The sequence below is a fragment of the Varanus komodoensis genome, unplaced genomic scaffold (genome assembly GCF_004798865.1).
Source record: "Varanus komodoensis strain SLA01 unplaced genomic scaffold, ASM479886v1 scaffold3, whole genome shotgun sequence".
In the NCBI taxonomy this organism is placed as follows: Eukaryota; Metazoa; Chordata; class Lepidosauria; order Squamata; family Varanidae; genus Varanus; species Varanus komodoensis.
The window spans coordinates 20,063,426-20,125,185 of NW_025335761.1; the positions used below are offsets into that span (position 1 = coordinate 20,063,426).

The 61,760-nt window shown below is 44.2% G+C and overlaps 2 protein-coding genes across 2 annotated transcripts in view; both read right to left on the bottom strand.

Moving 5' to 3' along the window:
* The window catches only part of TYRO3 (TYRO3 protein tyrosine kinase), a 69,391-nt gene extending 59,678 nt beyond the window's left edge, over positions 1-9,713 (bottom strand). Inside the window, exons 1-2 of the mRNA XM_044437033.1 lie at positions 9,430-9,713; positions 863-1,046 (exon numbers count right to left, since the gene is read on the bottom strand). Coding sequence (XP_044292968.1) covers positions 863-1,046; positions 9,430-9,523 — 278 coding nt within the window. The 5' untranslated portion in view covers positions 9,524-9,713. The remainder of the gene's footprint in view (positions 1-862; positions 1,047-9,429) is intronic.
* Positions 9,714-26,835: 17,122 nt separating this feature from the next.
* LOC123026295 (transmembrane protein 151B-like) lies at positions 26,836-46,443 on the bottom strand. The gene is made up of 2 exons (XM_044435732.1): positions 46,351-46,443; positions 26,836-28,347 (listed from the first exon to the last, which is right to left on the bottom strand). The coding sequence occupies exons 1-2, from the start codon at positions 46,441-46,443 to the stop codon at positions 26,836-26,838; spliced, it is 1,605 nt and encodes a 534-aa protein (XP_044291667.1).
* Positions 46,444-61,760: the final 15,317 nt, after the last annotated feature.

The window sequence follows — 61,760 nt, forward strand, 5'->3', positions numbered from 1 at the left end:
GACAAGAAAACACTCCCCCTCCATTCCACGTATAAAAGCCAACTGAATTGGGCAGATGTATCTGTCTTCAACACCAGTGACATGAGGGCTTCTTCCACTTCACCTGATGACAGCCAGCTAACTTGGGGGTGGGGTGGGGGCAAAGCAGACCACATGACACACGTCCTTCTTCCACCTCCTTGCTGCTGCCTCCCAGCAGCTGCCAACCTGAAGTGACCGCTTCCCTCAGTCTAATGGCAGGGCTGGCTTGGAAGATCACCTCTGACTCCTGGTCATGTACTGTCCTGCAGCCCACCCATCTTTATGCTTTTCCCTCCAACCGTAGGGGAGCAGAGTAGTTAAGCTATGAATCAGGAATCCCCCAGGTAGCCTCTTGCCCCTGCTGTGAGCTTACTAGGTGGCCTCAAACAGGCCACTGCCCCTCAGCCCCAGCACCCCATCGCCTATCAACAGTGTGAAGGATAATAATACTGATATCCTTATGGTGGTTGTACAGCTAGATTACAACCACATAATGCATGCAAAGTGCTTTGGACACTTGAAAGTGCCACACAAAGAAAAAGTATTATTAACTACAGGAACAGGAAGTGGTTCAGAATAGACTTTCAGATTCCTAGGCATGAAATGTTTAGGTGCCCAGGATTTTAATCAAAGAAGAAAGCTTTGGGTGGAATACCTGTGAGTGCACTGCATATTTGCACAGCTCATGTTTGCACAGTTGTATCAGCTGAACATATCTCACAGGGCTGTTGTGAAGATAAAATCAGTGGGAGGGGACGAATGTCATCCTGAGTGCCACAGAGCAAAAAATGTAAACTTTTTTTTTTTTTTTGGCATCCTCTGTTCTGTGCATCACACCTACCTGAGGAAACCAATCCAGTGTTCTTCATCGACTGGAATGTACACCTGGTCTACACTCTGCACCACAGCGCCATCCTTGATCCATAGCATCTCTGGGTCTTCCATTCCCTCGAGGCTGCAGTTCAGCTTCACAGGCTGACCTTGAGACACCTTCAGTTTGATTGGCATTCCTGTAGCCTTCGTTCCTAAAAGAAAGCAACCTCCCTCCTCTCCACGCCCACAAGAGGGGAGTGAGGAGGTTGGGAGTACAGCAAATTAATCAAGGTTGGTGGCCTGGCATGCAATACAGTTGAAGAACAAAACACATAGGCCTCCCAAAAAGGCCTCATCAAAGCTTTATTATATTTGTTGAATGATTATAGGATAAGAGTCTTGAAATTCCAGTTAGCAAATAACAGAGGAGGCTAAATCCATGTGGAGGTTCTTCTGTAATATGCCAATTTGGAGATCAGCGGGGCGAAAGTCACAGAGCACCGATGTGTGAGTGGCAAATACAGATGGAATCAGTGCAACAGGACCCTGGCAATGCTTTTCAAGGTGTTATTCTTGGAATGGTGGTACAATCCTACCCAAGTCCCCTCTGGATTTTTGACTGCCAGGTAATATTCATGCTCTCTTTGGGAATCATGGCTTTTGATCACTACCTACGAAAAGAGCTGACATTTTAAGAAATCATTCATACAGGGGGTTATTCAGTGAACACACTCCCTTTATTGCCAAAGCTCCTAAGCACTGTGGAAGCAAAGTCTGATTGAGAGTTTTGCCATGAAGCTGTTTACAGAATCTACTTTTCTCTCTCTCTAATGTGCGGCATGGGATTACTTCATCCAGTAGCCAAGCAACCTCCAAACCTAGGATGCAGTGCCAAATTCTGATATCATCCCCCATTTGGATGGGTGTCACTAATTCATTTGCAGGCAGTTGCATTTCTTAGATTTCTTTTGGGATAAATGCCTCGGGGCCCTCAAATGTGTTGAAATGGGTAGGTGGAGAGCAATTGCTTCCATAAGAAATTGATGCATGAAAGACGATAGCAGGCAGTGATACTGAGGTAGGCTGGAACAGCCCATGGGAGAAAAATGAACATATGTGACAAGGAAGAAAACAAACAGAATGGTAAATAAGCAGCAAGGTAGAATAGCAAGTTTCAAGATAACGCCAAACTTCTTTCATTATCCCTGCTGTAACTGCTGGACCGCTGTTCTGTTAGCTATCAACAGAAAAGGAAGTGCCAATTATCTGTTTTCTGTCAGATTATTAATAGGATTCTTACCTTTGCAATGAGTCATGACTAGTTTGTATTGATTGGTGTTAATACTTTATGGGCTGTTGATTTTGTTAGCCCCTCTGAGCAGGCTGATGGAAAGGGGACGTGCATTTAATACATAGCTACATTAAACTGTCATTTCAGTATTACAGGCATTGAGAAGTTACTCTGTTCCAACATGCTGACATTCACTCTGGAATTTGCTGCAAATGCATGAGGAGGACTGTGTGTTCAAGCTCTGCCTCCCAGTATCTGCAGTCCAAATGGAGACCATCACACATTCAGTGCAAAGGTCCGAAGGGGGATCCAAGGGCACTTGGCTGATCTCTTTTAGAATCTCCTTTCCAACAATAATGCCAATTGTGCAAAGGCCAGGAGTGAAGGGAGCAGGGATGGAACGTGCAAGAACTTTGGAGCTGCCCTTCAGGTACTCCACTCTAACCACTGCCCCTGCTGGCCAAGCATTTGTGATGTAGTCTCCTCTGCAGCCATGCTATGGGGAGCCATGCAGACTATGCAACACACTGTAATGAATGGGTGACTCTTGTAGCAGCGACTTAATTTGTGACAAGTGATGCCCCAGCTATGGGCACCAAGGAAATGGCTATTGGGGGAATGGGGAGCTGGGCTGAGACAAGTATAAAAGAAGAGCACCCATATCCTAAGTACTGACACTCTTTCTTTCATTCATTCATTCAGTCAGTCAGTCAGTCCACAACCATTAATAAGCAGCTTGCAAGTGCAAGTATCTGTTGCATCTGGTACCCACTGTTCATTCCACAAGCAACCAGGCAGACAATCAGCAGGCACAAAGAAAAGGATTTCCCCCCTGCTCCATCCCCATGACATGATGCCCATAAGCCAGCCTTCCCAAATGTGGTGCTCTCAAGATATGTTGGACCACAACTCCCAACTCCCCTCGTTCCCAGTTGATGATAGGAGGGAGGGCTGCCATAACTGAAGCCTCTGACAGAAGTGACTGGTACAAACTCAAATATCCTGCTATGAGGTTGCCACAGTTGACATGGATATGGACATGACATGGTAGGCATGTCATGAGTGGAGCCAGTTGGAGCCAGGGGTCAGACTAGATGGCCTGGGAGACCCCTTCCGAATCACTCCATTTCTGTGTTTCCATGTCCTCTCCAGGCTCCTTTGCTTTTCCAGAGTTCATGGCAGAATCAAGTACAACACACCCAAAATGTAAATACATTGGTTTCTGCTCTGAAGCGCTGCTTTCAAAGGCAGAGGGCCACTGCAAAATAAAAAGGTGGCAACTCCAGTCCTATGTATGCTTTCAGAATGCACCCTACAACTGATGTTCTTCATTAAAAACACTGGCATAATGCTGCTGATACTACCTGGCAACTTCTTTGAATACCCTTTCCCACTGTTGGTACAAATCAGGCTCAGGCCTTCGCTGGTGCTGCCAGCTCAGAACACTCCCAAACCTAAATGACAGCATTTGGCCATGTGCTAGTCACTTTGATCGCACCAGTGACCCAAATGCATCTGCCAGTGGAGTAAATTCTCTCTACTCCCTGCAGCCCCCCCTCCCCCACATACACTCCCAAGCCTGGGGACCCTCCTGTGCAGGCTGTGAAAGGGAAAGGAAGAGGCTGGGGAACATCCGTTGTGTGAACAGAGGTCAGCTTTTGCCATGTTGGAAGCAGCCTATGGGCAGGCCACCCCATAACACTGAGTGCAGGCCAGCTGAAGGTGAACTGAGGGCCTTCCTGGTGGAGGCAAGCCTAATGACTACACAGCAGCTTTTTTCAGTGCCTGGTGAATAACTTTTATTTTTCAAAGCTTTTCGGTCCTATACATATTTAACACTTTTAACATCTGGGCACTAAAAAAGTATTTCCTATTGTTGGTTTCATGCTGTTGCTAGTTTTGTTCTGTTTGAGAATTAGTATTTCCCTTTTACTTCTTCCAGTTTTATATTTTTAGCCTAAATTGAGGTGAGTAACTTTGCTTATTAGGCAATATAGTAATAAAAATATTGTGAATCAAATACATTTATGCAATTTCTATAATAGTCACTCCACCTAATAAATCTGTATAGAAAAAATGTGTTTCATTCTTTTATTGGATTTTTATTGGATTAGTAGTCTGGGAATCTACTGGTTCCCATAGCATGCTCTTTGTAATTATTATTATTTTGTTGTCTCTGGTAATGAAAACTGCTGAGAGCAGTGAAGCTGGCAAAATATCTTACATTTACATGCAACACTTTAGAAAGATATTTTTGTGGGGAGGGGGAGCTAAGGAACTAAAAACACTCCTAAGCCATTATTATTTAATTCAGCAATTGAATATAGTGTCTGTGTGCATGTGTGTGTACACGTGAATGAAAGCACCCTCCCTCTCATAACAATGCTGAAACAGTCATGTTATAGAAACCTAAACTCCATGCATGAAATGCTAGGCAATCTTATAATACAGGCAAATACCTTGTAGCAGCAAAATTACTCTCCTGTTAGTAACCCACTTGGCCAAATCACCTAAATCATGAACAAATATTGCTATCTTTGGAAGCAATTTCAGATTTCCCATACTTGCTGGGGTTCTAGGAATCGAAGTGCAAAGGAGAGTACAGGACAAGGTACAAGAAGGACTAGATTACAAGAAGGGGAAAGGCAAGAAGTTTCAAAGTACCAACTGGATATTTTTTTGGCATTTGATAAAAGCAAATGAACAATTGCATAAGATATATAAACTGAAGCTCAATCCAGACAAGACGGAGGTCCTGTTGGTTGGCGGATCAGGCTTCGGGGAGGGTGAACTGAACCTAGTCATGAATGGGGTTGCACTCCCTCTTAGGGACAAGGTTCGCAGCTTGGGAGTGCTCCTCGACCCAGAGCTTTCATTGGAAGCTCAGGTGACAGCAGTGGCGAGGAGCGCTTTCCTTCAGCTTTGGCTGATCCATCAGCTGCGCCCCTACCTGGAGTATGACTGCCTGGCGACAGTGACACATGCGTTGGTGACTTCCCAACTTGACTTCTGTAACGCGCTCTACGTGGGGCTACCCTTGAAGACGGTCCGGATACTTCAATTGGTTCAAAATAGAGCTGCCAGGCTGCTGACGGGGACTGGTCGTTATGTTCACATGACTCCAGTCCTCCGTCAGCTTCACTGGCTTCCCATTGAAGTCCGGGCCCAATTCAAGGTGTTGGTGATGACCTATAAAGCCCTAAACGGCCTGGGTCCTGGTTACCTGAACAAGCACTTACGTCCATATATGCCTGCCCGTCCCTTGGGATCTGCGGGAGAGGCCCTTCTCTGGGAATCCTCCATGAAGGAAATTAGGAGGGTGAGTACTCAGAGGAGGGCTTTCTCTGAGGTGGCGCCCAATCTATGGAATGTGCTCCCCAGAGGTCCACCTGGCGCCGTCGTTATTTGTTTTTTGGCACCAGGCGAAGACCTTTTTTATTCAAATATCATTTTAATTGTTAATAGTATTTATTCATTTTATTCTTTGGCCAGGGCGACTTAATTTATACTGTTAATTTATATTATTCTATGGAAGTTTATTTATGGATGTGAGCCGCCCCGAGGCTTCGGCTAATGGGGCGGCATGGAAGTCTTCTAAATAAAATAAATAAAAATAAAATAATAAAAAATATAACATAAATGTGAAAAGATGAGAGGCTAATATTAAGATATATTACATATAAGCATACAGACACACAGAGAGATATAATATCCAATTTCCAGCCACAAGTGTTACCCAATTAAACTCTTCGGCATGGAGATAATCAAAACACAGTCCCTAATGCCTCTTCATAATGTAATGATTATGGAAATCAATTCAAGTTGCTCAATTAAGAGAAGCAGCTTAATAATTCTCATGGATCCGGACCCATAGAGCAGTGTGGCTTTTAGCAATATACCTTTTACGGCCAGATGCGAACTGCTTAAAAAACAGCAAAAATATGGAAGTCTATATGAAAGCATTAATACATATTGCTTCATGTTTATATAAATACATTTGCTTGATTTCCTAGCTACCACTTGGCAACACAGAAATTTAGCAAAAACAGGAAAGGCCAAACAGATCCCATGAGGCCAGGAAGTAGCTGCACCACAGCTGCCCAGCTGTGAAGGGTGCCTTGCCAGTAAGAAGAGGAACAGCAAGGATTGGGCTGCATTTGTTTCGGAATAATACTCAGCAGGACACAGTGCGACACTGTGGTCTCCCTGTGGGTTCTGCTCTTTAGAGGCTTGGTTCCTCTGTGTCCTTACCATTTGTAAGTAACAGTTCCCTAACCAATTTTGTAATAGCATTTAAACTAATTGCTAACTAGACCTGACAATATACTGACTGCTGCTAGACTCCTTTGCACTGCTGCTTATTCAGTTTCAGACTCTGCAAATGTTGATTACCACTAGCAAATAGGCTTTCTTAGGAGAGAAAAATTGGTGGCTAGAAGTATGTGTCTGCATGACAAATAGCCACCCAAATCTTCAAAATACTGTCAGATGCTTCTGACATATAAGACCAGGAACTAAGTCCTTTGGATCTGGAGGGTAGTTCAGAGTTGGTGACTCCATGGCTTGACAACACTATGTAAGAGCTGTTTATGACGCTGATCAGCCCCCTAATATAGGAAAAATCCATGCTGCAGAAACGCATTTTCAGGAGCAACAGATACTGATGTGGAAGCTTGCCCAAGCAAGAGCACATGGTGCAGTTTTTACACATGCAGACTCCTCACCGGCAGTGGCAGGTTCTGCTTCACTGCTGTAATAACGGAATGAGCGGCTATTAAACTTGGAACACCAGAGAGATCGTAGACCTTTCTCACCTTCCCTTATTTCATCAAAGTTTGCAGACTTTGACTGCCTCAGAGAAGTATACAATAATTCCTGGATTTGGTCAGTCATATTCCTGGTCAAAGACTGTCAGGCTGATACATAGAGAACTATTAAGGTGGCGCCACAGGAAGTTGTCAACCTGGTGCCAGCGAGTCCAGATCATCTTTTGCCTTTCGGACTTGTCTTTCCTGTCTTTTCATTCCTATCCGCTTATGTTGTTCCTTTCCGTCTGCTTGCAGAATGCTTTGATGCAATGCTGAGTTAGTCGGCACCCACTCAGCCACACTAACCAATAGTGCCAAATGGATCCTACCTGGAATTGCCAGTTCATGACACAGAGATAAGACTGCGGCTCTAGAAAGCAGAAACTCTGGCTCCCATACCACCAGTGTAGGGGGGGAAAGGGCCACTGCCATGCAAGCGCTGGAGTCTCAGATGTCTCACTGCTGAGGATGCAAGCAACACTGCCTGCAAGTCAGGAACTGGCCACCCAAACTCAAGCAACAGGCCTGGCTAACGGCATCCAAGCCACATGCACATGGGTCTGTGTCCTTCTGAGCAGGTTATTGACTAACCACGGTTTGTGACAGTATGCTCCTGAACGCTCCGTTCCATTTAGTATATACTCCTTTATTTTGCCTAGCTTGTTTCAACAGGAGAACTTAAATTCTGACTATACACTTTTAGAGCTTCTATAGGAAACATTGGCTGTCTTTCTCCCTTTCTCCCCTACCTGTCTATTAGAAAAGAAATTGGAGGACACCTGTAGACATTGAGAACTACCTGCCCTTCTTGTACCATAACAATACAATCTTATGCATTTTTCCTTCAACTTAAACATCACTGGGCTCAATAGGGCTTAGCTCCCAGTAAATGAATTTAGAATTATAGCCTCAGTAGAGTTAGAGAAGAAAATAATTTGTTCAAATGGTTTTGCAAATTCAGTCCACCATTTCACTGGACTTTCTCTTATTTTGTTGATGAGTAACACTGTTTATTTGCAAAATGCTAAATAAATCTATGGCCACATGTCAATCCAAGTTCCTCAAAGTTTTTGCATTGGTGGTAGTGGTATGTCATCACCACAATGAAGAAAACACATTTCTTGAATCAATGCATGTTGCCACCATGTCAAAAGTCTGGGATCAAGTCACACGCAAAAAAGAAGAACCTTCCTACGTATACGAACTACAACCAGTACTCAGATACAGAAACATAAATACGATCAGCCAAAGTCCTTAGAAACATTTTTTAAAAGTACCCACAGAAATCAAAATTCCCCATGATTATTATTCCAGAAGATGTTGATGAAACAAATGTACTTGTGGAGTAGTTGCCATGCACGGCTTTAGAGAATACTGGGCTGTTCACTGATGTTGTGGTTCCCCACCTCCAAGTGTCCTAACCACAGAGCAGCCTAATCGAGGCCAGTGCGTGCTGTTGTGTCTTCACTTAAGACTTCTGAAAATGTAGCCAAGCCACCTATGGAACAGCTTCAAACGGACACATAAAAGCATCATGCTAAACCAAAGGGAAGCAACCTGGTGCCCTCCAGATGTTTTGGATTACAACTGGCATAACCCCCGACCATTCGCCATATTAGCTGCGATCCAACATATTTGGAAGGCACCAGGCACCAGGTTGCTCATGACTGGACTAAACACTCAGCTTCAAAATGGACCGATCCATTTAACCAGCAAGGAAGGTACTGGGGTGAGAGGGTCACATGTTGCAAATCGTGACTATTTCAAAAATGCATTCACTCCTGTAAAGGAGCTGGTTTGCCTTACTATTGCAGGGAAACTGACAGAAAGGTGCCAGGAAACTAATTCAGAGGAGACACTAACTGTTGACTCTGCTGCAGGCACCGTTCATTAACATACGGTGAGGGATGAACTAATAAAATGCCCAAGCTACTTATAAAAGGAAGCTTCAAGATTAATTTGGGAAAAGGAGGGACGCATTCCCCCAATCAAGTTCTCCAAGTTGCTTCAGCTCCGATTAGCAATTAAAAAGAGATTTAGGCCAGCTTCACAGCACCCTGGGAAGACGGGGTGGGGGTGAAATGGGGGCTGTATTTATAGCGGCGGCTCCTTCTTGCTTCTCCCAGCAGTCCCTTCCGGAGAAGTCAATTGTCAAGAGGAGTTTGGTTGTTTTCAACCGAGCGAGTCAGAAATCTAGGAAAGGGGAGGAACGGGAATCCCATCGCTCGAGCAAGCCCCATATGAAACTGTAAATCACTGGCCAAGACCAACCGCAGAAGAGGCGAACTGAGCAACTGCTAAGCAAGAACCGAAGAGCCTCCAAAGCTTCCACGGGGACGAACTTGAGAGGCGTTGAAAATACAACCTGGGGCAAGGCCAAGTGAATCGTGCAGATGTTGCCCCGAATCCCCCGCCCGCCGCCTTCCCTGCCCCCGCCCAGTTGAAGAGAGCCGCCCGGCTTTCTCCGCCTCGGCCAGGGCAGCTGCGGAGCCTTACCTGTGACCGCCGTGCCGTCCCGCAAAGACAGAGCCCATAGTGCCGGCAGCAGCAACAGGAGTCCCCGGATCTGCATAGTCTGCTTCATCTCCATCTCTTCCACATCATCATCTTTATCATCATCCTCCCAGCTACCTCCAAAGCGGCTGCCTCTCCTCGCTTCCACACACCCCCCGCACAAATCTTTCGAAAAAATAAAGGAACGGGAGGGAAAAAAGGGGAGGATGGGCGTACGGCAAAGCAGAGGGGGGTTGAATCGGGAGCTCAGGAGGGAGCCGAAGCGACGATGCCTTTACCGACGGAGCCCCCTGCGCGCGTAGCAGGCGACCTTTCCACACGCACGACCTGGCCGCGCGAGGAGGCGCCCCTGATGTGGCCGGTCCAGCGAGCAGCGATCGGCACGCGCAGCGCGGCTCGGCTCGGCGGCTCCCTCTGCTCCTCTTCCCCGGGCTTGTAATCCCGCGTCTCCGAGCCGAGAAGGTCCCCCCCTGCTGGCCTGCCTCCCGCGGTGCACAAGAGTTCACTCGGCGATCCAGGCTCGGCCGGGCTGCCAACTTCCCCCCGAGCGCCGCCGCGACTTCCTTCGGCAAAATCTTTTCGCGCTGGCTTCCTCCTGCTCCTCCAGGAAATGGCGCTTTCGGGAGGCCCCCACGGCGGAGCTGCGCTGCTCATGACATCACCACCGGCCTCATGAATATGTAGCGCAGCTATTTCTTATCCCGCTTCCTTGAACTTTATTTCTCCCCCGCACGCGGGAAGTGGAAAATAACAAGCCTGCAGGAATGGGGGCGTGCGGCCTCTGGAAGCGGGAGGGAAACAGAAGAAACCGCCGCATCCCTATGTTGCGCCAGTCGCGCAGCGCAGGGACAAGCCTGTTCGTTTGCGCAGGCCGACCAGCTGCTCTTCGCGGGGAGCGCTTGGCCTTCGCCGAAATCAGGAATGATCGTGCTTTGACCGAGAAGTCAGTGCCTGCCGCAGCCCAGCCCTTCCGCGCAGCCTTGGGCTGTCGGGCTGTTTCTTCGCTGGAATACACCTGTGGAGGAATGCATGCACAGCTACAAGGCAACAAAATAGGGAAAAACCCACACAAACCAGCGCATGCAATACACGTTTATGCAGACATCCACATTGATGCGGATGCTGCAGGAAGGCTCAGAGGGGTTTGGATGATAACCCGCCCCCTCTAGTTCTGTCTTTTAAAACCCACATTAATTTTACATTCAGCATTGTTCAGGTGCTCTTCTCGACAAACTTTTCCAAGGTTGGCCTCATCAAGAGGCAGAGCAAGGTGACTGCTCCTGCTGCAGTGTTATACTAGTCAATTTCCCTCGGGTGCAATGGACATTACTGCCTTGTCCCATCCCCAGTATTAAAAAAAGATTTAATCCAGGCAAGTCTGTGAAACTGGGGAAGGCACCATCTTGTCCTTCACCTCAGGCTGTGATGGTCTTGGACCTGCATGGAGTTAATGCATTACACTGGAAATGGTCCTAAGTAGCTCTTCCATTAATAAATTACCCCTTTCTACCTCCATCTCTACTCTTCCCACAGCAGAGTGCAATGTCTGGGCACATGGAAAGCTGTATTACGCCAGTTCTAGAATTTTACATAGGCTGTCTGATAAATGGTTTGAATAGAACTTACCAATTTTTTCCATAAGACAATAAGGAAACTTTGTGAAAGGCTGAGTTTGGTTCATCGCCCAGCAGAAGCGTCCTAGCTCAAATATAAATTATAAACAACTTCTGCCAAAGGGGAAAGCTATGGAACAGGGGGTGGCACTAGCAACCCATACTAATGCAGCCAGTGAACGCTGAGTAGGAAATGTGTAAAATAATTGAGCAGAGCAGTCCTACAATGTTTGTTTGAAAGTAAATCCCACTGCATTCTGATTAAATGTGCGTAGATTTGAAGTCTAAAGGCTAAGGTACACATTTCATTTTTCATAATTTTAAAAGTTCCACTTTTATTTGAAAAAGGAGCTGAAGGCTCTAATATTAAATGTACTTCTGATTCAGATGGGTGCTTTGTAGAAGTTTCCTGCCCAAAATCAACCCTCCTGGCTGGCTATATGCTTCCAACTGTGTTGTTTGAAGCAACCAGTATAATGCACTTACCCACACTGAGCACCATCCTGTTGTCCCCAGCCCACTTCCATAGTCTGTTCAGATCCTTTTAGATCCAGAATACCTGCTCCTTGGTTGTGGCCATCGCCCCCATTTTAGTATCATCGGCAAATTTGATCAGCAGACTTGTCACCCCCTCTTCCAGGTCATTGATGAAAAGATTAAACAGGATTGGTCCCAGGAAAGAGCACAGGGGGACCCCACTCATCACCAACCACTCTCTCAATGATTCCCCACTAATAGTTACCCCCAGCTTTCGGTACATCAACCATGCCCTAAACCATCAGACAGTGCATTGGTCTATCCCAAAACTCCTCAATTTCTCAACCAGAATATCATGCTGCACTTTGTCAAAGGTCTTGCTGAAATCCAGGTAAAAGACATCAACCGTGTCCTCTCCATCTAGCCACCTCGAAACCTTGTCATAGAATTTCACAGGTTCGTCTGGCAGGACTTGTTTTCGTGGAAACCTTGTTGCATGGCCACCAACCTCCCTTCCCTATCTAGGGATTCCAGAGCCTTTCCTATTATGAGCCTTTCAATTGTCATTCCCAGAATGGACCTAAGGGTAACTGGCCTGTAATTCCTCATGTCCCCTTAACTACCCTTTTTGAGTATTGGGACCACTGACAACACTCTCCAGTTCTCTTGAACCTCACCCATTCTCCACAAGACCTCAAAAATGGAAGCCAACGGATGTGAGAGAACCCCTACCAATTCCCTAAGTACCTATGTGAACACTAATCCAAGAATGTTTGTGGCAAACAAACCAACACCCCGTGTGCCATAACATATTTAATACTCTTAAAAATGCCACAAAATATTCAGTTCTAGGAATTCCTGTCAAACTATACCTTTCTCCTATCATTAATAAAGGGGACATACACTCACCCAGGTATGCATTCATAGAAGAGAGAACCCAAGAGTTCTCTCTTCTATGACTTCTATGAACACACTTCCCCCACCCAGGATAAATATGTAGTGTACCTTTGCTTAGCTCTTAGCCAGGGTGGTCTATGACAGTCTGTTCCCACAGATGGAACAGATGTTTCCCCCTGCACAAGTCAAGGTGCATAGGATCTGACACCAGCCAACTTATTTTGGTACCTGATGCAGAAAATCCCACAACTGCCTCTCCCCCATCCCTGACTTCAAGATGATGATGATGAAAGTTGCTGTCCTTTCATTGGTTGGTTACCTGTTGGAGGCCAGCCCATTCTCTTTGCTGACAGCAATGTATTGATAATGCTTCTCCTTGACTTATCCCCACCCACATGGGCATTTCAGCTCCTTTATGTGTCGTTGATTCACTTATGTTTTGTAGTGATGATGGCCTTCAGAACAGTTAGCAACACAGATCCGGCTGTTCTTTAATGCTTCCCAGTTTGATCATCATAGTGAGGAAAAAGGTGTACTCCCTACCACACAGACAATAAACTAAGGCATTTAATGTATTGGTATGTCCCACAGGTCCCACTGCCCACATTCAGAGGTTCCAAGGCCTCTTGGAAAGCAATTTTGAAAGGAGACCGTGGAGGTGAATAATACCTACATTATGCATCAGTACGTGTAACAAAAATTTTGGAAACAAGATGTGGAAGAATGCTCCAATGATAGAGGAAATAGGGAATTTGTTCCCCCTATAGTTTGTAAATGGGACTGCAGGTGGCGCAGTGGTTTAAACCGCTGTGCTGCTGGGCTGGTTGATCGAAAGGTCACCGGTTCGAATCTGCACAATGGGGTGAGTTCCCGTTGCTCCGTCCCAGCTCCTGCCAACCTTGCAGTTCGAAAGCATGCAAAGGCAAGTAGATAAAAAGGTACCACTTCAGTGGGAAGGTAACAGCGTTCCGTGCACTTCGGTGTTTAGTCATGCCGGCCACATGACCACGGAGACTGTCTGCGGACAAACGCCGGCTCCCTTGGCTAGGAAACGGAGACGAGCACCGCCCCCTAGAGTCAGGCATGACTGGACTTTAATGTCAAGGGGAAACCTTTACCTTTACCTTTTATAGTTTGCAAGTGCATGCTGCACTACTGGTTTTAGAAATCAAAGGGGCTGGTCATAATAGACCCAAAACTGTGTGGAGTGAAGAGGTGAGGCTTGAGGATTTCATTAAGGCTCCTCTACCTTTCCCTCATAATGCAAACAATGATTTGGAGTAGAGAAGCAGAGCTGAGAGGGGGAGAAGTCACCCTTTCCCACCAGCTACTGATCTTGAGAACACACAGAGCAGCCGTTTTCCCTGCCCCAAGAGGGTCCAGCTGCTCATTTTTAGAGGCTTTGGAACCTCATAGGATGGGGCGGGTGTGAAATGGATTTGAGTAGTAAAGTGTTAAGTAGAGATAAGGTTAAGCAATCCTTCTTTCCCACTCCGTTTCCTCACTAAATCCACCTCCTAACACTGCTTTCAAAGTAGTCCTCGAATTTTTGTTACTAAAGTTTCTCTGTACCTTGAAGGTGAACCAATAGCATTGGACTCAATGACTTAAGCTGACATTCTGGCTTCCATTTTTAAAAAGACCCAAGCCCCATTTTTTATGGCAGCTGACTGTACTAGGCTGCTGTATTTGTGTGTATTTCTTTTCTGTTGTCATGACAACAAGAACCTCATATCCCTAGATAGTTATTACCCATCAACCCTGAATGTCCTGTAAAAGCTTTGCAATGATTTCCCAATTCTGTCATTTGAGCTCATGGAGTTTCTAACAATCACCATATTTTTTCTAGTTATATCTAATCATTCAATACATTAATAGTGAATTAACTACATTGTTTTAACAGTTTAAAACACTGTAGTTTTAAACTGTCTAGTAACTGAAGTTCTCTGGGTGGTAAATGAGGCATTAAAAACAAAAAATATAAATATTAAAGAAAAAAATTAAAGGACATAACAAAACAAAGATAAAACCGACAGGAAAGAATGAAAACAAATTAAAACTAGTACCAGAAAAAATGCTAAAAGCTCTACAAAAACAGTTCTTAAAATGGAAATGTTTGAAGAATATAATGCTGGAAGAATAAAAAGATACTCACCTGGCACCAAAAGATTGTAGTATAGATGCCAGGTGTGTCTAGGGAGAGCATGCCACAAACAGGGTCACCTTTGAAAAGGCTTTTCTTTAGTAGCCATGTGTCTTACTACATTTATCAATGAGGAGCCTACAGAGGTTTATTTTAATGCCTGGCTAGATACATATGGGAGAAGAAATTCCTTCAGGTAACTTGGCCCCAAACAGTTTAGCACTTTAAAAATTAAAACCAGCCCTTCGTGTTGAGCCTAGAAATGGACTGGCAGCCAGTGCTGATGAAGAGGTATCAGTGCAATATGTTTACATGGTGGAGTCCCTTCATTCATTAGTATAAGCCTTGGTGGGTGCATTCAAACATAATGATAAGCTATTATTGCCAATTGCAGCACCCCAAAACACCCCAAAAGTAGTTGGCCAGAGGAAGGCCCGAAGAATAGTTGGCCAGAGGGAGGCCACATAGTAAAAACACCACAGTTAGGGAGCGGGGATAAGAACAAAATGAACTTTGTGTAACCCACAGCTTACAAGCTAGTCTGACCTCTGATACAGTACTCATAATCAAAGGGACAGTGGAAACTGGTTTTAGCCTCAATGAAAGTTGCAAATGTGCAGGGAGTAAGAACATGGCAAGCCTGTGTGAATCTCAAGCAGTTAAGAAATAGACATGGGAAATGTCTAGTCCTTGACAGAAGAAAAGACTCTTTGAAGCTAACAGCAGTGGGGTGTGGCTACATTGAAGTACTGATGCATTAGGTGTGTATTAGGTGACCTAATTGCTTATCTAGGGTATTAAAAACATGTACTGGGGTGCAACTTTTGAGACACTGCTTTGGGCTGAACATCCCCTTTCGTCTCCCTTTATTCTATAGTGCACTAGAATAAAGCTGGTTTTGGCTCTAAGTCTTGTCTCAGGATACTTTTGACTTGGGTTTGGGTCCACCTGGGTTTGCCCTAGCTGTTGACTGGCTGAATTGGGTAACACTATGGTGGAAACTATGGTGCCATGACTTGTTATACCGGAATTCAGCAACCATGGTTTGGTCTCTGTGGAACCACGGAGAGAAACAACTCTCCATGCTTCATCATAGCTTGCTTTAGTGTCTGAACCCAGAAACCATGCTTCAGTGTCGTTTCCACATTTTGTTTATAGACTTATGAGCAAGAGTGGATGTAGCTGCAGCAACTGCTCCAGTCTGCACTCGTTGTTGTCCAGCTCTGCATAGCAACTGCTGACTTGCAGCTAGCAAAGCCCTGATTGGATGCTGTGTGCTCCTTTTCCCCCCCTTTTCCCATGCTCTGCCCTTGGATGCCCGGCTGCAACTTCAGAATGCCAGTGTCCGCTTGGCAGCGTGCTGCACTGCCTCCAGCAGCAGCGACCTTGGAGGCAGCCATGCTTGGTTTTCCTGCCTGGCTGCTGCAGGTTGCCTGAGCAATGCAGCTGCCTGGAAACTGCTGGTCTACTTGTGCAGCCTCTCTGCAAGAGAAAGTTGCCCTATACAAGAGGAGCATGCAGGCATCACCAAAAGGGCACCCAACACACACGTGTCCTGCTCTGTCTCCCACCCTCTGTTCTGCTCCTCTCTTGCAGACAGTCCTGAGAAACGTGAGGGACAAGCCTCCTGTCCCCTAGTCCCCTGCCACAAACACATTCCTAATGATGGACGGAGAAACTGGGCCAGGCAGATGCCCACTCATCTTTCTCAGGAAAGTCTTCCTGACAGGACACCCTGCCTCCACTGCACAGGCAGCCCCGCTGAAGCCCCCCAGTGCCTGGAAGCAGGGGGAGGTGGCCTTTTGAAACATGTGAGTCCTCTTTATAGGGGAGCAAGAGTGGATAGGAGGGGTGGACATGGGTTGGCACGCTTGTATATTGCCACGGAGCATAGCAGGTACTCTCGTAAATGGTTGCTTCTCAGCAGCAGGTTAAAAAAACACAGGGGCAGCTGGCTTAGGCCATGCCCAGGAGCATTTGTGGGCCTATGAGGGAGCGGCAGGCAATGCAGGCAGCAGCAGTTCACCCTGGGATTGATCTTCAGTTGCAGGGGCTGATGGGATAGCAGCTGCCATTTGGAGGGAAGACAGAGAATGAAGAACCCACACGTGCATGAACACCACGTGGCTGTTTGAACTAGGACCTAAGGTAGGAAACCACATTGCATAGGAACCATGTGGCATGGTTTAGCCTTATGTGTGAATGCAGCCTATGACTGACCTTTCACGAGCCCTGTTTCTGTGACACGGATTGGCTTATAGCAGAGCTGCAGAACCTCAGGGCAGGGAGCCTTCTGGAGGTCCACAGGTTGTCCTGCCCATTTGCTCTGGCTTCATCCCCCTTCCTTCGAGCCAGTTATTTCCAGGATCTTCTGCCGTTTTCTCCCAACCCATCCATTCTAGAAGAATGAAATGCTTAGTTGTGGGCAGGAAGAAGTTTAAGATGAAATATGCTGGTATTGTAGGTATTTTGGATCCCAGTCCTTTTAGCTGTTTGTTTATATACTTGTAATGTTTGCACTATTTCCGTATTACTGAATATTAAGTATTAAATGCTCAGAGATTTTGCCTTCAACTCCACCCACTACTGGAATACAGCTCCAAGAGCTTTCCAAAATGGGCTGAACTTGTCCTCTGTGGGGAAAGGACACCCCTCTGGCAATCATGGAGGTTTTCCCTAATGCAACTACATGGTAGCCATACTGTAGTCCACAAATTTACAGGTGTGATTGGATTTGATGGGATATGTGTGCTTGCCTGTCCTAATCAGCACCTGGCTGGGGCAAAATTAAGACCATTAGTTATATAATCCTACAACAGTGAGTCTAGCATGACATTCTGGGATGAGGATGGTTTGCTTTTCAAACATTTTTATATTTTACTACCATATGAAACTGATTTCCTGATATTAGACCTATTCTTTTATTTTACTGCAGCACTGTTTTAAACTGTATGTGCTTAAAATGTTTTGTTGTGTCCACTATTATTTACAAATAATCTGAGTTTTTATTTGAGAGTTAAGGTACCTCCAAATCTCTAAAGTGCAAAAAGAAAAGCATTAATTTTTAAATGCAAGCTAGTCACTACCTATTTGGAGTAGTGGCAGTAATTACTACCTTTTTTTGAGCTTTGGATTTTTTAAAGGGAATTGGCTGAGCACATAAAGAAGAACATTCTTTTCTTTAAAAAAAAACAACTGCTACAAGTATAACCAAAAGCAGCCTATCACTGTAAATGGTATTTGTGATTTATAGTTTATAATTCAAGGAATGTTGCCTGAGTCAGGGGAGCAAAAGACTAAGAATTCCACTTTTAATCTAATAATGATGGCAAACCAATATTTTAAATATAAAGGTGATGTATATCAGTTAAAGGGCACCTGTCTCTTAAGGCAATTCACAGATGTGAAGCCTTAAAATCCCACTGTAAACCAGTGACTGAAAATATTCATGGCTCAGACCCACAGGACAAAACAACAACCCCCCCTCCAAATCTGCATGTGCTAATTTACATATGTTCCACCATCTGTATATGGGTTTTTAAAGTACTCTGTCTCCTATGGCCACCCCATTTGCTGTTTGTGAAAAGGGATGTGTGGAGAGGAGCCTTTGATATCAGAAAAAAACTCTCTATTAAAAAATATTTAATTGTGGGGATGGAAGGAGGTGAAGGCTGTATGGGCAAAAAGCCAGCTAATTCAGGGGAATCAGATGCAACAGAGATCATCAGGCCCTGGACCTTTATTTCAGCAGAGCCTATGGACAGCAGAATGGTGGGCAGGTGACCTTCCAGAGTTTTGGGGCTCTAGTCCTAGTGGGCCACCCCACAACACCACCTCTGTTTTAAGCACAACTGATGCTTCATTTTTTCCTCCTTATTTATTTAATTCCTATACTGCCCAATAGCTGAAGCTCTTTGAGTGGTTTACAACAATATTATTGTGCTCCCCTGGCAGAGGAGAAAACTGAGGCATGATTAGAAATATTTTACTCTTGTCATTACCAAGACTGCTCTGCTGTCGCATTGTTACATCCTTTAGGGATCCCTTAAACACTAGAGCAATGCCAGGCAGACTCCATGAGTGAACTGCAAATGGGATTCTTCTTCTCCTGTTCCATAAAACTCACAGAAGGTGAGACACTGAGAAGGCCGCCTGGTTCTCCTGGGGCATGACTTCCTTTGAAAAGTGTGAATAAGAGGCTCAGTTTTCTTGGGTATTTCTCTCTGGCTATTAAGCCTTTTGCATGTGTTTGTTCAAAATCTTAGACTGTTGCCCTGATGACTTAAACAGTCTTCATCTGACTTTTGTACTTACCAGTGTGCTGCCTGTCATGGTGTTTATGGTTTTTTGTGAAATCCAAACAATCTCGCAAGGCTATTTGCTTCAACCAATCTCCCAGAAAGTTAGAGTTGAAATGTATGTTCACGCAGGCTGGAGGTGGCTGGGTGGGGCAAATTCTAAATAAATAAAAGCATAGCCACAGACTCATAATGGGACACACTTTTGGCAGAACAGTGTATTTACATGTGGTTAAATATACAGGCAGTTTGATGGAGTCTGATGCACATCTGACGTTCTTGAGTGTTCAGTAGGTTTGTGAAGTTGTCATGGCTGTGTACCTGCCTGGTTTTCAGTACCTCTCAAATCCTAACTGGGCGTAACATAAATGCGTCATCAGCTTTAATGAGTGGTCTTGGCATTATGCTGTCGCACTTGGTTTCTTCTTCAACAGGAATGGTTACTCCTGCTACTCTTCTTCCTGTCTCTTAATATCAAACATTTCCACTTGAATTCAAGATCACTTCAAACAGTAATCCCTGAATGCCACATAGCATCATGGCTGGTGCAAAATGTCAACTGTTCACAGTGAGTTTGAGATCTTTGCATCCATTGCTGATAAGTTTTCCACTCTGAGAGAATAATTTTATATGCATAAAGCTAAAGGAGATGAATTCTATAAACTGATAGCACCTATGGTAAAACTACAGCAGAGTTATTAACATTCAGTAAATAAAATCAAAATAGGTTCTCATATTAAAATAATCTTGCTTAAATGTTGCTTCATCCATGTTCCCTCTTGGCAAATTAAGAACAGATGTCTTTGCAGACGAATCATGCAATCACATGGGTTCGTCCCAAATAAACATTGCCTGCCCAATATATTTTACTGCCTAAGATGAGGAACAAAATGGCATTCTACTCCCATTGCACACATAAAAGCCAGTTAGACCTGCAGCTGAAATTACATCAGTGCTAGCATCCTCCACTGCACTTTGGAGTAGCCGTCTAGCTTAGGGAACACAGAGAGGGCTGCCTGCATGGCATGCATGGTCCTGTCCTCAAGCATCTTGTCATCAGTCCGACATCTGCTGCATGAGCTGGCCCTTCACTAGGCCTAATGATAGGGTTAGCCCCATAAATCAATTTTGACCACAGATTCCACTGTGGGAGTTAATTTTAACTTGTAGAAATAGTGGTTGTTATCATAAGCAACAGTCTTCTGGCTATTTCTGGAGTCCTGTTATAGTGAAGTACCTGGACCAAAACCAGGTTAGGACCATTAGAGGCATAAATGCAAATAAATCTCATTCCAGATACTTTAATTCAGTTATGGGCTGTTACCCATTGCTGGCAAATAGTTACCAAATTTTGTTCAGTATCAGCAATTATTGTTAGTAATGAAGAAACTGTTAAAAAAGTATATTATTTTTCTTCCATATTTTCAACAAAATACTCTTTTCATTTGCTTCATTCTAAAATATTCAATATCCAAAGTTCTCTGGGCAACTCACAAAACAGAAATAAATTATATTATAAAGTATAATGTATAATAAAAAGCCCTTCCTAAATCAGTATTGGAATCTAGCACTGCAATCTGAGTGCTGAAACAAAGTTGAATTGTTTGTTTCCCAAACCCAATTATAACCTTTATTTTATTTATTTATTTATTAAAACATTTTTATGCCGCCCCATTCGTCAAAGCCTCGGGGCAGCTTACAACAACAATATTTATGGCCATATATGGCCATTTATAGTATCTTTCCAAGCAAGCATACCTGTTCTTCACAGTGAGTCCTCCTAGTACTGTTACACTACCATATGGTTACACCCATGATATTCTTGGTAGCTTACGTGTTCTCCTGCACCAGCTTGTTTCCTGGGCTATGTCCCAGGAACACCTGGTATCAGTTATGTTTAATGCAAGTTAAGTCACTGTTTAGTGCTTCATTAGTGTGTGACTTACTAGGTGTGTGGGGAATTTTCATATTTCACTGGACTCTTCAAGCCAGTTACTTCTGTCTTTCCTGCAATGCACCCTGAGATGTCTAAACAGAAACAGATCTGGGGGCTGGGAGGAGCAAGCCAATGTCTGTCTCTTCACCCTTTTCTTGAGTGAATCTGAGGAGAATGGAAAACCGTTGTTCTGTTCAACAGCCACTCTGCTTCTGGTGGAAAGTCTCTCGGATGATTGCACTATGTGCGTGTGTGCAGGTGTGTGCACATGTATCCATAACGTCTTGCACATGGTTTTGCTTGCATGGAGGAACTATCCTCTGCTTCCCATTCACCTTGCCAGAGAATTCTCTAGAAGGAGCCCAGTGAAGTGCTTGTTCGCCTCTTTATATACACCTTAATTTCATCAAAAGTGACACAGCCGTGTCCCATAAAACAACCAAACAGTGCAATTGCAAGCCTGCCTGGACTGAAATTGCCTGAGCACATTTACCCATGGCCTGGTAACCTATGCAGATTACTGTACTGAAATTTGTTGTATGGGAGGCTGCCATTTAAAATGGTATGGAAACCCTACTTAGCTCAAAATAGGGATTCAAAACTAGGCAATTTGATCACATTACTGTAGTGGTTTACCAGCTGCACTAGTTTCCAGTCTGTTCCAGGGTCCAATTTAAAATGTTTAACATTTTAAACCCTTGGTAGCTTTGGACCAGGTTACCTGAATCACCACTTCTTCCCTCACCAGAGTGAAAAGCAAAACTTCTTTTCCTCAGAGGGGCACAGTGATTTCCTTTGCAGGCAGGCAATGCCATTTTGCATTGATACACTGAAGGAGTGTCTTAACATAACAGTGAGACGGCATTCAGGCAAAGCAGAAACTGAGATCCAGGATGACTGCTTTTTCTCCTGGCGTTTTCCTTTACTGAGTATAAACGTGTTTTGCAACTAGTACATTCAGCCTCAAGTTAAGGGCGTTTTTCCAGTGCTGGGGAATGTTCTAAAGGATAGATACCGCTGATTAGCTATCTCAAATGTTCTAGGTGAGCTTTGATATAGTGGTAGAAAGCATGTTCAGATGAAAGATTAGATAAAAACTTTCAAGCTTCCCAAGAATTTCTGAGGACCAAAACAAAGGGGAGGAGTCAGAAGAAGACCAGGAGCATTCCAATGGGATGAATATGCACAAAACCGATGAGCACAGTGATCTCAGCTGGGTGGTAATGGTTTGCCCTGCCCATTCTAATAATGGGATTTCTAAGGCTTGCATATGCTATATAACAATTTTGCTCAGTGACAACTCTGAAGATAGATCTTCTTACAACATAAATGCTTTTTGACACAGCTAAACCTTGATACACTATTCTTCCAACTCATCTTGCTCAGAAGTGTGTTGTTCTTTACTCTGTTTCGTTCACCTTCATCCAATCCAGGCATCAGCATCCATCATCCTCAGGCAGCAGCTAAGGCCTAGAGGCACTCTCAAACTATTATGTTTTGCCCTGGTGCCTGGACACTATTTTAATTTTCCACAATGCTCCTGATATTGCATCATTCCAGGACAGTGGAAGCTAAAATGGTAGCTTGCTGGCTCCCAGGGGTGTTCCTTGCTCCTAGTAAACCCGCTAGGGAGGTAGTGATGCAGGAAATGGCCTACCAGAGGGCCTTTTAAAGGTCCCCTCCAAATTTGGACCTGACCATGTCTCTTTCTAATTAGTGTCATAGCCTTGAACATGCTGAATGGCTGTAGCTCATTTGACCAAAAGAAGTCTACTAAAAAGTATCTCCACAGTGCATGTAAACTTCCAAGAAAGGTATAATGATCCCAAGTATTCTTTTTTATCACTTCTGATTGTGCTGAGAAGTAGGTATACTGTAGCCAGCATATGTCACACAACAGTGAAATGTGCAAGTTTGGCCTTACACTTAATCATTGTTGTTACTCGTATAATATATGCAGTTCTTCTCTAAGATGTTCACTTCTGGGACTTGAATGGAACCTCCTGATCTAAGATTGGTGCCTGGCTTGGCAGGCTACTTGGGCTGGTGTTTGCTCAAGCATCAGAGATCTTTTTAGAAGAAGAAGGCAGGATGTGTAACACTGGGCCCTGTGACTGGCAAGTGTCCTGAAGTCGCAGGGTTTGCAATGTATAGCTGCTAGCACCCAGAGATTATACTCCTGCTTGGGGAATACTTACAGTTTCTCATGACTTTTCCACAATTTCCACGGTAAGATTTACATGCAGCTGTCCCTGACTGGGTCCTGTCATGGGTAGTGAGGAAGTATGTACTGAATGGATCATTCTTATGAATCAAAAGTATTATTCTCATAAACGAACTCTTCAGATACTATTAAGATGGATGAAGATTACTAGCAAAACCATATGCATGTCTGCTCAAAAGTAAGTGCCACTGAATTCAGTTGGGTTTTCTCCCAATTAAGTGTGCACAGGATTGCAGCTTGGATAGCAGGGGACATAGTACATGATTCACCACCAATTTGTTTCAGTTCTAAATATTTTTCAAGATTGTATTCATTCATGTTGACTGGCCGATACATATGATAAAACTTGAATGTAATAATTCCACAAGAATGTGTGTCTGAGCAAAAGCACCATGATATTCTCCAGCTTATATAATGGAATACCAGGAAGAAGGCACTTAGATACATTAAACAGTTAAGAAGACTGGGAAGACATTTTGCACTGACTCCACTGTTTCCCTTCTACATCCAGTCAAATCTGGAGAAATGTCTTTCATGGTAAAAACAAAAAAAAACATTATTACAAAACTAAATAATTATATAAAAACAAACTATATTTCAGGTGGTGCAACAGTCAGTGCCATAAGAGACGATCATATATGTGCCCAGATATGCGTATATAATCATCTACATATACCAAACAAACACTACAAATTTTAACATACAGGTAAAAAAAGTGGGGAGTGAGAACTCAGTCCCTAGTTAGACATTGGTTGATACTTTATTTGCTTTGCAGTGGCTTCAGAATTCCTCGTTTAAGCTGTTTCTAAAAGACAATGAATGCAGTATGGCTAGCTGCTGTAATCCAGGGATGTTCACCAGCTTTTCCAGCCCAAACATGAATAGCTTCTCAGGGTCTCTCCCTCTCTCTGTCTTGAAAGACTTCTGTGTTTTGAAGTGGTCTATAGTTATACCTGAGAAGAATTTTTCCCCCTTTTCTTTTAATGAGCTCTTGATTCCAGGTCTGCTCATAATAGTCCTTTCAACATGTATAGACTGGGAGTGACTGGGAACAGACCAAAATACATAGCTTAACATACAATATTCCATGTTTCTAAGGAAAAGCAGCAGCAAAGCATAATGTAAAGCACTCACATCAGCTCTTAATTAAATGCAAATGATAAAGCATAAAGTGGCTTTAAAATCCAGTGTGTAGAAGCTGCGTTATCAGGACAATCACAGCTGACAGTAATATTAGTTGCTAGCATTACCAACAGTAGCAGTCAATGGATTTAAAGCGATTGATCCTATACACAGCAAAGCTTTTTACTAACAAAAGTCAACAGGTATTATATGGATTCTTCCTTAGGTTCCCACTGTGTGAGCAGGTTGCTGGTGTGGTCCAGTGGATGGAGCATTGGACAATGCCTTGAGTTCAAACTCTGTTCAGCACTGAGTGGCCTTGTGTAAAGCAGCAGCCCTTAAAGCTGATTCACACATTCTCTTGTGTCTCTATGACTTGCATGTATGAACAAGATATCACAGATTTGTCACTGCAGAGGAACATTTCGTATCAGCCAATGTCAACTTGAGTGCAGTGTTTTTCAGGGGAAACAGTCCATACATTTGATTAAGAGTCACCAAGTGTTTAATCAAGTGACATGCATACATGTGTGAACCACTCTTCAAGCTCAGCTTCCTCTGTTATAAACTACTCAGAGAGCTTTAGCTATTGGGTGGTATGGAAGTTAAATAAGTAGAATGGAAATTACCCACTTCTTCTTGAGCTGTTCTTAGGATGAACAAGAAAAGCTCCACAAGGCATTTTCCTCATTAGAAATAGCATGAAAAACGTAAGAATAAACTCCCAAAAGCGTAACCTCCAGTTTTGTGAGGAAATTCTGGGCAATTTCTGCTGGTCCACTAGCAGCCACTGATGTTGTGGTGCACAAAGGCACTAGTGGAGACTCGTGATATCCGCCGATCCTTTGCATGGCATCCTATGTCATGTGTGATTGCATGGTTTAGGCTAGTAGTTTGCATGTAGTGCAAAGCTGGTTAGCTGGCTGTGCTTGTTCTGAGAGGCATGGGACTACCTAGATGTGCAGCAGTGCATACTGCTGATTGTGTGGCTAAAGCCAATCCATATTATCTACCTACCTGGAACACATGCCCAGGTATGTGTTGAATGGTTGAATAGCAATTATTTTAGTCAGTATCAACTGACTGTATGCTGAAAGTGATGAACAGCAGTTGGAGTGGCTAACAGGTGGTCACTTGAAGATCTTGCAAGGAGCAAAGGAACTGGTTGAACTGAAACATCCAACAGAAGGGCAACAAGAGGACAAGGGAACATAATTTTAAAAAAAATTAATCAAGGAAAAGACAGAGGAAAAACTCTTGAAAAGGAAGGGCTCACTGTAACAAAGCTGGATATAATCTCAGATTGAAAGACATGAGACCTCTATGGAAAATAGACCTCCAGGGTTTTGGACTTCAAGTCTTAGTCCCTGCCAGCATGTCCAATAGTCATGCTGGGAGCTGAAACAGAAAACATCTAGAGATCTACTTCCTGCCCATTCCTGCATTGTGATGACCCTTGGAATGCACCTGCTAAATATATCAGTCCCGTATCTTCTCAACCTGCATGCACCTAAAAACAGTGAAGGAAGTGCTTTCCTATTTTTCCCATTCCTAAAAGTTACTGCAGGTCAGATATGATGATCACCCTGGTCTTCATGATACCAGGATGCCTTGAATTTCTCTTCCACTGGAAACATCACTATTATTCCAGTGTCATGTGACAAGTACCATAGTTCAAGTTTTGGAGGATTTCAAGAGATGCCAGTGAGCATGTGTATAGCTCTTGAATAGACTGGATTGGCTAGGGTAACATAATGCACTCAACAGAATAGTTAAACTGGTTTGACTGTTTGTTTTCAGCAGTGTGGAATGAGAAGTGAACTAGCCTTTTTTACAGAATGCAGATGGAAAATCACCCTTTCACATGTCTGCTTTTAACCAGAAGCATTAAAGGGAAAGTGTGACACCTTAGTTGGAGAGACTCTGGTTTAAATGCATGATTTAAAGAAAACAACATGGCTTTTATATGGCACTGTTCTTCTCACTGTGATGAACAAAGGATGTCAAATGCATTAATGCTAGCAAACACTTACATACCCTCAAATGAATATGCCTATATGAATGTAACGAGAGAGTAAGTGAAGGAGAGAGGGGGTGGGGAAGAAATGAGAAAGAGAAAGCAAATGCAAGAAGTAGAAGCCAAAGTGTATTTCAGGCGGAAAATGAAGTGAGATGAAGAGCACAGAGTGATTTCAGACAAAATGTTTCTATTAGTGTCTGCAGACCCATACACAATAATTTCCCTGTATGCAAATGAGATCATAAAGTCACCAGGTGTGGGTTTTACCACCTCATAAGTGAACAGCTGCTTGTGTACTATGTGTAGTAATGTGTGTACTCTGAGTACAGACAAATCTCTGTTCAGCCACGAAGACCTGAAGCCTTTGGAAAATCATTTTCCTTCACCCGAGCTGTAATCATAAGTCACTGCAGTCTTTAGCTAGGATAACCTCACTGATACTGTCCTGAGCAAATTGCAGGAAGGGCAAGATATTAATGTAATAAACAAACACAGTAATAAATGTATTACTTGACCCTTACACTTAGGATTGACTTCACTCCTGGGTGAACACAGCTCCTCGTTTGGAGAAATTCATCAAGGAATCTTCATCAGGTTGCAGCCTATGGCCTTCCTGGCATTGCTATCACAGGCAAACACATAGAAACAGGAAGCGTGATCACAGTGAAGTCTCCAGACAGGATGCACGGCGGAGGTAGAAGTGCCTTCCTTCCTGCCCTTCTGGCCGATGCACGATCAGTACCGGGAAGAACCGAGCATCATGATAAGTGGGTGGGTTTTCATTGATGGCCAGTTGACTTGAGTGGGAACAGCACTGGTCATCTTGGCAGCCACGCTCAGCAATGCTGCTGCTGTGACTTCGCCAAAGGCCGGTCCTGTGAGAACCATGAATCCGGCACAAGGAGAAGCGGCTGGTGTTGAGGGAGACCTGCGAATTTCCACTGCAGCTGTAGAAGGCGTGGCGAGAGAAGATGGAAGAGGTACTAGAGGCATGATGGCAGTGCTCGCAGCCATGAGTGATCTCACTGTACCTGCACAAGGAATAGCCATTGCACACAGGGGCGCCTGTCAGGTCCATGAGCATGGCCTCTGAGTAGCTGGGAATCAACTGGCGGTTGGTGCAGATGTGCCACTCAAGTTCCGTGCTGTCCTGAGTGCTAACCCTGGGAATGCGATATCTGTACAGGGGCTCCTCAGCTGTAGCGGGCACTCTGTACTCTACTCCAAGGAGTTTTTCCACGTGGTAGTGCACATATGCAGTCCGATACTCTATGAAGACTCTCAGTGGCCATGAGATCATCAACAAAGCAGCCACCCAGAAGGCATATTGGGAGACATACCAAGGGAGGTGGTCTGGGTCTCCATAGGCCATCATGAGCTCTTTGAAGTCTATGTTTTTGAGTTTCATGCCTTCCCTGACCTCCATATAGTCATCCAAACCTTCAATCTCTGTGAAGAAATGAGCCCGCTGGGTCAGGTAAGAGTTCTCAGATTCTGTGTTTGCAAAACTGAAACACTTGGTGAACCTTAGCTTTGTGGCCGAATACCACTCCAAGCCCATGAGCTCCTTAGAGATGTCCTTGAATCCACAGTGGGAATAGTCAAACTCAGCTTCAGCCACATGGGTGTTGACCCTCTCGTGGTAGACCTGGGTGGTTGTATAAGCATCACCGTTGCGGTACCGAGTCACTTGCCTCGTTCGGCGGACAAAGTGGTAGCTTATGGCTTTCCACCATATGCAAGGTGTGGCCTGCTTCATTCTGGCAATTCGGTCATAGACACTTTCCACATCCGCCTTATACTGGAGTTCACTTTTGGCACGGCAGTGCCAACACTCTACCAGGTAGACCACGTACAGCATGGTGAGAAATGCTAATGGAATATACACATAGCCATCAGAACAAGGACTGTCATGGTAGATCATAGACTTGCCTTTGGAAGAACTATCAAAAGTGAGCTTAGTTACTTGTGTGAGTTGGCACCAAGCTACAGCCCCTAGGCAGCCGTACATAAGGATGGAGAGGAGGAGGCACTTCCAGTGGGACTCTCTGCACATGGAAGAACTCAACGACTGCTTGACTGGTTGTTGCTGAGAATCAGAAAGCAAAAAAAGGATATGAGATGGGGTGGGGGAGAGAGATTCTTGTGAGATCAGTTTAATTATTATGTCCTATTTTACATACACATAGGTGACTGGACATGGTTTGATACCCAAATAACTTGGAAGTAGTGAGTGTTTTCAGGAGCACTGCTGAACAAGTACTGTCCTGTCAGCAATAGACTTCTGAATCCCAAGTCTCTCTAAATCGAGACTAAGATTTCAGGACTGCTTCTGATATTACCCTTTTCTTTACTCTTAGGAGAAAAAGACATATGAATGCTGACTCACTGGAGGAGGGCTGTGGCTCAGTGGTAGAGCACCTGCTTTGCATGCAGAGGACCCCAGTTTCAGTCCCTGTCATCTCCAGGTAGAGCTGGAAACCCTGGATAGCCACTGCCAATCAGTGGCAACACTAGATGGTCTCATGGTCTGACCCAGTATAAGGCAGCTTCCTGTGCTCCTAGCTCAGTATTATCAACCCTGTTCAAGGTCTCAGAAAAGATTCTTTCCTAATCCTATCTGGAGATGTTGAAGGTTCACTCTGGGACTTTCTGTATGCAAGGCATGGTTCTACCACAATCTATGGACCTTCTAAACTTCAGTCTTACCAAGCCTCTTCCTAGAATGCCAAGATCCTTCAAGCAAAGCCAGGTGGGAAATGTTGAGAATTAAACAACAGCTGCTGCTGAGCACATCTTGAGCCTAAGATTTGTTTTCAGCCCACAGTCCTTTCACTCCTGCTGACTCCTGGCTTTCTTCATTTCAACAGGCTAATTGAGGTGGGAAATAGCATTTTGCTTTTTCTTCCCTTAAGCAATTGGGAGTCAGAAACTTCTCTCAACTTATGGCAAATTGCCAAGGTATTTTCTAGTAGATGCCAATCTACCTTCTGCTTATCCCTGATTTAAACATGACTAAAGGCTGATTTCACTGATAAACATTTGGAATAACTTCATCCAGTCATGTCATTATTGCTGAGCCAGCTCAGGAGTGGAGAATTTCTCCTGTGTGCAGGCCTCTGATGGACCCTTCAGACTCCATGCTACTTTCCCACTCTTCAGGATCTGAGGATTTTTTGTCACTTCCTCAGACCATTAAACAGTGGGCCACAGCTGAACTGGTGTTTTCAGTGGTAAAAGCTTCCCCATCACAGTCCAATGGTTTCAGCAGCTTTGAGGCAAGTAGTTAATCATGGCAACTTTTATTCTGAGCTTTATAGGACCTAACGATGGTGCTCCATGCTGGTGAATTTATTTTCGGAGCAGAGTTCAGCACCATGTATAGCTTCTATAAAGTTCAGAATAAAATATGCAATTAATATAAAGTCTCTTCAGGGACAGGTTCTGGTTCTCCCAAAATACAGTATTTCAAATAGACCTCAGACTCTGAATCTGAACTGGAAGAAGAGGCAGGATTGGCATGCTTAGTGGAAAACAGAAGGCCAGTGAGAATCGCAATAAGCCAAGGAGTGAGAACTAGATTAGTTCTGGCTGAGGGGAGATACTTTGGAACAGGGAGGGCAGGATGTCACTTGATCAGTCCGGAAGTTCGACGCCAGGTCAAAACAGTGGAAGAATTAAGTAATTCAAGCATTCCTGCTGTCTCACCCACAAGCAGTGCAAACCTCCCTGAGGGTGGGCCCAACTCTGTTTGGTGGAGAAAGGAGGAGGGGTATTCTGTTTGGAAGCAAGCAACTTCTTGCATGGGCAGAACTCAGTCCACAGTTAGGGGCTCATTAACTGAATAGATGCTTCTTACTAGGGATCTTTGCATTACCCTCTTTGTATCACAAACCCAGCCCTGGATGGCCTACTTTAATATGAAAAACACTGCATCTTCTCTGACATGGGAGTCACCAGCCTCCCTTGTTAAAACTTATATTTTAGGGAATCTTTTTAATATTTCTTGTCATTTTAATTATTGCTTTTTGGTTGTATTTTTTAAAAGGTCATTTTCTTTTCTTTTGACCTTTGCTTTGAGAAACTCAGCTGGAAGGAAGCTTATAGAAGGATTATAAACAAAGAAGCATAAATATAAAACTACTTTGTTCCTGTTGCATTATGACATACTTTAGCACTGGGTGTTTTGTTTTGCTTTGTTTTACTGTCAAGGATCACATTTCTTCATAGGTAATCTGTATGTTGGCAGCAAATGCCAACAAAACCTGTGCCAAAGGTCAGTGAGTCACGCCTTCCCTTCCTCTCCCCCTTTTTCCTCATTCCTCTCCTTTCTCCCAAATTCCCTCCCACTCGGCAGCTTGCCAAGAAAGGGGTAGGCTGCTCTTGCCAAAGGTCTGAACTGGCATAATGTAGATGGCTTTTGAAATTAGGCCGAGAGGACAACTTGCTGTTAGGCCAAGGACTGCAGATTTCCCACCCTGAACAAAATATTCCAAATTTTACTCTCTTTATACATGGGAATGTTAAAGAAATACTTGTAGCTGGATTATTCTCCATAATCAGATAACAATTTCAGTATGGATCAGTCAAATACATTCAAGTCTGGGCCCAATTCCAGCCATCACTATGCTGGTGCAATATTTTTATGAAATCCCCACTGCCATAACATGCAACCTCGTTACTATCTGATCCATTCCATTATTCCCTACAGTCTATTCTGCAGGTACAGCAGAGCCCCTTAACAACAGTCTTCCCGTATACATGGAAGTCCGGGGGTAGAGATGCTAAGTCTGCATTTATCAAGTCCCCAAGTAATCAAGAGTAAGATCTCAAAGCAATTCCAAATACTATGTATGACTCTCTGTATGTCCTTAATCAGATCTGTTCCAAGTAGTGTGAAATGACTTGCGAACACATTTGTCAGATATCTGTCTTTTAAAGAGACAGCAATGACCAGAACTGTCAGGACATGAGTAATGCTTTGGAAAGGAGGAGGAGCTTTGTGAACAGAATCCATGCACTGTTTCACTGCCTCAACTGAAAATCAGCAAATCAGCAGCTGCTGTAAGTGTGAAAGCACAGTTCTTTTTACACAGGGTCTGACTGAATCAGAGAGTTTCCTCCTTGTCCATCTTTTCACAACTTGGACCAGCAACTTGTTGAGGCTTGGGCAGAGATGGTTATTCCATTTGCCCGACTGTAGACCTTCTCTCAGCCCTAAAGAAGAAAAGGACAAATGCCCCTGATCCATTCTGGCTGCAAGCTTGGCCTCATTGAATTACTGTAGCTGTACGACCAGCTCCTTGTATTGTTATTGTTATTTGCGGGAGGTAATTGGGTTTTGCCATTTCTTTACTTTCTAGTCTTGCTTCCGTTCACCACAGTTTCCCTAATTTAATCCTTAATCTTCCTGGTCTGTGAACGTAAAATAAAAACTAATTTATTCCTTTCTGCCTTTACTGTGTCAGTTATTGCTACTGATATACTATATCTTGCAACAGGTTTGCATAAGTGTTGCTACGCAATATTAAAAATTAGCTACAAATGAAGCAACCACTCCCAAATCTTATAAAAGACTTTCTGAGAGCAGCTCATTGAAGTTAATTAATATGCTAATAAAATCACTTTCACTTGCATCACTCATTGCTTGATTACTGCTTATGAAACCTTTTGAGGAATTACTTTAAGAGGCTTGTTTAAATTGTCACGGTGACCACAATATTTACAAGGACTTCAGAAGTTGCAGGTTTAGAACCGGAATATCTGGTATTATTGATGTATATGTTCTGCAAAGCTGGCAACTGCACAGAAAGTCTGTTGTGCATGATTTAAAGTGAGATATTACACAGGTTTAGACAGTGTACAACTCCCAGCATTCCCCAGTCATCACAGAAGTGTGCCCATAGCATGCACTCCTGTGGCCTCCTGACTTCATCTGGGAAGCCACAGGATTATTCAGAGGCTCAGCTCAGAGATGTTACAATTCTGGGCTCTGAAGGTTGAGTTCCTGCTGTGCCTTCCTAGCAGTCCATGCATAAAGAACTGCACCAGCTAACTCTACCATTGAACCTCAGAGGGAGAAAAAGGGGTGTGCCAGAAGTGGTGTGATAACTTTGTTCTGGGCATAGGATGCATGTAAACCTCCAAATTCAGAAGCTTACAGCTTATATAACATCAAAGCCCCAGATTAATTGCAAAACTGTCCATAAATAATTTTATAGTGCGTCAAGTTCAAACGGTTGGTTCCCAAGATCAAGAAGTGGTAAGTGCACATGCTTTTCTGAAATGTGGATATACATAAAATGTGGAACTGTAAATTCCTGTAGTTTTATTAATCCTTGACATTTCTAGATGGTCTAGATATTGACCATTTTGTCATAGATTTCTGATGAAGAGCAAGCATGGTGTGATTATTGGAAAAAAACTAAGTCAACCCTTAATTTAAATTAAAGCCCAGTTATTATAGGAGGCAAAACTGCAGAGTCGGAGGATGTCAAACTCAAATGCATCAGAGGACTGAATTTAGGGAACACATTCAAAATAGTTCACAGAAAAATATGAACTCTTCCCAAATAATTATTAATTATACGCTGATATTAGAAGCTGTTGCTGAAGTTGTGGCAAGTTACCTGATCTTAAACATTTATAGAACAAAGGTAGTATCCTGCATACACATATTTGCCTTCTGGTGTCCCAGAGATCTGAGGAACAAGCAATACCGAGTTAGTTGTCAAAATTCTCCAGCACCTTCCCTTTGGGCACATAGTCACAGCTTTAGGCGATTCATCCACATGTCTCTACAAAGGGAGTTGCTTTGCATGGGGAAGCAGTGAACAACTGTGACCTTCCATTGGCTATACTGGCTTCCCCAACCTTGTGCCCTCCAGACATATTAGACTCCTTGCATCCTTCAGCCAGTATGAGGGATGCTGGGAGTTATAGCCTAACATATTCGGATGACACCAGATTGGGAAAGCTGGGTTGCAGGATGTTGGCTACAATCCTGCCGTATCCCTTCTGGAGGGCCACAACTTATCCATCCCTGGCTGTTGTTGGGCTACCAAAAGCCACAGTGGGATATGGCTCTTGGGGAACATGCTTATTGCTCCATTCATACAAGGTACAAAATACTGAGCTTACAATAGAATGCTGCCTGGAACGATGGGGAAGAATACATGGAGAAACAAAAAAAGTTTGGAAGTTTAAGAGAAATACTTGATGTAAACATTGGCCCATGCACAAGCATATGGCCAAAGCATCATATCTGTTAGGAGTCTGCATGTGAAAATGAACCTGTATGTAACGTTTAACTTCATAAACTGCACTTCTGCCGCTGCTGTTGTTACATTGCATTTATATTCCACCTTTTCTGCTTTTGTATGAAACTCCAGGCAGCTTTTGTAGTCCTCCTCCTCTGCATTCTGTCCTCACAAGTGCAACTGTGTGAGGTGGGTTACTGATTGCCATGTTCTAGGCATTCCCTCCCCAGCAAGAGAGACTCTCCAGCACTTCTTGAAAGTGTCTTTATTCTACAAAGAAGATTCTGAGCATACACAAGCCTCTGAGCATACACAAAGAGCTGTTGAACCCTCTCTGCCCCTCTTTACCCAAAGCTCTGCTTATGAACCCTTCGGAGCCTGTCTCTGGAGGGAGGGGCACTGTGGAACCGGGGGCACCTGTGTTCTGCACTCTGAGCCCCTAACTGGGCCAACCTGCAGCTGTAGCAATGGGCCCTTGGGTCCAGTTTCTCAGGGGGTGGGTGCTTTCCACCCGAGAGACTACCCAATTCCAAATCTTCTCCCTCTGTATGTTTAGTCCATCATCTCCTTCATTCCCACAGGCAGGGAGACCAGACCCCATGGGTGTCCTTGAACTGCTTTCTTCCAGAGCAGGCCCAGACTGGTACTAAGAGGCTGAGTCTGCAAGTGCAGGCCTGTCTGTTGCAACACCAATTCTGTTATCACCGTTTGAGCTCTGAGCCTCATCTGGTTCAGCCTCAGGTCCACTAAAACAGTCAGCTTCTCATGCACTCCTGGGAATCTCACCAGAGTGCGTGCGCACGGCGAACGGACCCGAAGTCACCTAGTGAGCCTCATGGTTGAGCTGGGATTGGAGCCCAGAGCTCCCAGGTCCCTAGTCCAATGCTCCAACCAGCACATCACACTGGGACCACACTTGTTTATCAAGTGAACATGAGTAGAGATCAATAGGCCTTGTATTACTGCATAAACACCACTGCATTAAGTCTCATGCAGTCTAACTTTACCATGTTCTTGCCTTTTACAATTTACTTATCTGGTTCACTTTTTCCTCTTTGTACTTGCGAACTTTAATCGCACAAGCCTATTGCACTCTTTGTGCTTTTCTGACATTCTTATTTTTTTATTCAGAACACATCTGGATTAACATTTGTCTTTTCTCCCTTGGGAGAAAAGATAAACTTGGACATCAAATGATACCAGAAAAGACAACTAACATGTGTAAAATAAGTCAGAGGGTAGAAAATCACAATCTCAAAGAAGGAGCAAAGATTAATTGGTACAAAATGTCTGTAGAAAACTTAGCAGAGAAAAATCCAATTCATGGTCAAATGATTGAATCACATTGGCACCATGCGAGAGACCCTAGCAGCTGCCGTCTTAATTTCCTCTGGGCTTCATATGACTAGCCTTTGTGATTGGCCACTGCTTCCACCGCAACCATCGAATTTTCAAATGTGCCCACTGCCTGAAAAAGGTTGCCTAGCCCAATCTATAGGCTGTCTCACATTTGCCAGTTCTTGTCCTTGACCAGTGGTTCTCTTCTGACAACCCTGTATTGTATTGTACTTGTGATGGGGAATTAAACATTTTGTGATTCAGGTTCTGTGATGAAAGAGAAATGACCAGTTTGGCTGAGAGTAAAACTTTGTCCAGCAGTAGGTTGTGGACTGGGAAGAGGTCCTGGGAGACAGAAGATCTAAGAAGAAGTTATCCAGGGCCAAAGATACTCCTGATTACAGAAGGTATTTGCAGGTCTGACTTAGCCTGAGTCAGTACTCTCATTCTACAGCAGCAACTGACTGTGGAATTCCTAAGAAAGGCATTTTAGAACACATAAAACAATATTCTTGATCTTTCTCTGCTGATCAATAGCTAGCTCAGAGGTTTAAAAGGACAAGCAGAGAGCCCTGGGATTTTGAAGCATGCCATATTGACTGTAGGATTTACCTGTTTCTTAGAGAACACACAATATATGTTCTGATGAAAACAGGAAAAAACACCCAGATTCCTTGGTCTTGATTGGCATGTGCATTATATTCTTATTCTTATTTACAGTTTTGTACATTTCTGGGCAGCTCACAACAGGATATAAAAACACTAAAACATTTTAAACATTTCAAAATCAATTAAAATAGCATTAAAATACAATAAAATATAAAGACCCAGTGAGGAAGAAAGGAAAAGGGCACCTGGATAAACCATCAGGCCCCTGGATGGCCAAGGCGATCTTTAAAGGCCCCCATAAAGGGGGCTTTCTTGTCCAGATGCTGAAAAGATTTGACACCAGGCAGGGAGGTTGTTCCAAAAATGGGGGCCACTGCAGAAAAGGCCCTTCCCCTAGTTGCCACTCTCCAAACTTCTCAAGGGGTTGGCACCCAGAGAAAGGCCTCAGAGGTAGACTGGGGTTGGGAAAGGCACACTGAAAGGTATTGCAATCCCAAGCTGTGTAGGGCTCTACAGGTTAAGAACAGCACCTTGAATTGGGATTGGAAGCATATAGGCAGGCAGTGCAGGCGGGCTAGAACTGGTCTTACATGGTTGGACCATGTGGTCCCTGTTATCTATCTGGCTGCTGCATTCTGCACCAGCTGCAGCTTCTAATCCTCTAAGAACATTTATAAAGAGAACAGCTGGCTTCAGACAACATATGTTTTTTTTACAAGTGTCGGTCTGTTGTGCTGTCTGAACCCAGCTGTGGTATTTCGCCATGGTAAGCTTGAACGTTAGAAACGACTATGAAAAACAATAGCTTCTCCATACCACCCTGGCTTGTTGTGTTGTCTAAAACCAGGATCATAGTTTGCAACTATCACAGAATCCCCTGGAAAGAGCAGCAAATACAGGAGCTACTCCAGCCATCTAGCCTTGATGTGTGGACCAATGTAAAAGAGGCAGGCAACACGGGCAGGGAGCAATTCGCCTTGGAATTGAATTTCAGGCACAGTAGCAGAAAGACTGAATGGAGAGGAAGCCAGTAGCATGAAAGTATATGAGCTACTGAGTATGGAGAGGAAGCAGCCCCCGATAATGTAGAAAACTCTTGATTAACTGTCAGGTCGTTGTTAGTTGCAAAGTCATGCCCAGCCTATCATGACCCAATGGGCAACAGCTCTCCAGGATCTCCTGTCCTCCACCGTGCCTCAGAGTCCACCCACGCTCATACCCACTGCTCCCAACTGTTAGGTAGATCATAGTAAAACAGCTGCACACCAAATAACCACATAGGCTTGCTTGTTGTTTGGCATAAACACAGGTGATGGCAGTGTTCTCATTATCTCATAATCTCCAATCTGTAGATGCTGGCTGTGTACCACCCCTTTGTCATGCTTACCTGTGCTACCTGGGAAGATGAGTGACAGGAATGGCTGCAACCCATGGCTTTTCTGGGGTTCTAGGATGGTTTGGAAAACCTTTGCCACTCACCTTGGCCAGGTTGGGATCACATGGCAACCTGTGCACAGCACAGTTAACTTTGGAAATGAGGCAAGGTGCAACTGGCAAGCACAGGTCAGCGGGGGAAAACCACTGTGCCTTTTTTCTCTTTCCCAGCTGGGCAAACCTGGCCAATGTTTCAAGCTTTGATTTATTTTATTTTTTTGATTTTCAAGAGATTTATGAGAATGGTGCATTCACATGCATAGATTGTACTGAGTTCTGCAAGAGTTTTGAAAGCCATTTACTGAATTTAGATTTAGGTATTGTACAGAATGAGCTGATGAAATTCTGGACTATCATAGTTCAAAATATTAGAAATAGAAATTTTAATATTGCCCTTAAGAAAACCCTCCCTGCGTGTAATAAACTAACACATGAAGTAGAAAAGCTTAGTGCTGAAATGTTTTATAAGCAAGTTTTATGTTTTTTAAATGATTTTCACCTGCCAGCTGAACAGTGGCTAAGAGCTCTACCACCTCACTCTACCCATTCCATATAAAATGTAGTCCTGTGTTTATAGACATATCATAATCCACTGAGATATCTTGGTGGATGATAATGCTTTCCTGGTGACAGATCTTACCAGCACATTGCAGGTGAGCTCTCCTGGCACTGGCATTCTCTTGGACTAAGAGAATTCCTAATATAAGAGGGACAAGTCTCTTCTTTGGGCATCCTGTCTTGGAAATACCAGGTGCTCCTGATGGTGTCAAATGAGCCCCTGGTTGATGTCCAGCTGCTCCAGGGGATGATTGTGCTCACCCTCAACAATGCTAGCTGCAAACTGGGGGCAGATGCTTGCCAGGGTCCTCTCTCTGGACCACCAGGGATTTCCTTTAAAATTGGTACCAGTGACTCCCAGCACTCAGAAACCTCTGGGGCCGTGGCTGATGGAGAAAGAGGCTGAGAAGGGATGCACCAAGCCTTTCTCCCATCCTCTTGCTGCCCCATAGGGCTATCAGTAGTGGCAGCTTAGGAATTGGGACCCCCCCCCGCCCCACCAAAAGAGGCTACCAGGATTGTCCTCAGCTTCCAGATGTTTTACGATTGCAGTGGGCACTTCCCCTTCTGGGCTGATGTCCAAATGCCAAGGCTCATAGCGCTGTTCTTTTCTGTGATGGCAGAGAATGATGTCTTCGCAGGGAGGAGATGCTCTTTGGAATGCTCCCTCTGATCCACCAGGCATTGTCACAGCCATCATCCCTGAGCGTAATCTCTCTCTATCTCATCTGCACACACTGCAGAATAAAGGGGAAGAATCCTGGGGATACTGGGAGGACTGTACTACTTCTTACTGCAGGTGAACAACACCATTTCACTGCTCCTTATATGAGAAGTTCCCTGCAGGTGGAAAACGAGTACACCAGTAAGAAGTGTTCTAGCCAACCCTTTCTCTATTACGCTAGAAGATAGTCGTATAGAAAAGAGGCAGGAGCACTTCCAAATGGGTCCTTCAGAAGGGACTGGGCCCAGGCATACCAAAAGGAGGGTTCCTGGGAGTTGTTGGGTTCAATGAACTGCTCTGTATGCCCAGAGATACATTCTGTGATGATTGCGTATCCTTTGGTGAATAAAGAAGGGGGTTTTGCAAAGAAATGATCTGTTGCCTTGAAGGTGTGAAGGGACAAAAATTTGGCACACGATACAGATGTGTAATCCCTTAACAGGCATTTGATATGAGCAGGACTCTCCAGATGGGGTAGGGGAATAATTGGTACAATTAGCCCTGGGATCATTCAAAGCAAGGCAACCCTACCTGGGTGGACCCCTGACCCCTTCTCTATGTGGCATCTAACCCAGCACTTTTCCAAGACTGCGTTAGACTTTTCCAAGACTGCGTTTTCTTTACAGGAAGATTGGCATTTCCTTCACACAAGCTTCCACACACCCCAGTGTTCCTCTCTGCCTTTCCGTAAGTTCCATTACACAACACAAAATGGTGCTGTGGTAAAGATGGAATTGTGCAAATACATTAGTCTTCTGTAGCAAGCAGGAAAATACAAAAATGTCCTTGTTCTTAAATTGAATGTGAGATTGATTGGAAGGTCAGGAGAGTCCCTGGAGGATGACCACTTCATGAAAAGTCTCACACGCTTCCATGAATGAGGGATCGCAAGCACACAAGTAATACCTCATTTAGAGGTTTATATGAGCACTGTCCCCTGCCACATGGGTTCTTCTAGGGGTCACAGGAAGGCCCCCAACATCTGCCTAGGCTCCAAGAACACTCTGAGCAGCCCTGGAAAGAGACACAGTCCCGCTTCCCCAGCAAGCCCTTTGGTTTACAGAAGTTTAGAATTCTGGGCTTTGGGTTTCTCTGGAAAACAAACAAGGTACATTCCATTCTGTGCCACAGCCTTCCCCAACCTTGTGCCCTCCAGATGTTTTGGAGTACAACTCCCATCAGCATGGCTTGTGCTTGCGAAATGGGAATTCTTGCCCCAAATATCTGGAAGGCACAAGGTTAGGAAAGGCTGTCTTGCCATAGAGTCCACAGGGCAGCTCACAATTGACTTCCTCAGACTCATGAGGAGTTGGTATCAACTGCGCTTCTTCGTCCATAATCTAGGATTTGCCGCTGATGCTGATGAGCACCGTTTTGCCAGGTCTTGGGGGTGGACCAATGCACCTAAAAATGAAGCTGTGAATCACCACAATTAGGGAAATAAAAAGCCTGAGGCAGGATTTTTTCCCATCGCACAAGGACAAAGACTATAGTTTTGCTTGTCCCTGGGCGTGTCCACAAGCTGCTCTTTGCTGCTGGACAAGCTTTTAGTGATCATTAGGCAACCAATTCTTCTGTGAGCTGTCATTTCAAATATCAGACAGAAATGTTTTTGCCTTTGATCTAAGAATGCATGAAAGAAAGAAGGAAGACAGAGAGACAGACAGGCAGAGAGAGGAAGACATAAAATGCACACACTCTGTGCCTTGCTGCTTTATAGAATAAATGCATTTGTTTATTTCTGAGAGGTCTGTGGCTATTTCATACCCACCTTTTTATTGTGAACATTAAGTTCTTGTTTGTTTTGCCTTATCAACTCTCTGTTCAGCAACACATCTGGTTCCATTTCATCCAGACAGGAAGACCAGGAAAGCAAGTTTCTATCAGAATGGCCCAAATTTTTGGCGCACACTATGGGAACCAGTGTGGTACAGTACAGGGATGCTGAACATCTTTCAGCCTGAGAGCCAAATTCACTATCAAATTCAAATTTCAAAGAAGCTTTACTCCAGTAGAGGGCAGGGCCAAAGGCAAAACGAGTGGAGCCATTATACAAAAAATATTCAAAGACACTGGTATTTTTGCTTAAAGCTCTTACTGCCCGCAACTCAAGTTTAGGAGAAAAAGTTCAACCTTTTGGAATGGATAGAAAAAACTGCACAAAAGCTGGGAAGCCATGAAACCATTGGTGGTTTAGGGAAACTGGCCACTGAATGCAGGAGGGCCAGATGGGACTTCATACAGGCCAGATTCCACCCATGAGACTAAGGTTGGAGCCTCCTGGTGGAGCATGTTGGATGTAGAGAAGGAAGCACTTTAAGTCATGAAAGAGACTGGCTTGTCTTAAGCAAGTTGCTGTTCCTGAATCTAACCTATCACACAGTATTTGTGAGAGCCAGTATGGTGCAGTGGTTAAGAGCATGCGACTGGGACTCAGATGATCTGGGTTCTAGTCCCCGCTCAGCCATGGAGCCAACTGGGTGACTCTGGGCCAGTCACAGACTCTCAGCCCAACCTACCTCACAGGGTTGTTGTTGTGGGGATAAGATGGAGAGGAGAATGATGTGTGCTGCCTTGAGCCCTTTGTAGGAAAATAAATTGGAAAATAAAAATAAATATTTTTATGAGGCAAAAAGCTGGGGGGAAATCCACTTACTCTACTTTGCACTCCTTGGGGGAAGGCTGGGGAAGATTCATGGCAAATAAAATCTTTCTCTTTCATTAAAGTTTGCAACATCATGACAAGACGCTGTGTGAAGAGCTGAAACTTTTCTAACTCACTCGGTTTTAGGGTGCAATCTTAGGCATGTTCAGGCAGAAAAAATGCCCACAACTCTCATTGTTGCCCAGCCTGGCTAAACGTACCTGGGATTTTTGGTCCTTGTTGGTCATTGTGGACGACTGCAGAAAAACCTGCATCTCAGTGCTGTGCAGGGATCGCAGTCAGGACCTTTAAAGAATTGGTTCTCCCCACCCCCACTTCTCCCTAATTCTTCCCTCTCCAAAGTCCTCAGCAAGTTGCTAGTAAGCAAAGCAGGTTTGCTGCTGCATGGACTCCATCGGATTTCATCAAGCCAGGTGTGAAATTGCAGTGATGGGAGATAAGGCCCTCACATGAGAGGCGGCTGCACTGAAGATCTGCTTCACAGGGAAGGAGCTGTAGCCAAATGTGACTTCCTGACAAAGCAAATATATGAACGCTCAGTAAGGCCCACAGAAACCAGAGGGCCTGAGTGCAGCTACCTCTGGGGCAGATGGTGGTCTATGGCTATCCTATACACGGCCACTCAGAAATGTGCCATTGAATTCAATGAAGCTCACTCCCAGGTAAGTGGCTGTAGGACTGCCCTGTACGTAGGCACTCATTGCATGGTGTTAAGCAAGCCATGACCTCCCAGCCTCAGTCTCAGAGATTGAAGAAAACAAACCAGCACATGGTCATTGAATGGAATCCTCTCCCCACACAGGCTAGTCATGAGCGGGGACAAGCCAGTGGTGGGTGGGAACAGAGCCCAGAGCAGGTGCCTCACACCTTTTCTCCCCCTGCCACTCTTTTTATCTCTCTCATCATTCTTTCTTTCATGTCCAGTGGGCAGCCTGGGGAGGGACAACATGCTCTTGCTGGAGGTCTGAGCTGACTGCATGCACAAAGCTAATAGATTAATTCTGGGATAGGACAAGCACCTTGGCTGGCATCAGGTGAGCGGCTTGTGAGCACCATGTTGCCTATCCTGGGAATAGGAGACCTTTAGGATAGTCTTCCACAATTTGGTGCTCTCCCAGTGCTTTGGAATATGACTCCCAGAATTTCTGACAATTAGCCTGGCTGGCTGAGGCTGATGGGAATTGAAATCCAAAAACTCTGGAAGGCACAGTTTAGGGAAATAGGGTTTCTTTTCTCATTTCTGGGATTGCAATACATCTGGCCTTCGAATGGAGGATAAGCAAATGAATGCCCAAGCTGTGGTGCAAATGGATCTTGTTCCTAGTATTGATCTTACCATTGGATTTTCCAATACCATGTGGAAAACTCTGAAAGTGAAATGTTTAGGGCAGACTAGCTACATTTAAGGCATAATAGAATTAAACTGAAACACTAACAATCCCCAAGAAATTAATAAATTCAGCCTTCTCCAACCTGGTGCCATTCAGAAGCATTGAACGACACTTCCCACTCGCCCCAGTCAACATAGGAGTTGGAGTATGATGCATCCAGAGGATACCAGGCTGGAGAAAGCAAGACAAATTATTTTGAACATGGTCGGACCATGCAAAAATACTCGGGGAGAGCTGTTTAGGTATTATGCAGCCTTTTTGCTGACTCTTCAAATTGGTGGTCGGATTTTTTAGATGTTGAACTCCCAGGCAATACTTCTGTGCTTTTTATACGGTAGGCAGTATGCCTGAATGAAGTCTCAGTATTGGCAGGAGGAGACAGCCTAAGCTAATTTAAAACTTCCGTTTATATATCTGCAGCATTGTGCTTATGCTCTTGCCCCAGGGGGCAGATTTCAATAATATCTGTCTTTGGAACATTGACACTAGCTCTTTCTCATCTGAAAAGATCAACTAATTATATTGTGCAGCTTCCATATTTATATTAAAACAAAAGAAGCATTTTAAAAACACTGCTGGACTGCAGCCACTTCATTCTGCAGGCAGAAGTAAGTAACAGGATGCAAAGAGCTGTGGGCAGAGCTTCTGCTTCTGCTCAGGAGTGGCTTTGTTCTGTTTGTTTTAATGACTTTTGACTGCACTGCTTGCTTGCAAAACATTTCTAGCACCTTGGGGTCTTCCAGGATAGACAAGGAGCTGCAGTCAGAACGCTGCAGGGTCTGCATGCAGGATCTACTGGGTAACAATCCCAATGAAATACTGGGAGCTTATTCATTTATTTCTCTTTAAATATTCCTGTATTGTTTTTCATTTTTAATGCACTGATTTACAATGTAAAAACATGATGAATGGGCATGAAACTACAAGCAATAAAGCAACAGAAATGATAAAACAGCAATTTTGCATTAAAATAACTATCAAAATAACTGGTATCACTGGCAGTGCTAGCAGACAGCAAGTACCTAGCAAAATACACGTATCTTAAGTTGTCGGAGGAAACCCTCCACCCTGGGGATGAGCGGGGAGGCTGATCTCAGTGGGGAGATTCATCCACATGGGCATCTACACCATGGCCAAATGAACATAGGTAGACCATGGAACACCTAGCCTGTTATGGCCCCACTCATTAAGCCAGGCCCATGACCCAGGCAAGGAGGCGAATATGTGCAGAACAGGCTCTGGTACAAAGAAGGATGAAGAGATACTGAAAGTCTCAGATAACCTGGCTGAAGCACCAGTTCTAGGGAACACCTGTTGAGGAACAGAAACTGTTGTCACACTCGGACCTCCAAACCAGGAGTTCCTGGCCTTTCTTGTGTTGCTGGGCACATTTAGAAAGTTGAGAGGGTGCCAGGGGTATTCTTACAAAATGGAGGCCTGGAGGTTTTCTTGTACAGCGGCTACAATGGTGTGCATTGCTGGTCACAAAACATGTATTTTCTGGAAGGCAAACTTGTCAGACTAAAAGAAAAGCTAGAAGCCCAGTAGACAGAAGTAGCGTATGAACTATCAACACCAAACTGCTCTTTTGAATTCAGTTCATTCAAATAAGGGTAGCACTGGAGGGCAGCAATTTGCTCTGCACGTGCCAGCTTCTCAATTAGAGAGTTTTAAGATATAAATAAAAATCACGAGGAGGAGGAACTTAGCAGGCACCAAGAGAGGTATCCACGGGACCCACTTTGGAGCTACTGGCTCTAGAACAACACCCTGGTCCACCTGAGCTGTCAGCTGGCACTCACCTGAAAGCAGCTTTTGTCAGATGCTGCAGACACTCGGTCCCACTTGCCAGATGTGCCAAAAGGAACCCCAGGAGACCAACGAGCACTCTGGGGTGCAGGCTCCAGGTGCAAGCTGGTCCCTGCACCTCTCTCTGCTAATCTTTGAACTGTGTTAGCTTTTTAAAAGTTCATAATTTACAAGCAGTAACTTAGCAGAATTGAATGTAGTTCTGGACAGGAAATCAAAAGCATGCAGGACTACGTCCCATTTCCTGTGAATGAGGCTGCAGTATACACTTCCCTGGGAGCAGGCGGTGTTCAGTTTAGTGGGTCTTACTTGTGAGTAGTCACATATAGGCCTGCACTGTAAAAGTGTTTTTCTTTACGATTATTATTTTTCCCTAGCTTATTAAGAACCTTCGTCTTAGAACTATATAGTCCTTGACTTGCTACTTGAGTAATATTCTTCAGGAGAGGATATCCACTGTGTTACATAAAAATGCTCTGCATGGGGTAAATGGCAGTTCCAAGTATTGCTGTTCATCCAAGGACACCTGTTCATATTAATCAATGTCCTGAATTAGTTGGATGTGCATCAGTTGGATGTACATAAATGATGAATGATGTGTGAGGTATCATGCAGTAGCCCCATTAAGACACCACAGAGAGGGGACCTGTTTGGAAGAAATGCAGTAGCTCATTTAAGTCTGTGTGAAAGAGCTACTATTTACCAATTCAAAAAGGCAGATGACTGTGTACAATAATTTTCACTAACTGAACAAAAAGCATGTGTTATGTCATCATAATAGTTTGTTGGCTGGTGAAACATAAACTCACATATTTAATTTGAGGCACATTCCCTATCTCACGAAAGTCGTGTTTGATAGAAATGTCATAGCAATAACATTAATTAAAATATTTACATTGCACTTGATCCAGTGAAAGTCAGTCATGCTTAAGTCTCTCTGATTTCAGTGGGAGAGTTACTCACGGACTTTCAACTGAAATCAAATTGCAGATGGTTGGCCATATTAGTCCATTGCAGCAAAAGCAACCAAGAGTCTTGTGTCACCTTAAAGACTAAGACTTACTGGGACATAACTGTGCCTAGCAGGTGCATGGTAAATGACTGACATTGCAATGTCAGAAATCAATGGAAAGAAAAATGCTTAACTTTGACTGGATTCTCCCCCTCCCCATTTTTGGTTTCTCATGTTTGTTTTTATAATGCTTTGTTTTTTCTCTTTACTGTTGCTGTTTTAATTATTTAATTCTTGTAGAATAAATGGTTTAAGTATTTTCTGCAAGTTGGTTTTATTTTCATGTAGAACCAGAATCTGAGCCTTTTAGACTGCAAATTTAAGATTGATTGTAACTATGTAGCTATTTAAAATATTATTACAACTATTGCATAAGCTACTAACCCCACACATGACATGCTTGGTGGTTGACAGTCCACAAAAAGGCTTGCAAACATCTTTGCAGAGTGTTTTATGACCCTGGTGGAGAACAATGATTTGCTGAGGTCAGTCCTCTAGACTGCAGAACATTAGGCTTTCTCTGCTTTGGGTTCTTTGGAAATTCAGTGGCATTATTGCCACCCAGACCCCAGCAGAGCACTTATTCAGACTCTCTTATATGACAAAAAGAAGAGAGAAGTCCCTCCATTAACACCGTATGCCCTATGATGAAGTGACTTCTCCCTGCTTTTATGTTTTGTGCCTCTGCGGAAACACTGGATGAGGCTGGATGATTTCATACAAGGACTGAGGAAGTGGGGCTCCAGCTTCTGTCTTCAGAGCTCCCTGAACACAGAATATGGGGGGCACATGCCATGCTTAGTCCAAAGGCAAGGTTTCCAGCACCTTGGAGAGCTCCCTACTCCTCTCTAGGAAGGGCGGTTATGCTCTATTGCCCTGGATTGCTGGACAATTAATTCCAGTTGGTTGGTTACTGCCCCAGCTAGAATCTGCAAGAAAAGAAGGTCTACATAAGAACTTCTCTCTCCCCGCCCCCCCGCGCATACACACATACTCATATCTGAATAGATCCCCAAATGCATTTTCCTGGAGAAATGAAAATGGGTCCCTCCTCCACGAAGATTGCTTTCCCTGGCCTGCATATTTTTGCCCGAGTTTGGTGAAGCCAAACCTCAAGGATCGGATTTGCATCTAGTTCATTTCCCTTGTGCCAATCGCGAGTTACGTGCATATCCCAAAATACACGCATGAGTCTCCATCTCCCGCCCCCACGTCTCCAGTGCGTCTAGTGCATGTATGCATATAATAGATTGCATGTCTGCTTATAGCCAGGCAGCTCAGTAACACAAACCTTCCCCCCCACCCCCACGCCGGGCCCAGCTTTCCATATATACAACAAGCAGCGCAGCCCCGCATCTGCCCTTGGCTTCTCACCTCCTGTCCAGCATCTGTAGCCGTAGCTACCGCTGCTTCTTGAGTGTTTGCAGTTGTTTCAGCGGCAGATTCTGGCTCTCCCTCCGAAGACATCCTTTGCCATTACAGATCTCGCTGCTCACCTCGCATGTCAAATAGCAGCCAAACAAACCATCGGAAAGTTCCTCCTTCCAGGAAGGAGCAGGCGGGCTGCACCGGCCCCGGCCCCGGCGGGAATCTACCGGACCCTGCCTTTCCCCGGCAGCTTGCTGTCCATGGTCCTGGGAAATCCCGCGGCTTGCCAGCGCCACGGAAGGGGGAGAACTCCGCGCCGATCAACAAACCAACCCGGCCCCGGTACTGCGAGCGGCGGGGCGCCTCCTCGCAGCCACCCGCGGGCAGAAGGCGCCGCACCTGGGGCTGGGGGTTCCCGCGGCGCTGGCACCGCCTGTCTGGCAGATCGGGAGAGACTGCGGCTCCTCCTCAACTTTGGTGGGGCGGGGGGCCGCGGGGGGCCGGCGGGGAGGCACCGGAGAGGACGCCCCCGGGGGGGCCGGCGAGGAGCGCCGGTCCCCGTCGCGGCGGGGGCGGGGCAGGTGCAGGCAGCCGCCGCCGCGCCGCTGCCCCTCGCAGTCGCTCCTCAGCCTTTGCAGTCCCCAACTCCGCAGTGGAGAACTAGTTGGCTGCCAACTTCGGCTGTGCCTTCGAAGCTCCTCCACCCGCGCCGCTGCTCCCGGTCTGGCATCCCTGCGGCTGCCCGAGACGAGGAGGAAAGGGTGCGCGGCCCCGCTCCCTCCCAGGCGGGCCTTCCCTGGGGAGGGGAGTCGCCGGCAGGGCTCCTCTGCGGCTCCTCCCTGCAGATCTCCGGGGAGCGCCGCGCCAGTCCTTCCCGCGACTGGCGCCGCAGAAATCCCGCTGCCCTCTTCCCAGGTCCAGCTGGGGATGGAGAGAACGGGGTGAGCGGGGACGCCGCTGGCTGGACACAGCCGGGGGCTCCGAGAGACCTTTCGGATCCAGCCTGGCAGAAGGGCAGGGCTTTGCCTTCCGCGGGGGTCTCCGCTCCTCTGGGGCATTCCCTGCGGTTGGTGCTTTGTCTTGGGGGAAGGAGGCTTCCCATTCCTCAGTGTGGGATCACGGGCATCAGGAACGCTTCTCTCCCCATCTGCTTCTTTATCCTACCCGAGCAAGAATGTTACCCTTGACCTGCCCTGCCACCGCAGCATCCCATCCCAGGGTTGAGAACTTTCGGTAAGGAACACATTTCAGCAAAGGGACCATGAAGGATCCCTGCCTTCCTCCGCCTGCTTCCTGGTGGAAATCATGTATGCCCCCCTGCAAATAATCATAGTAGTAGTAGTAATAGTAACAATAATATAATATAATTAATTAATTATATATTATATTATAATTATTATTAAACAATTAAGGTCAATTGAATAAAGTCAGTTTCCAAATGGTTGTTGAAAGCAGTGCCCATGTTCTCTCCACTCCCCAATATCATTGTGCATTTTCCCCCTTTGTGTGTGACCGTCCCATTTAATTTCAGAGCACCAACTCCCATCTCTACTTCTTCCATTTTTGTGAGGAGGGCAGAGCATCTCTGTCCACAGCCTACATTCTCGGCTCAGTGTGCTCATTTACGAAGGTCTCTTCTGCTGACCAGGAACCTCTGTGGTCTCAGCACAGCTCTGCTGGTCTCATAGCTTTTCACCCATACTGAATTTTCAGAAGAGACATGTGCTTTTGTGTGATGGATGGTGGGTGGAGCTTGTGGTGGGGTTGCCATTTGTGTGCACATTAGTGCATACAAAATCTCCTCTCTTTCTTGCATCAATAGGTAAACTTAAAACCAAAGGGCATTTCTGGCATGCAAAAGTCAATGAACATGCCCATCAGGACAAATTCTGTCGTGGGCTTACAGGTCATAAGTAGCACCCTGAATTAGGGGGCTCTTTGAGCAACATAAGGACCACTCTTAGGAAAACTAATGGCAGACAGGGAGCAATCCAAGAAAGAACGGGAAGGGACGTAAGGAAGACCGAGATTAACTGCAATGGCGAAAAGAGCCCTGGCAAGAGAAAGGTGAGCGGTACTGGTGGTAAGCTGAGGAACAATGAGATCCAGCCAAGACATACCATGTATGACCTGCTGGCTACTCTTTATCAACATCTCCCTCCTCCTTTTTACAATACTACAGGCAGTCTTGTGGGTTTCTTAGGAATAAGTCATAAGATAGAAATAACTTATCTCCTTTTTTGGTAGAGTTACCGTTCTGGTAATTGAAGGGATACGATGAATAGGGTATTTCTTAATTTCAGCAAAGCATTTTTACAAGATCTGCCCTTATATCCTTGTTGACAAGAGGGTAGACTGTGAGCCAGAAGGGACTGCCATGAGGTGGATCCACAGCTGCTTGAGCAACCATTCCCAAAGAGCACTGCTTAACTGTCTGTGTCAAACTGTGGCACCTGTTTGAGTGAACTGCCACAAGGCCCTGTCCTTGGCTCTGTGCTGCACAACATTTTTATCACTGCCTTGAATGAGGATGCAAAAAAGGAAGCTTATCAAACCTGCAAATGACACTAACCTGGGTGGCCTAGTTCCACAACAGACAGACGCAAAATGTATAATAAACTTGGCAGGCTGGATCAAAAGCAGAATGATGACATTCAGCAGAGATTAAGGTAATGTGCTGCAGCCACAACCCCGCTCTACCCTAAGTATACAAGTATATATTGGGTTTGGCAGAAGAACCTTCACAAAGGACCAAAGTGTCGTACTGAATCACAAGATGAATAGGGGGCAGCACTGCGATGTGGCTGCAAAAGAGTTAATGCAGACTCAGGCAGCATTAACAGAAGCACAGTGGCCAGATCCTGGGAAGTGCACGGTTCTGTTCTGCACTCATCAGCCACAGCTTGGGACTTGTGTCCAGTCTGGGGCACCATATTTAAGACAATACATCTTAACAGGAAGCAGATTTTGACAGAGCCTTAGAAAACATTCCTGACTTTGCAAGTTGTTCACAGTGCAACACACTTCCTTGGGATATGGCAAGTTCTTCTTCATCAGAGATGTTTAAGCAGAGACTGGATGGCCATCTCTCAGGGGTGCTACACAATCTGTAGTTGTGCTCTGCACTGCAGGTGCTGCATTGCACAGGGGATTAGACTAGATGACCCACGAGGTCTTGTCCAACTCTATGGTTCTACAGAAGTTGAACACAGCTATTCAAGGTGCACTTTACTGAAAGGGAGGGAGGGAGAGCTGAGGTGGAACTGAGGAGACATTAGAGACACATTACTTTGGCAAACAGCTGTACAATGTCACATCCTATGCCACTGCGTAACTTGAGGCAAACTAGTAAAATAATCTAGGTGCAAAGTCATTATAACAGCCATTGTCAGACACAGCATTGTATCAAGCTGGATGGAAAGTGGGCATTTCTAGAGATGAGCCTCCTATGCTGTGATTGTTAGTGCTCTATGGATGGATGAAAATAAACTGTTCCTAAGTGTTAGTGTCTACTGAGTGCCCAGCTGGTGTCCTTAGGACATAAAGTCAGCTATATGAAAGCCAGTGGGAGGTAGTGGTTAGCGTGTTGGACAGGGATTGGGGACACCCAGGTTCTAGTCCCCACTCAGCCATGAAGTGCGCTAGGAAGTCACTGATTCTCAACCAAGCCTACCTGATCAGGTTGTTGTGAGGATAAAAGAGACAGCAGGACAAGGATTGTGTTGACTGGGTGTGCTTGCAAGATAAAAAGGCAGGATAAATGAGTACGAAATAAAATCAAATATGAGCAAAGCTACGTACTCCTGACGTTTGGTAATGATGTGTTGCAGTGGGATTGCAAGTGATACACAGTGAAGTACGACAGGCCTCCATCTTTGGCCTAAGCATGAGCTAAAACAGCATTGGCACAAACTATCTGTGGTTGAATCTAGGCATATGAATACGCAGAGAAGATTCATTGAAACCAATGGGACTTAACTTACTATTGTCACAATTATGTTAAATGCAATGAGTCTGCTCAAAGTATGTCCAAAGCTTGTTCCTGCCCCTTGTCAGAACTAAGCATGTACAGTCAAAATGGCCATGACATTCATATGTATATGTGACAACTAACATATGCAACCATGTTGACTTTGGACATTAAATGATGGCCCTTCTGTCATGCCAGTTTGAGTATTGGTGATATCAGGGCAGCTCAGCCAACAACTAGGTTGCTTTCAGTTTCTTACTTTGTCTGCCAGAGGCATGTCTTGTGTTAACAGTGTAAAGACGGGGTCCACTTTCTTCAGTCAACTGCAGTCTTTGAGGATTGGTTGAAGTGCAATATGAGGACATTTTAAAACACCTGCATTTCTTCAAGACTCCTCCCTTAGAGAGTCATACATGTCTTGGTTTTTATATTCTACACACACACATATAATACAAAAGAATTCCAAATGCAATAAGCCATTGTGCAAAAATTGGCTTTTCTAACTAGTAAAATTAAAGAATCTGATGCTGTTTTGTACTACAGGTTGTTAAAGTGGCCTACATTTTCACTTAAGTTGGCTACAGAATCACGAGGGATAGAAAGCTGTCCCAGACTGTAAGTTCCTAAAAGAGTTTTGAAAATCCATGTTTAAGAGGCTAATTCTGGGCTTCCATCAATGTGTGGGATCAATGTCACTGGCATTAGCTGCCTAGGAGAGCGCTATTTCCTCTTAAGCCTTTCTTCCTTTTCTAACACACATTAATTATGTATTTCATGCAAAATGTGTGATAAGTGCTTTATGTACAGGCATCTCACACACAGCTGCCCTCTGCTAATTTTACCTCTTAATAGCTGAGCATCAGTCAGGAGGTTTTTCACACGAGCAGCAAATGAGGATGTGGAATTAACTGTCCTGATGCCTTCAGAGCAGTAAGAAGCTGGGCAGACCATTATCTGCTGCAGCTATTTTAAGGGTATAACTGACAACTTTAAGGGAGAGGGGATTAAAATGATGATAACAACACTTCCCTGCATTTTTAATTTTAGTTCATGGTTAGATGATCAAAGCAGTGTTCCCAAGCTAGGATTTAGTGTCAGCAGCCCCAAATTACTTTCATCTTAACTTTTCCCAGACATGTGCATTCAAAGGGCAAGAGATTAAAACAGCACCTTCCACGTTACATTTTATGGTCTTGCTGAAACTGTGCAAGTTCTGCCTCCATGGAGGGAGGAAGGACTTCATGGTCACCATGACATCCATGGGACTGCCTCAGCATGTCATTGGCCCAGTACAGAAACTGGCACTGACCTGTTTTTTTGGATGGATCTGGAAGATGGTGAGTCAGGTTAACTTTAACCCCATTAAGGAGTGTTATAGTTTGACCTTGAAACTCAGCATTAAGAAAACTAAGATCATGGCATCCGGTCCTCTCACTTCCTGGCAAATAGATGGGGAGGTAATGGATGTAGTGGCAGATTTTATTTTCCTGGGCTCCAAGATCACCGCAGATGGGGACTGCAGCCAAGAAATTAAAAGACGCTTGCTCCTGGGGAGGAGAGCTATGGCAAATCTACACAGCATACTAAAAAGCAGAGACATCACCCTGCCAACAGAAGTGCGTATAGTCAAGGCTATGGTTTTCCCAGTTGCAATGTATGGCTGTGAAAGTTGGACCATAAGGAAGGCTGAGTGCCAAAGAATTGAGGCCTTTGAATTGTGGTGCTGGCAGAGACTCCTGCGAGTCCCTTGGACTACAAGGCGATCAAACCGGTCAGTCCTAGAGGAGATCAACCCTGACTACTCTTTAGAAGGTCAGATAGTGAAGATGAAACTCAAATACTTTGGCCACCTAATGAGAAGGAAGGACTCCCTGGAGAAGAGCCTAATGCTGGCAACAATTGACAGCAAAAGAAGAAGGGATGAGGTGGCTAGATGGAGTCACGGAAGCAGTAGGTGTGAAATTAAGTGGACTCCGGGGGATGCTGGAGGACAGGAAGGCCTGGAGGAATGTTGTCCATGGGGTCGCGATGGGTCAGATGTGACTTCACGACTAACAACAACAACATAGTTTGACCACTTTCTGGTGAGGTTTAGACTGTTGGCCCCTTTTCCCTCTGTAAGGTTGGGGCTCCTATTAGGATGGTCTGTCCCCAGAGGCTGAAGGATCCAGATGGTTTCCAGAGGTCTCTGTGGGAATATCTGGCTGATATGAATGGTACTTCTGTTGAAGCCCAAGTCACCCTGTGGAAAATGGAGATGACTCAGGTGGTTGGCAGTAACTAATCACAGCAAACTACCAATAATATAATAAGTGCCAACAAGAAGAAACAGTTTGGCTGGGGACAGGGAGAAAGGGTTACATTTCCCTTCCATGTTTGCTATGATCCTGTTGATGAACACCCATTCAGTTGATATGTTACACAAACCCTCATGTTAAATACAAAAATGTGAACAGTTCCATCCACCAGGAATCCATCATCTGGATGTTATGGGCACATTTGTCCCTTTTCTTCACATCTGCTTGAAATCTCTTCTGGAAAGAACTAATCAAGGTGGAATATATTTGACTGTGTCCAACACCAACCTTCTCCTTCCATGTTAAAGGGGTTTTGTTGCCTACAGAAACTATCAAGGGTTTAATTTGGGTGTGATCTTAGCCATTGGCTTAATAAAAGGTTTAATATCTAGACCAGTTCACATGAGCCCTAAAATCCAATGCAAGAGTGACAGTGAATCTGGGACTTCAGATCTGTGTTCTCACTCCTGATTTATTCTTTGTCAATCAGCCTGTTAACATAGCTTATCTTCCTGATTTGTTCTCATCTTAAAAACTTAAAAACTCCCCATGCTCCTAGAGTTTCATCATTCTCTTTATCTCACCTGAAACTGACAACATCACTTTTTATCCCTGTCATTCAAACGAGGTATTAAAATCTTTGACTTTCCATCACCCTTGACAATTGGAGAGTGGCCAATTCCTTTTGCTTTACCTTCTCTTGAACTCTTTGCTGCAAATGCTGAGGACTAGATATTTGGAAGCACCTGTATTAAGTTGCTTGACTTCCATAGGATCTAAGAGTTAAAAGGGATTTAATAGTTAGCAAGTCCAAAGCTCTGGTTGAAGATGGTGTTCCAGTTAAACCTACCTTTCTCAAAAGGCTCGAAGGAGTGTCTCCTCTTATACCAACATGCAGATTTGGATTATCAGTTGATACCAAGAGGATCTTCACAGAATAAAACAAGAGAGGGGGTTTTCTGTGGTCACCTCCAGAAATGGATTGTTCTTCCCAGGTAGTATTTTTGATGTTATCTGCCTTGGATTTTTTTTTTAAAAGGCACCAAGCAAAACAGATTATACAAAGAATATATGCTCATATGTTAAAATTATTTATTGCTGTCTTAAGTATTTGAAGCACTGACTTTTAATCGTTTTTATGTGCTGTTGTCTTGCCTGTATTTATCGCTATTTGAATTTGCAGCAGTAGCGCCAGATATCTTGGCACTTGCTGCTTAAGGCAGGCCACCAAAGATCACATTTCCCTTCACCAATCTGCTGTTTGCTTTAGGTTTTGCTTCTGGGGCAGGTGCTGCTTCACATTCTCTGGGGCCAGGATTCACTCCACAATGCTTTGTTCTGGAGGGGTATTCTGAGTGGTGGCAATGTCGGGCTGAAGTCACCCTTATGCTTCACATGGGCACTACTATGCTTCCTGCCATAGCTCTTGGCACACACCAGGCGGCCTGGCCTCCCGATTTTAATTTAATTTTTGATAGGCTTTTTACATTTGCTTATTTAAATTACTGATACCCTGTCTATTCCAAAATAAGTCTCAAGATGACTCTCAACAGTAACAGCACAGTTAAAATACAATGTAAAATATGTAAGAAAATTCCTATCTTTAAAAAAACACCATCAAATTTTAAAATACTAGGTGAATAAAACGGTATTGATCTGGTGCCAAAAGGAACAAAGGATTGGTAGCAGGTGCACCTCTCTGGGGAGCAGGTTCCAGAGCCAGGGCGCTACCACAGAAAAGGCCCTTCCCTGGATAGCCACTCCTCTAACCTCTTTCAGAGAGGACTCCCAGAGAAGGACCTCAGCAGAAGATCTTAAGCACAGGCAAGGTCTGGGAACAAACAATTCAGTTTGTCTTCAGGACAACATCTATGCAACTGCATCTACCAGCATTCTAAAGGCACTTTAGGGACCTAGGGACTTTTTAAAGTAATTGGTGGCATATAAATGGAAATATAAATAAATAGACAAACCATGTATGACCATCAATCAGGGCTGATATTTTCCCTGTTCTCTCCAGCCTATCAGGCTACTGGCCTTGTTTGTGTCTCCATAATTAGCACTAAAACCCATAATTGGGGCATAGATTATATCTATATTCATTGCAGACCAAGCATGTAACCACTACAGATAAAGGATACTGAAATGATCTGCTGGCCAAAGGAGAAAGATTTCCATTTTTATACCAAGGTTTTAACACTTATTAAAGTAAACACTAGTACAGTTCACCTCCGATGACTCATAAACAAGTCAGAGGGGCATTGAAAACAAGTAGCTAATTTAAGAGATTTCAGATAAGTGAGTTGATAGGTATAAATGATAGGACAAATACGAAGAATGTGTGGACATGATTTATTGATAGACTATGCACTATACATAGTATCTTTGACTATATGATTAAAACTAGTTCTAAAATATTAACAAGGGGAGAAATAAGGATACAGGGAACTGACAGCTTTGATAGGAAGTCTTTTGGTTGAGAAGCTCTTTATAATATCACTTTATAGTACCCTGTCAGAAAATATTACAGCATTGCTGCCTTTTTGCCTCTGCTGCTATAAATGTTTTCCCTTTGAAGTTATGTACAGCATGATTTCTCAGAAGTTTTGTACAGCATTATTTTTCACACCAAAAAGGTTGCATGGCTTGCAGTGAAGGCTAGAAAGCAATCACAGTAATTGACAGTTATAGCAATCTGTTGCCATGTTTTATGATTCTATTCTCTTAAATAAACACAATTACAAAAAACAATTGATTTGGTGCACTTAATTATAGTTAATGTATGGATTTACACATACATTGCACTTACACATTTGCTCAGAATCTCAAAAATATACTAGATCATATGATCTTGCTGTCATATACATCAGAGCCAAAAAGATTTTTTCCAGAGTAGCCCATGAGTCATGGAAGGATGAATCATGTTTTCATTTCTATTTGCAACATCAATAAATTTGCTGCATATGCCATCAAATTATATTTCTTTGACACAAAGTTGAGTTTTTAATGTGTTTTGCTATTTTCCCCACCAGAACAATGAACCTAAGCCTGTTTTTCTGTTGTGGAATTAGTTCTGATTAGTCCTTTTTCTAAACCACAGCTATTTCTAGTAACCGCCCCCCTCCGCCACCACCCAAAAAGAAGGCAAGCAATTCCTTGCGTAGTGGATTTTGATTGCCACCCACAATTCAAATGCAATGAAGACCAATATATTAGGTCCAGTGTTAGGAGCGGAGGGAATTCTATGTTTTGGGTCATCATTTCTTCTGCATCTTTAAACACCTAGGTCCAAAATGGAATGATCAGGGGCAAGCCCTCAACATGGGGTGGTCGGGTCTGCATATGAAGACATGAGGCGGGCAAATACTGAGGCAATACATGCCTATGGATTTCTATCAGGGATGAGTGCTGATTGCAAGATTCAGTCTGGACCTCAGTTCGGCAATTGGGAAAATATCCCACTTTGGCTCAGGCTGAATCAGAGGCTGCCTAATTGGGCTTGGCAGATTCAGAAATCTGAAGCTTTGTGCATTCCACTGGAAATCAACAACCAACGACGTAACATTTTTGCTATTTGGATGAAACTGAATTGGAATTGGATGCAATTTTCAGGCATTTAAACAGCTTCTGAATAGAGGAAGAGAGTCAAAGTTTAGACAAACAGGTGCAGGAGTTTTGATGTTTCAATCTGGACATTTCCTGCATCTTTCTGAAACAGTTATTCAATAGTACTAGGTCTGGGATTTATCTGAATCTGCTCCGGCCTAGCGCTGTCCCTCCGCTCCTTCAGATTTATCTGAATCCTTCCTAAACAGCGCTCTCTCTTTGTTTGTGTATACTTTATTTTGTGTTTGCATGTTTCCAGTAAATATGTGCTTCAGCATCCTGGGACTAGGGAATGTTCAGTTACTTTTCTTTTTAAATATTTCATTACCAACATGGCATGTAATAACATTACTGAGGGCAATAAAACCGTATCATCACTTTTTAACCACTCCAAAACCCAGAATTCAGAGATCACAGAGTGCTTTGGCTGATCACAGAAACTCTGTGGCAAGCAAAGGAGGATGAACTAGAGGAAATAATCACTCCTCCCAGGGCTACTTACATGTCTACCTATTTTATTTAAAACATCTGTATGCTGCCCAATTGTGCCACAGCACATCTGGGCGGCTCACAATTACAAGATAAAAACACAATAAAAATCAATAATGAATTAAAAATAAAATAACAATAAAATACACACAGAAATACAAAACAAAGGTCTTATGGCATTAATTAATAAAATATTAGAAGTAAGCCTGCAAGTGGGCTTTTGAAATAATTGTTATTTCTTTCAAGTGGAGATGTATGAATGTTGTTAAATCCTCTCCATCTGCGTTGTGCGGATAGTCAGGCAGTTGTCATTCTAACATCCACTCAGTGATGGAACTAGAGGTTTTTTAAAAGATGGGTGAGAATTTCATTCCTATTTGCAAATGTACATTAGTTCAAGTGTGCACTTGTGCAGGTTCAGTTTCAGTTCTATGCCAGAGGAGATACAAACTATTTTTAGATGTCTTCATCAATAAATCTGAACTAATTCAAATCTTGATGAATTGCTTAAAATTAGCAGTTCATGAGTATGTATCACCAGAGAAGGAAGTATGTATACGTTAAATGGGAACTTTTGAGCATTTTAATGAACATATGATTGAATACATGTGAAACTGACACTGACCAGAAATATCTTGATCTGCCCAACATTAGTTACAAAACAATAAAAGATGCAAAAACATATACCTAAATGCCGTATCAAAATAAAGTGAAATAGTACCAGAAAATTTGTCAAGATACTCAGTGATTTTGTTGGAGCTGAAAGTAAAATGTTTGAGGGTGTGACACTATGATTGTAACCTTCTAAATTCGGAAGGTTATGGCTGGGCATCTGATAAAGTGAAGGAGGAGCACAGAGATGCAGGTTGCCTCTGCCCTTCTCCTTCTCAGCCTAGAACACCTCCTGCCCCGGCACCAGTCCCTATGATAGTTTTCTCTCCTCTGGGGCTCTGCTGGCAGGGAAAGAACTGCACTGGCTGACACTGCCTGCTGCAGCCTCCAAAGCTAACAGTGAGAGATTGAGGACACACACGAGTGTATGATTAAAATATGGAATTTCCACAGATGGTTGATCATGGTGCGAATGGAATGCTGAACTAGATAGGCCTTCGGTCTGACCCAGCATAGCTCTAATGTTTTGATGAGCTCTGTGATAAATGCTGATGGAAGATTTTGCTGATACTTTTCATCTCTTAATTTCTGCCCACGTTCATAACATATTTATCTATCTATCTATCTATCTATCTATCTATCTATCTATCTATCGATTTATATCCTGCCTTTTTCCTCAAAGGGCTCAAGGCAGCTCACATCATTCTCCTCCTCCATCTTATCCCCGCAACAACAGCCCTGTGAGGTAGGTTGGACTGAGAGTCTGTGACTGGCCCAAAGTCACCCAGTTGGCTCCATGGCTGAGCGGGGACTAGAACCCAGATCGTCTGAGTCCCAGTCCCATGCTCTTAACCACTACACCATACTGGTTCACATATGAAAATCCGTTGTGTAGCAACCTTTCTTACTTGCTTAACGTCATATCTACACCTTGAGTGGTGGCAGGGCTGGTACAGATGTTGTCCTCAGGCACAAAGAGACCTTGCCCCAAGGTCAGGCTGCTAGCTTGCAAATGTTTCTAAACTGACTGTTCAGACAGACAAATGGGATGGTGAGGTGCCACAGCTGTCCCTTTGTCTGCTAAGCACATGGGCTCATTCATTTTATGTTGGCTTTCCTGTTCCGGTACCTTTTTCCTAATGCCATCTCTGACCCTCTCAAGGGTGCACAACCATTTCAGCTCTGAGGGCTGCATCCAGGGCCAGCATGTCCCCATGCTCATGTACAGACACATATAGATACACATGCACACATACCCTCCCCTCAACACACACATCAGTTTGTACAGGGAGCAAGGTTTAAATATCCTCTCCCTGCCTGCAGAGTTCCAGGGGTCATGTGATCTCTGAAGAGATCACAGTTCGTCATCCAACAGAAGTGTGGGAAATCTGCAGTCTCAGGAGCGGGATCATTCTGGATCACGAGCAGCTTTCCTCTCCCCCATCCCCAAGCATGATAGCTTTCCTAGTGCTGCGAAGAGCAGTTCTGGAGCAGCATTTCCAAGCTGGAATTCAGCTGACCAGCTAGATTGTGGGGTAAGTCTTTGAAGACAGCACGGGAAGAGGCCAAGGGCGGTATGTTGCCATCCCTCTACAGAAGTACACATTACTAGAATCATTCAAGGATCTTGGACCAGCTAACTGAAGTCATTGTTGTGAAGAAGTACCTGTAACGTAAGCAGGATTTAACTGAAGCCAGAGTTCAGCAAGGTTCTCTTACTGGCACATGATTGCTTGCCTTGCAACTCAATTTAGGGGCTTGTTTGGAACAATGAAGAAGATAACCTTAGAGGTATACTGGGTGAAATCATCAGTGAGTGCGCACAATCTGACACCAGTTTGCAGGAAATGTCATTTGTGCAAAAAGAGTGATGTCCAAGCAGGTTTGTGCCATGAGGCTTCTTTTGGAAATTAAGTACTAAAGACAAGTCATAGGACATCAGAAGCTAACTTGTATCAGATCAGACTAGGTTCATCCAGCCCTATACTGTGTACACTGCCTGAGTGTCAGGCAAAGGTGTTCCCACTGGATTGTTTTTCAAACTGGAAAATAACACTAACTGAATTAGGAAATATGACTTGAGCCAAAGTATACAGACTTCTATCATTCCAGCTACTTGTTATTTGGGCTAGATTACTTGATTATTGGGATTATTGGTCAGAATTACTAGAATATTTAATTATTATTAAGGTAAATTGAAATAAATATGCTGCTGCCCAATCACAGTAACATTGACATTCTGGATTTCTTGTTTTCTAGAATCAGTATTCCATAAGGGTTTTCCACAGTAGTATTCCACAAGGTTAGAAACCCTCCACCCACGGACTGAAAATGAATGGTCTGTAGACAAGTAGTCACTCTATACTTATCGCTCTCATCAAATGTCAGTCAGACACACGACTCCACACTTTAGCTACACTGACTGGGCAGAATCTAACAGCATGCTTACACACCCACGGACTGTCCTGTGTCCTGGCGATTCTGTGTCACTAGTGGAGGGTCCCAACAATTCCATTATGCGAGCAGGGCCCACCTCTTCTGCAAAAAAATTAGCACTTCCCAAAGGACGCCCCAAAATGAGCAGAATATCAGTTGGGGTAGGTTGTTGGAGCTCTGCTATCCTGTTCCAGAAACAAGCACTTTTGCCCCTTTCCAGTTGCCCCAGATGCGCTAAGTCTTCACATCAAGAGTGGTGGGCAGCACAGCCCTGGGGATTAGCAACATGCAAGAGAATCAGAGGAGGCATAAGCACCTCATTGCATTCTGCCCACTGCAAGGTTCATTTCTCACAAAGTGATTGGATAGAATGATACCTGAAAAATTTGTCTAATATCTCAGGTTGTACAAGAGCAAGAGATGTGTTTTTATTTACTTCTACCCAACAAACCTGGGCTAGGTAGTGGGCCCCCTGAGATAGTTCAGGTTGCAGCCCCCTTAGGCCAATGATTAATCCATCCATGGAGGCAGCTGCCTCAGAAAGTGGATTCTGAGAGCTAGAAAAGAACGGCAAATTGTTAGTTCTTTAACTATTGCATTTTTACTGTCAGAAGGATAAAGTGGTGCTTGTAGGATTTTATCCTACCCTCAGAAGCCAACATGGCTAGCTTTAGGTGCTGTGTATTCTGTGTTGCAGGATGAGGCAGTGGGAGGGCAGAAAAGCAGAATTTAACAGCTGCATCTCAGGTAGCAACATGTCTCGGGTTGGCCCTGATTGAGAGGTAGCAGGCTGGCTGATCGAAAGGTCAACAGTTCGAATCCGCAGACGGGGTGCACTCCCGTACTCTGTCCCAGCTCCTGCCAACCTTGCAGTTTGAAAGCATGCAAATGCAAGTAGATAAAAAGGTACCCCTTCGGTGGGCAGGTAACAGCGTTCCGTGCACTTCGGTGTTTAGTCATGCCGGCCACATGACCATGGAAACTGTCTGCGGACAAACGCCGGCTCCCTCGGCTAGGAAACGGAGATGAGCGCCTTCCCCAAGAATCAGACCTGACTGGACTTTAATGTCATGGGGAAACCTTTACCTTTAGTAGTACTATAGCAGTTAGGATGCCTGGCTAGGACCAGAGAATGGAGGCTCAAAACACATTCAGTTATGATATTCATTACATGACTTCAGCTCAGTTATTCTCATGCTCTCTCTCTACCTAGGCTGTTGTGATAAAGGAAAAATGTGTGGAGGTTAAAAACTATGGATATTGCCTTGAGCTCTATTTAAGGGAGGAATAAGAATGTGAGAAATAGTTTTGCCTGCCAGATAAAAATATGAATTCTGGAGAAACTGAAATCTCTTGCCTATGGGATTGGCTTGATCTGACATGGAACAGTTCTCTACCCCCACTCTCATTTTTCACTTGAAAGGGCTCACACGATTTTACTGCAAAGTTCACAGGCTAGTGGAAGACTATTTCAGTCTTCCAGGACAATCTGTAGTTGGCTTTAATATTGTCATATATTCCAACAAAAATGTTGAAAGGGGGATTCTAAATTGGAATTAGCAAATTTGAAAGTGTAGGATCTGATTTGTAAATACTGGGGATTCGTAGTTACTTACAGGAAATTGGTGTCTCTTTAGAGATTTATGTGATTGCTCTTGCTATGCTTATGTCATCAGCTACTATAAGGTGGAACACACATTTTGATAGATTTAGCTTCATATAGCCATATGACACACGTACAGTTCTCCCCTTCATAAACACATATTCCCTTTCATAGAAAGCTATATATTTTTCCTCTTTATGATTGTTCCTGCAAGCAGTAGGCATTTATTTAAGTGGGTTCTGGCCCGTGGACGTTTATGCCACAATACACATGCTAGCCATTATGGTGCCCTTTTACGACAGACCGGTATTCAACAGGCAAAGATATGCATGGAAAGGAGGCACTCCATTTCCCAGTAACCTTCTTCAGCGGTAGTAATTGGGGAGCAGACCGAAACGAGATG

Coding starts and splice junctions, on each gene's coding strand:
- LOC123026295 (XM_044435732.1), bottom strand. CDS start 46,443: ATGTCTTCGGAGGGAGAGCCAGAATCTGCCGCTGAAACAACTGCAAAC. Junction 28,348..46,350: donor CTACAGATGCTGGACAGGAG/GTGAGAAGCCAA, acceptor TATGTAAAATAG/GACATAATAATTAAACTGAT.